Consider the following 64,772-nt stretch of genomic DNA (forward strand, 5'->3'; position numbering starts at 1 on the left):
ACCACGCGCACGACTTGCTGTAAGTCACAGTCTTTGAGTTTAGTCACAAGTGCTTCCTGATGAATGATACAATGAAACGTAACACATTTGGGAATATCTTCTCTCTTTCTCATCAAGCCTATGAATCCTCTTTCTTTCTTATCAGGCCTATGAGTCCCTTCACCTTCCCTCGCATGTTTGGGGCACAGTCAGTGCACACAGATGCCAGATTTGACCAGTCAATATAATTATCAGCAAAGAAATGTAACAAGGGCTTTCAGAATATCCTCTCCTCGTGTTTGTCCCTGAAGGGGCAGTAAACATAAAAGTTCCTCTCTGAACAACTCGTTTTGAGGGAAGCGGACCCAAACACATAATTGGGTATTGTCACTTACATCAGTGCCTTCGTCAAGCGCAATACTAAAACACGGCGCCACGAATATGTCAGTAATCAGTTGCTTACCGATGTCCTCGCCAATGTCTTCTATGCGTTCATTTAGTTTAAAATAGTTTCCTTGTTCGTGATATCAGCATACAATATTTCGGCCAAAAAACATTCTTTCACAATCTCCGCATCTGTGAAGGCCTTCTTGTTTCTTGCAAGTATCCAAGCAATCATTGTTTTCTTTGCGACAGTGCTAGATCTGTCCATCATTTGTTGTTGTCCTTTGAGCTGTTCTTTGAGTTGCACTATTTTGTTGTTTCTGAGGTTGCTTTGTGTCGGATATGTTTTGTCAATGTGGGCAAGGTGTGACTAGAAATGTTGCTATAAATTTGCTTGTTTAAAACAATTGATTGCCTCCTGGCAAATAAGACGAAGTGGCCTAGTCCCATCATGCAGTACAAAAAATACTTGTCTGTCCATCTCTTGGAACTTTCTGGGTTCTTCTTGAATCAACCGTATCCTTCTCTTAGCCACCGGAGCCACGTTAGCTATGTTAGCTAGCTGCATTTCTCCGTCGCCAACTTCCTGATTTTTCTGGTTCTCTGGTGGTTGTTCGTTCATAATTGTCACGTTGTTCTCCAGCTCTTCCCCTTCATTTTAATTGTCGATAGATTTACGTTTATTTTTTACAATAAATCAATCCATGTCGACCAGACTGCAAATTTAGCTAGTAGCAAACTGATATGTGTCGGTCCCTGTAGCTAAGCAGTTGCGTTCTATTTTGGCAAATGTTCTATTTCTGATTTTCTGTTCATCAGCTGCGCTATACTGCTATCTATCTACTGTCCATGGAACAATAGTTATATTCAATGAAGTGATTCAGGCCTGCACTAACCACGTTGAATTGAAATTGCGTTAGTAAACCAGCTACGATCATGCAGTACAGTGTACAGTCAGCAGCAAGCAGTTTAGCAGTTCCCCGGCGGGCCCTGGAGGCAATACATTTATAAAACCAAGAGCTTACCTTGACTTGGAAGAGTTCCAATGTTGGATAGCCATAGCTAACATAGGATCCATTTCTGTTGGAGTCGGGTGTTTGAGTAGGCTAAACTAGTGAAAGTGATTGACCACAAAATATAGTTAGCTCACTCTCTCTCGCTCTTGCTTTTGGAAGAAATGTATTTGTTCAAAACTGTTAAACTATTGTAATTTCTCTCTTTGAGTCAACTACTCAGCACATTTTTTTGCACTGCAGTGCTAGCTAGCTGTAGCTTATGCTTTCAGCACTAGATTCATTCTCTGATCCTTTGATTAAGTGGAGAACATGTCAGTTCATGCTGCAGAAGCTCTGATAGGTTTGAGGACATTCTCCGGAAGTTGTCATAATTACTATGTAAATCTATGGAAGGGGGTGAGAACCATGAGCCTCTTAGGTTTTGTATTGTAGTCAATGCACCCAGAGGAGGACGGAAACTAGCTGTCCTCCGGTTACACAATGGTGCTACCCTACAGAGTGCTGCTGAAGCCACTGTAGACCATTGCAAAACAGTGTTTTAATAAATGATTTGGTGATGTGAATATATTTAGTATAGTTGTACTATTTATTTATTTTGAAATTCAATGAAGAGGATGGTCCTGCCCTTCCTCCCCTGAGTAGCCTCCACTGATATGCACATACACTATTCATCCCAATTACACTTAAGTTATGTTGCCCATGGACTATGTGTGGACAAAGTCTGGGTTTCCCAAAAGCATTATAGCACTAAGATCATCTTTCGTCCATTTAGTTTCAATAGAATTAAGATGATCTTAGTGCTAAGATGCTTTTGGGAAACCCAACCCAGGGTGTTATGCCATGCTTTGTTGAGTTTCTTAATGTACACGCACGTTGTCATATCCTACCTTGCTCATTTGACCTACAGTGTCCATCATTTTCAGTAGTTTAACTAGTAGTTGACTAGTTAAATTCTATCTTTGCTGTTTTGAATATTACAACTGTTTTGTGATAAAGCATACAGATTTGTTTCATCTCCGGCCACTGGGACCATCACACGTGCACGAGCTGCGCGCGCAATATGAGAGCGCGCGTGGAGGCGGTCCGGCTTCTTCAGTTTTCTGTAATCGCTTTTCGGTTGCTACCTTCAGTTAAATAGCAAGGACACGAGTGCGAGCAGACGGCCGTGTGTGTGGATATACTTTTCACCTGGGATTGTAATACTAAGTACAGCATCGACAGTCAGCTGCCAGGTAAAATTTATGCACGCATGTTACTGTCCTTGGTATGTGTACAGAAAGTAAGTAAATGTCCCGTGAAAGTGGCATTTTCCGATGAGGGGGTGTGGGACGTGCCTCCCTTTGTGCCTGAGCAGCTCAACGCTTCTTGTGGACACTTGAGAAACGTTGGATTCACGCATTTTCAAGCCGTTCATTTGGCCCTCGCGTCGACTGGCCTTGACGAGCCCTTGATGCCTTGTCGAAGAATCTCTAAAACGTGAGGTTCTCTGCATATTTCCCCGAGTTTTAAACGCTCAGGCCTCTTCATTTTAAATTCCCCATAGCAGGACATAGCACAGCGGGTGCAACTTTTTCCCTGCAGTGTTATTGATGTTTGTTATGCATTGTTTTTTTGACAGCTATATTTATGTCGCGGGCACATGTTATTTAAAAAAAAAAAATCAGTCGAAAGGGGGAGGCTTTGAAATTGTGTTGACCTATTGCTCAGCTGGGTCCGAAATAACGACAGAAGAAAGTGATCCATTGTTGTGTCCTATTTATTGAGGCCCCTATAGTCAACATGCGCGTCGTCTGAGAAATGTAACTAACCATTTTCAGAATTAATATAATTTCCCCAACGTTGCCGTCACTCACCTGTTTCGCAAGTTGATACATGTCTGGCGAGTGGATACACAAGTAGCGTTGATGTCCTTATCATAACACCCCCGGGAAAGATAGTGGTTAAGCACTACTGACGGTTTGTATCTTTCACCGTGACGTTAGTCCTATTCCCCAGGCTTTTATTCGAAACAATATAAACGGATATCACTGACCGTGATAGATAAAAAAATGACCTCACCTCATTATTATGATCAAAGCCTAAGGCGATTTCTCAGTCATCTGATGCCCTTTGTAGAGGCACATGCCATGCCTACTGTTCTAGGGTCTCTCTCTTTAGCCTACTGAACTCAACTCCCTGATTAGTTGAGTTTAATCGGCTAGTGTCTCTTTCGATCTATGTTCCATCAATCGATGTGGTTAACTATTTAAAAGGTTCGTGAGTGGTGATCTTGAATTCATTGTTTAAGATAAGACTATATTGTCAGTAGGCCTGTGACAAGTTGACTCTTCAAATCCAGGCTAGTCAAGACATCTTGACAGCATTGTTCTTTCATACTAGGCTATATTCCTTTTACATCTCACCGGGCATTTTTCTAATGCATTCCAAAAAATGTGTAGGTGGTTTGTTAACACGGTAATGTTGAATCTTCTTGAATAAGTTTGAGATCTTAGTAGTTTGTCATAATACTGTTGAACCGCTCGCAACCTTTTATTTTACAACACACAAAATAGCTTCACCACCTTGCCTTCAACACATTAACCAGCAAAGTGAAACAGACTTACATAATTACCCTGTTGTGAAAATAATTTCCTCCTGCTAGGACAATCAAGTATTCTGTTCTACTCAACCGTGCAATGGAGGCAGGTAGCCGTTGTTGTGTGGTTAGAGAGACGAGCCAGCAACACGAGGGTTGCCAGTTTGTGTCTGGGGTCCAGCGGGAAGTGAGCTGGCAACCGGAGTGTTGCTGGTATAAAATCCTAGATGCCATTGCCTGCTGTTGTGCCCTTGAGGTAGGTACTTAACCCCCCACAACAACAGCTCCCCGGGTGCCTAGTGTGGCAGCCCCACGCACCTCTCCCCCCAAAAACTGTATTTGTGTCTATCGGAGGTGTTGGGTTAAAAGCGGAAGTCAAATTTCAGTTGGACTGTGTGTGCAATTGACCAATACAGTCAATTGACCAAAGTGCCTTGCTCAAGGGCAGAATGTCAGGTAATGGCATCTTAATCTTAACCTGTCAAACAGCACAATGACAAGTAAAATTATAGAATGTGCAACTTTGGAACCCCGGCAGTCCACACAAAGTAATTTTTTGAAAAGGCCTGGGAAGGCTAACATACCATTACACCACTCATTTATTTTGTATAGAAAACATAATGAAAGATAAAGCTGTGCTGCTTGGTGTCTGTTTCCCAGGGCCAGGATGTCCAGTGAGGTGCAGAGACCGGACGACAGCCCCAGCACCAGTGGGGGGAGCTCGGATATCGAACAAAGAGAATCATCAGTACCCCCAGAACAGGAGCGGGAACAAGCACAGCCCAAAAAGAAAGAGACCAAGATCTCCAGTAAAACAGCTGCCAAACTCTCAACCAGTGCCAAGAGGTAAACCTTGAATCTGTCTCAGTTTAGTGGTATTTAAGTGGGGCAGGTTTGAGCACCTTCCTATCCTCAGGGTGGTGAGTTGCACTGAGTGTACAAAACATTAGGAACACCTTCCTAATATTCAGTTGCACCCCCAGAACAGCTGCAATTCAGAAGGGCATTGGCTGTACAAGGTGTCGAAAGAGTTCTACAGGGATGCTGGCCCATGTTGACGCCAGTGCTTCCCACAGTTGTCCGGTTGGCTGCATGTCCTTTGGGTGGTGGCCCGTTCTTGATACACCTGGGAAACTGTTGAGTGTGAAAAACCCAGCAATGTTGCAGTTCTTGACACACTCAAACCGGTGTGCCTGGCACCTACTACCATACCCCTTTGAAGGCACTTCAAATATTTTGTATTGCACATTCACCGTCTGAATGGCACACGTACACAGTCCATGTCTTAAGGCTTAAAAATCCTTCTTTAACCAGTCTCCTCCCCTTCATCTACACCGATTGAAGTGGATTTAACAAGTGATATCAATAAGGGATCATGGCTTTCACCTGGATTTACCTGTTCAGTCTATGTCATGGACAGAGCTAATGTTTTGTACACTTAATGTATATAACGCTAACCGGTCCTATGGACATCATTATTTTAGTCACAGTCATGCTATTAATATATCCATTAGATGTAATCCGTACAAGATATGTAATGAAAGGTAACCTTGATCTATCCCATCATGACACTGTAATGCCCGTCATTCATCTGACTACCGTCATTCATCAGATTACTATGATGACTATGCTCCCCGAGTCTTTCCTGGAGCTGACCAGGAAACACTCTGGACCCGGCCTGGTTATCCTTGGTTATAGCATTTTCATAGAGCTTTCGTTAGTTAGGTCCGGTGGCCTGAGCCCTAACTATGATGACCATACTTTCATTCATATCACATCTCTGTGGTTAGTGTTGTCACGAACAGCATTTCCACTGTCGCCCACCTAGCCTTGCCAGTGGAAACACAGATTGATGCGGGGTGATGATAGAATTATGCAACCAGCTGAGCTAGGGATTGGCTGAGGCTACAGTGCTTTTTATAACTACCCTCTGATATTTGGAACATCTTCCTGATGTGTAGCGCACTTATAAGACCACTGTGCTCAAACCCAGGGTTTTAGTATTACGACCGCAAAACTGGACACCACAGCTCTCTGTTGATTAAAGGGGTGCAGTCAGTGATGGTACAACGTGTTTCCATGCTGTTTTCCCCATGCCTGGTTCAACACAGATGGTTGTGACATAACATTATGACTGTTATGTCACAAGATACATTGCACTGTTGAGCGTTTAATCGTTGCATGTCATTGTGATTCGTCATCCTTTTTATACAAAGATGTTTATATGATGTTATTAACCCTTCCCTCGCAGGTGACTGCTGCGTGGGTGAATTTGAAAGAGTTATTGAAAGATGTTGACATTTGTGCAGTTCTATTGTAATAACACACACACTCTGAAAAATCATTTCAGGTTTGAACCTTTCAGGATCTGCAATTTGACACTGGGGTCAAATGCATTCTGGGAGCTTTTTCAGTTATGTGATTAGAGATATTCATTGCCACAAAGATTAAAAGAGAGTATCATTGTTTTTCAGGATTCAGAAAGAACTTGCAGAAATTACACTCGACCCACCTCCAAACTGCAGGTAAGGAAAGATTTCTCTCTACCAGCATTTGTTTATTCACCTTGCTCATGTTATGGGTTTAGGATTTCAGGATATACTGTATTTCTGTTCAGGATTCTTGGTTCTAAGAATGAAGGTTGGACTTCAGTCTTTCTGGTTTTACATAGGCGGTCGGGTATTACAGTGGTATTTATTGCCTTACCTCCCTAATCTTACTACATTTGTACACACTGTATATAGATTTTTCTATTGTGTTATTGACTGTACGTTTTGTTTATCCCATGTGTAACTCTGTTTGTGTCGCACTGCTTTGGTTTATCTTGGCCAGGTCGCAGTTGTAAATGCCTTCCTGGTTAAATAAAGGTGAAATAAAAATCTATATATATCCTTGTTATGATACAGATGTTTATCATGTGCGTAAGAGTTATTACGCCAGCACTTTTAACAACATTTCTGTAGTTTGTTCTTCTACCTAACACAAGATGTAGGCCTACTTATCTAACCGTATAGGAAACGTACCATTTTAGATCCTAGAATTTCAGTTGAAAGACCATCTAAAAAAGGAAAAGACAAACGTGTGATTTAAAAAATAAGTTTAGATTCTCATGTGGTTCTGCTGGGGATTTTCCATAGACAGACAATGGTTATTGTGTTCTGCTGCCTGTCCTTTGAAGAAGAGATATGGTGTTCAGCTAGCGAGTGGTAGACCGACCAAATGTGCATCAGCCGCTGAATGACAAAAGGCATCCCAGGGGGACGTTGTGCGGAGGCCTTATTAACTTAAAGAACACAAAGTGACGTTGTCATTGATTATCCCCCTGTTTATAACAGCACAGTAATTACCTCAGTCTCAGCATTCAAAGGCAAATTACCAGAGAAAATGGAGGCCAGGCACAAGGCAAGTTTAGGCATTTATCTGCAGGAGATGGACTGCAATAGCAGATGCTGTTGCTTTTTGGCCATTTTAGATTGGTTGTGTTAATTTTATATGCACCTGTCAAAACAACAAAGAGAAAAGGCCCCGAGTGACTCATCCAGCTCTGTGTGTAGTGCTGTGCAGGAACTCATCACTTTAACTGAGTTTCATGTAACACCCTTGCTGGAAGGATATATATATATATATATATATATATATGTGTGTGTGTGTGTGTAACCTTTTCATTCTAATTCAAAATGTAGTTACTGAAGGGTAAATTAGATATTGAGTATTGGCTCTTTACTCAAGGACTTCAAATACTCTGTTTCAATGGACTCTGAAAAATGAGGTTGACGCGTTGGAAATAATTTCGCTTGAGGCTACACAGGCAGGGGGATTAAAGGCAGCATCATTTTTTAGTAAAATAATCACTAACAGAAATATACACAGCCATAAAAATAACTAGTTGCCTGGAAAACAATTAGGTCTTTTAAAGATAATCCTCTCTGTGTATTCCCAGGCTGCATATTCATGCTAATCCCATAACAACTAGGGCTGGGATGATACCAGTATCGCAATATTTTTTCTGTACACAAAAATGAAAACACGAAGCAGACCAGACTCTTTGGTCCTTTCTAAAAAAAAAAATCAGCTCTATGTAAAACAGTGTGTGCTATAGCTTGAAAATAAATACATGTGACTGGATGACAACGTAATGTTTGTTTCCAACATCAGGGCTATATTCCTAAAGAAGTTAAATCCTATTTGTGTTTTGTTTCCTTGCCACGATACTGGTATCGTCCCGGCCTCAATAACAACTGAAATAATATGGATTTTTATAACACATTCCAATTAATGTTCTTCCATTGTTATAATGGTCTGATTAGGATTATAGAAGATGTATAACGGACAATTTAATTTATCCTTAAGAGTCTATTGATGCACCCGTGCGTCAATATAAGTAACAAAATACAAAAATCTGTCACTTTAAGCTAGAGAGATCTGCATTCGCCTATGTCGGTCTCTCGCATCTGCGGTAGAAGGTGGCCGAACTATAGCCTACAGGGTTCCTAAAATTCTAAATCCAATTGCTAAATGATCCATGGTATGACCATCTTAAAACAATTCCATATGTTAGCTTAGTAGAACCCCCCCCCCCCCCCCCAAACACACACACACACACACTTTAAAAAAAAGTAAATGTCAATAAGGGCAAAAACAATTATTTGCTTTGCATGAAAAAGAGGCTTGTCAAAGTCGTCATTTATGCCTTCCACACCGCTCACTACCGACCAGGTTAGTCCTAAAGGTTATTCATTTTATTTCACACTGCAAATGGTGTCACTGTCTGTTGGCCCCTTCAGGAGACAGTGTGTGTTGTGTTGAAAAGATCACCTCTCTCGGCATATTACACACAGAGCCGGGGTGGCTGATTTATTTCCTCTCGTCGCTCACCCCACTGAGAGGCCTGCAGTCAGACATCCCCTTTGTTCAAGCAGGGGAGCCTTATCCTGTAATAAAACATCTCTGGAGATTCGGAGACTGGCCAGCAAATTTAATCATGAGGTGATTGTGGAAGGTTGAAAGTAATGGTTGATGTGTAGTTGGCTACTGTCTAATCACTTTATAGTACTCTGCTTTATAACAGTCCTAAGCATCCATGATCTGACATTGTCTTTCATCAGCACTGTTACTAAATATTTGTTAGAAATTGTTTGTTTCAAGCGGTTTGGAGCCTGTTGGTGCTTTTTCAGCATGTGAACACGAGGGCAATAAGATGACATTTCCAGCACCAGTTTACTAACATTATTGTGACAGCTCTCACCTTGTCATTGTCACTCATCAAACCAAATAGGAATTGGGAATTGTGATTTTGCTAACTATCAGATATTTCAAGTATTGCTGTACAAGCAGCAATGTTTGTCATGAAACAATGAAAAGAGTCTGGAGCAGAGTAGCATTTATTCTGACTGAATGTTGCCATTGACGTATAGCCTACTGTAGCACTGGACACGTCTCTCATGAGACCAGATGCACTCTAATTAGGATGATTTACACTGTCAGTCTTCAGCACAAATAGCTTCTGCTGGCCTCTGAATCCAAATGGCATGATGTAATGCCTTTAAAGATGACCAAACCGTGTCACTTTCAGACAATGCCAGGCCCAATGGGAAATGTCCGCACTCAGCAGGATTTATAACATGACTTTGTGTGTTGTTGACTGGTTGCTTGTTGCCATACTTATTGTCTACATGCATTCTCTGAGCCATGAGGCAAATAACCAATAATACCCACACAGATCTCCATCCCCCTTTACACGATGGAATCATGACTGAGTGACTGCTGCTTATTAGTGTTGCGTTGTGGCCCTCTAGGGTTCTGTGGGAGTGACAAACTCTGAGCCATTTTTCACAGGCTTTACCAGGGGACTTCACATCTAAGAGGCCACAGCAGGGGAGTTATCAATATTCATGAGGGGGGAGGAGATGTGCGCCACAGTTGCCTCTGGGAAATATACTTGATCATTGTCATTGTCATTTGCAGCTCAACTTTCAAGAATTTCAGCACATATCTCCAAGATTCGTGAGATTAGGGTTTAATAACGGGAACCAGGTTACCAGGATATCCCGTCCAAACCCACTTCTGTTTCCCAGGATAATATACAGAATTTCTGTATCCCAATTTGCCCCGGCTAAAAATACAGATATTTCTGCGCATGTGCCAGATTCTTTTTTTCTACGTAGCCGAGTGCCCACTCAGCTTCCTAGTAGCTACTGTGCTGAGTGCTCCGCTGCCGCTCACCTTCCTTGATCACCTTTGTCTGGTCAATGGTGTAGCTTACAAACTTCATGTTGTACACCACTGTTCGAACTATTGCCTTCCATGCCTCAGTAAGAAAAAGCACGAGTTCATGTTATTTTTTTTCCAGGAGTGGAGTAGGCTACATTCAGCTATTTATGTGTTTTATACATAATTGACATGTTTGTACAAACTTTGTCAGTATGGCAAACATAAGCACAACACAAACAGGCAGGCTAGCGAGTTACATGCAGCTAGTTAGTCTCGTCACGATATCAGCATAAACAAACCCGCCCATTGTCAGACTATTTTCACTGGTCAGGATACATGCTCGGCTGCCTAGAATGTCCGGCTGCCCAAAGGTGGAACGCAGCAAGACGCCAACATGCAGTCTAATTAGCAATTGAATGTTGGGGGGTGTCCAAACTATCAGGTATGCTATTAGCAAAATTAGCATCACCATTACAGCACTTAAGTCCCTCCCAAAACATTATTTTGAGGTAGGGTGTCGTTTTACCCCAAGTTACCCTACAATTGAGCCCAGTTACATTTAACTTTCATGTTTTGAAAATGTTTTAAATGGTGCAATTCCCGCATATTTAAAAGTTGAGAAATAAAGTAGGAATGGAATGCTGGGATCCCCCTCTTTTTAACAAAGGCCATTAAAGCTGCTTTTCCCCCCAGCGATTGCAATAATTTTTGTGCATTGACTGCTTGTCAGAATGCATGTTTTGCCATGTTCCCCATAACTTGAATGTGTTTTGAGAGGAATATGTATTTTGCATAGAACACACAACTACAAGCTGACCTTGGTAAATAGAAACCATTCTACTATGGGGTTGGTTGTCTGATTTTTCTTTATTTATTACTTTTTTTGTTTGCAGAGGACTGTTCTAGCATCTTCAAAGTGCACCTCGGTGTACATCTTTTTTCCCATGTTCCATATTTGTTTTGCCGTGGGCTCAGCGCCACAGCTTGCAGTGGAAAACAATGCTAGGCTCACCGAGAGGCAAACAGGAACTACAATATGGCAGCAGTTAAAGATTAGCCATCACACACAACGCTGATCATTTTTTCCCCAATGTGTAGGGACTGCTTCCTGCTTGTGCAACTGCAATATCTGTTCTGACAGAGAGAGATTTGTAAGTCGCTCTGGATAAGAGTGTCTGCTAAATGACTTAAATGTAATGTAAATGAGAAGGTTGTAGCCTTCATAATATATATTTTCGAATGTTTGTTCAAATCGCTGTAGGGTTTTTATTTCAACTGTTCAGAAAGAGGTAGAGACTGGCTACATCATCATGGTTAAGAAGAGGGTGAGGTAAAGAGCGAAATGTGAAGGGAGGGGTAGTGTGAGCAGCAGCTACGTTAGGAAAAATGAATGTCTGCGTAAAATAACACATGCGCAGAACATGATCGGTATCTTAAGCTTTGAGAAAGAGGATTTCCTGGTGCGGGGCATGGGCGAAAACTCACGCGTGATCTGAAAATGTGGTCGGAGGCGCCATATGGATGGTGTGACGCAATTACGGAGCCTCCGGAGGCATGCAGAGGCCAAATTGAGCTCCTTACTGCATCGTCGTGCACCGCACAATGCGGAGGGCTCCGTATAGCTCTGCATTGACATGGTTGGTTGGTTGGTTGGTTGGCGGTAGGTGGGGGTGGAAGGTCCTGTATTAACACAAACTCACTTCCTTGACTACTTCCTTCATAACAGTTCTGTGCTGCTCCGCGAAGCGCAAAAAAGTATGAATGCCCTGACTTCTGCATAGGCCGTATCACCCTAAATGCTGCACGGCCAATGCAGACGTCAGATTGACCATGCAGCGCCTTTAAATTATATGCAATGTCTAAATCTGTATTCTCTACAGCTTTCTCTGTTCTGCTATCTGCATGATCAATCATCAACGCTCAGGGTAGGGACAGGCAAGTGAGAGAGGTACAGTTGCTGCAGCATAGCTTGTTCTACAGTAATGATTGGTGGAGTGCTGCAGAGATGTTTGTCCTTCTAGGAGGTTCTCCTATCCCCCCAGAGGAACTCTGGAGCTCTGTCGGAGTGACTTGGGTTCTTGGACACCTCTCTGACCAAGGCCCTTCTCCCCCAATTGCTCAGGTTGGCTGGGCAGCCAGCTCTAGGAAGAGTCTTGGTGGTTCCAAACGTTTTCCATTTAAGAATGGTAGGGGCCACTGTGTTCTGAGGACCTTCAGTGCTGCAGACCTCTTTTGGTACCCTTCTCCAGATCTGTGCCTCGACACGATCCTGTCTCGGACCTCTACGGACAATTCCTTCGACCTCATGGCTTGGTTTTTGCTCTGACGTGCACTATCAACTGTGGGACGTTATATAGACAGGTGTTTGCCTTTCCAAATCATGTCCAATCAATAGTATTTACCGCAAGTGGACTCCAAGTTGTCGAAACATCTCAACTGGTTAGACAGAGACCTAGACCTACAAGCCACAGTGTCCCACTGAAATTTGGTTGAGGATCGGTGATGATCTGGGGGTGCCTCAGCAAAGCTGGAATTGGCAGATTTGTGTGTGTGTGAAGGACGCATAAATCAAGCCACGTACAAGGTTGTCCTGGAAGAATTACTTGCTTCTTTCTGCTCTGACAATGTTCCCCAACTCTGAGGATTGTTTTTTTTCCAGCAGGACAATGCTCCATGCCACACAGCCAGGTCAATCAAGGTGTGGATGGAGGACCACCAGATCAAGACCCTGTCAAGGCCAGCCCAATATCTAGACCTGAACCCCATTGAAAACCTCTGGAATGTGATCAAGAGGAAGATGGATGGTCACAAACAATCAAACAAAGCCGAGCTGCTTGAATTTTTGTGCCAACATCAATGTGAAAGACTGGTGGAGAGTATGCCAAGACGCATGAAAGCTGTGATTGAAAATCAGGGTTATTCCACCAAATATTGATTTCTGAACTCTTCCTAAGTTAAAACATGAGTATTTTGTTTTAAAATTAATATTTTAAAACGAAATTTTCTGCAAATAAATGCTCTAAATGACAATATTTTTTACTTGGAATTTGGGAGAAATGTTGTCAGTAGTTTTAATAGAATAAAACAAAAATGTTAATTTGACCTAAACACATACCTATAAATAGCAAAACCAGTGAAACTGATAATTTTGCAGAGGTCACTTAATTTTTTCATGGGCCGTATATGGATGTCCTAGCCAACTTCTTTTAGGTATACATTCAATGCAGTATTAGCTCTCCAATGGCCTCCCTCCTTAGCTCTTATGCAGCCCCAGGAAAAGCTAGACTAGAATTGCTTGTTGGAATTTTTTTTGTGCAGTTCTTATACTAATAGACTATTCGAAGAGGGATGCAGCCTTGCTCTTTTTTGCTGAATGTTAAATACAGCAGCCAAAATAACTTGTGGGGAGTTTGAAAGGAGAATGGGAACTCGTTATGGCGATAGGCTATAGCAGTTATTTCTTCAGACCATAACCATTCTGTTTGTGAAGAGAAGCGAACTCCGTCTGCATCTTAGACATTACAACGCGTATTTCATTTAACTTTTGAGAGCGAGGAAGGAATAAAGCAACAGTTGAGAGCGAAAGAGAAAGTAATACGCACGTCTCACAACATTAGGAAATATTGAAAGGTAGGCAATGCGTCAGCCTACTAATTATCAGTGCTTGACTTGGGCTGTCCGTAGCGCCGCACCGGCACCTATACTTTTTAGGGAATTACATACCAGCTCCTCTATAAAACAAAGTAACCTATCTCTGGCCCAGATTCACACATCGAGGCAAAAAAAGTTAATCAAAGTGGAATGAAGACGGGGTCTGCATTGAATAGCAACGGAGAGTGGGCATTCATTTCTGATTCTGCTTTGTCCAAATTTATTTGATGTTTGTCTGAATCTCGACGTGACAGTAGGCTATTTGAGATTGTGCAGATTGAAAATGCGCATGCGCTGCTCCAAGTTGCCAAATGAGGTCATAAAAATTAGTTTAATCATTTTTGTTCATGTAATTCATCAAGGCACGCTTTTAAATTGTATCAATCACTCACTTAAACTACATATCAACCATCATCGGAATGACCCTTCAGTGCGTGTGTGTGCGCGAGCGGGCCGTTGCCCAAGGGGGGAGAATATGACATTTCAGCAGCAGGGATAAAATGACAAGCAACAGACTGACTAGATAACTTGTAGTCGTTATGTTCTGAATTGGCTATCTCGCTAGTTAACTAAGCTTTAATGTCATTGTTGCCTTTCCACCAGCACTTTGGAAAGCCTAAAATAAATATGCTGGAATTCCCCTTGATTAAATAAGATGGTATTCCCCTCTATTAAACAATAGCCATGTAATTGCGACAAATAATGTGCATTGATCTCCCCTGAAACATGAATATTTTAGCTTTAAAGTAGCCTACCAAATCCAATTGATTAATTGAATTAGGGAATAATTTTATAAAGACAAAGGTATTGGTTTGCAATGTTGCAATTATGGCAACCATCCTCCAGGATAGCTACTGGGTGTGCAGGCTTTTGTTCAAGCCCTGTCCTAACCACGTTGTAGCTTAAACATCGACTGCTCAACATTATCTTGATAAGCAGACTTGGGTGTTGCAGGGCTGAATCAAAAGCCAAGCCTGCACACACAGGAGCTCACCAGATGAAAGGTTGACCACATGTTGACAACGTGACTGACAGGTACCTTGATCAAGGGCACTATTGCAGGAGATGGTAGGTCTACATGGGATCAGACACAGCAGCCTTCCAGTCAATAATGCTTACTTTTCATGTAGGCTATAATAATGGACATTTGGTTAAAAGTGTATTAACCCTTAACAGAGAATAATCAGAGGTCTCAATGGCATAATGTAATTTGTGAATTTCTGTGAAAATGGTCTAATGGACCGACTTGGGAAAAGACCGCTCCTGCATTCTTTCATCCCAAGTCAAGCACGGCTAATTATACAAATTGTAAATGGACCCTAATTATATTTCAAAATCAAATTGGTGTTAGTGGTGGCGGAGTTGGTGTTAGTGGTGGTGACCAACCCTCCACCTGAACAGAGCGCTACTGGGTCTGGGTGTGCAGGGTTTTAATTGACATCTGATTCAACTAGGTTTTAGTGTAAAACTGGGATATCCTGATGGCCAAACATCCATAGGATTACAACATAAACATCCATGATCAATTTCCATATCATAATGTCTGGGATTGGTATTTACAATGTGGGTGGGTGGGTGTGTTTTGGGTGGTTTAGTGATAAACTGATGGCAAACATCCATGGCATTACAACATAAACATATCGCTGATCAGTTTCACTATCGTAATCTAATGTCTGGGATGGGATTTGTTTTATTTAGGGAGTTTCTGCATGCATGTTTTCCACCAGCATTGCGTGTTCTCTCCCAGCTTCATGGTTTGAACAGGGTGTGTAATTCCAGTCCATATAGTACAGTAATACAATCCACACTCAAAAAGATTACTGGCGCTTGTTTAATTTATTTACCCAAGAGAGCATACATATATGGGCTTTTATGTTTTTCTGTCGTGCGTAATGTGCGATAGCCTATCATATGTACACCTATTGGATAACGGCACAATCATTGGTGCTTTTTGGTGTTTGGGCTCCTAAAATGTGTTTAATGTAGGGCTCATAATCTGGCTCAGGTAGCATCGGGCTTGAATTTTCATCCCGATCAAATCCAGACATATTTATATGCTTTAGAATGACACTTACAGTTTTGGCGAGAAATACCAGGTTACTCTGGAGGAAAGCGATTTATTATTGGGATGGAACATTTTGTAAAACACAGGGAAAATATTAAACCCTAGTACAAATACAGGATCTTAATTTTATCAGTCTTTTGCTGTGGCAATGTAGGTCAAACTGAGATCCTACACCTGTACAAGATTTCAAATGTTTCACCTCAAATGCTTTTGATAAAACTGAGCTGGTGTAGCATCTGTTGAACTAAGCATGTTCTAATGAACAGTCTGTCAGTTGTTTTGCAGAGAAAGTTGAGTGGAAAAGAAATTAGCTGTGAGTGACTGAAGTTAACATGCTTTGTTCCAGACCTCAGACATCATCTCACTTTAATTTATCCTTATTGCCCTCCACCAAGGCACTTGTTTGAAAGCTAACACAGCCTGTCTTGATTCATGCGTGTCATTGGATTCTCAATGTCCTCGTTTGTGCAGCACTTCCCATAAACATTTGTCCCAAATGTTAATGTGTTCTATGGGAATCCAAGTGTGACACATCACGTGGCCACTTTATGGTGAAGTCTAGCCATTATACAATTGGTTTACAGAAGCCGTTTAGGTCATTGAGACTGACAGGATGGTAATCCACAGCTAACGTGTAAGCAAACAGTCAAATCTTGACAAAGGAACAAATAACTCCAAAGTAAACAGTTGCTCTTGATCGCATTACCATTTTGGCAGGGATACCATCTCAAAGCTTAATGGGTTTCTCCTAGTTACAAATAATAGACCGTCCCAAGAGGATTAGGTTTCATTTTACCATCTGTTATTTCTATTATACAGACAAAAATGTACAATTTGTTCATCAAAATCAACTGAGATTTCTCGTGGTGACAACGTGTAAATGACGTGTCATTATCAGATGAGTAATAACCTGAGAGCCTATATGAATGAATAATACCTTTTTTCCCCCTGCGATGTCGGCACAAATGTGGCCTAGGCCTAAAATATTTAATCAGCTGGACAAACTTTTTTTTAATGAGGCAATACAGGATACCGATAGGGCTGTGACTGGAACTTTGGTTACCGGTAATTGGCCAGCCAAATGACCGAAATCTCCGTAATAACCGTTTGAATAGCAAAACAAATTAAATGTATATATTTGTTTTTTTGGTGGGGGGGGGCACATTTTCTCCTTTCCTCCATTCCGGACAGCATGTGCTGCCATAGAAATAGAATGTCAATGATCGCATAATGGGTGGACTGGCGGCCATTGCCATTGTACCCATAGAGTAAAAGCATGACATTTACATTTAAGTCATTTAGCAGACGCTCTTATCCAGAGCGACTTACAAATTGGTGCATTCACCTTATGACATCCAGTGGAACAGCCACTTTACAATAGTGCATCTAAATCTTTTAAGGGGGGGTGAGAAGGATTACTTTATCCTATCCTAGGTATTCCTTAAACTGACATGAAGTGTACACATTAGGGATGTTAGTCGGTTAGTTGCCGAAAATACATTTGACCCGTCATGCTTATTGCGCTATTGGGTAATTTGCATAATTTTGTTGAATCCAATTGGTGCGTGTGTGTTTTCGTTAGTTGTCATGCATTTTGTTTTTCACAGAGCCTAGTTTGAGGAGCGGAATAGCCCACCACCTGTAAGACAGCGGGAGAGTTGCTCCTCAAAACGCCTGTAGGCTACTGGAGTGAAACCTGCTTTTGTAAGCTTAGTCATTGCGCAAAAAAAAAAAAATCTAAATGAAATCTTGTGATAACTTTTGTGGCCACGATTCATTAAAAAAATAGCTATTTTTATTTGTCAATCGTAAAGCGCGTTCTCCCATTCTCCATTCTTATGCATAGGCTATAGCCTACCTATCAGAGCGCCACCCACCACTTTGCCGTGTGAGCTTGAAGCGGTATAATTGTTTGAAACCTGAACGTTTTACTTTACGTCAAATAATGAGGCATGTCCTACCTTGCTTCAAAGTAGCTCTGCGAAAATCAAGCCATAGAAACGTGGAGGCAATTATGTTATAGACTTCCTCATGCCATAAATGCTAGTTATCTCTTGTTCTATTGGTTTTCATATCAACTCTATCGTTGTCTAGAAGCCAAAGGCACAATCTTAGTCATTTTAGCAACCCATCATAGTGGCTATTAGATTCCCCCTCTAAATTTCTAACTGCGATTTTAATCTCGGTCACATATGGAACTGCTCGCATTAGATGCGCAGTTTTACGCAAATGTTTGAAAATGTGTTTTATCAACTGCTTCATTTACATGAGTTGCATGTTCAATAATAGTCTAGCATTTTGACTGTAGGACGATAGGATTGCTATTGTTTCATTTTTCCATGCGCTTAATAAAAAATGTCTGGTCCTTGTATGCATGCATAGTATCAGAGAGGAATAGGCAAAGTGAGAGGTTTTACTCTCACCCAGATCTATCCAAAATAAATCCAATGCGTTTCTATGGGCTTATTTCTATGGGGCCTAAATTTGTCGCCTGCCTTCCCGCCTTGGGACGACTGCCATCGTTAGTGCGGAAACATAAGCATCTCGTCATTGTATACAGATCTCTGATAATATTTTCTGTTGGTCAAGTCATTTTACTGTTTATGAAAAAATTTACCCGTTTGTTGACCGGTTTAGGGTCAGTTAGTCGGCCGAAATTTGAATCCCAAGTACCCATCAATATGGGCTGTGATTTACTGATTTAACTCAGCTGAGAGAACTAAAAACACATTTATTTGCATGAGCCTCATCAGTTAACATAATTTGAATGAACATTCTACTTTACTATGTAAATTATTGCATCACAATACCAGACAGCTATTGCGATTGTACCCATGAGTTTACCAGTCAAATTGCCAGCCCATTCTATTCATGTTTGTATGGAACACGGTTTGATACACATCAAATAACACTATCTGACGTGTCAAATCAGCTTGTTGACCAATCGGGACCCGAATATGACTGCACGTGATGTAATAATTTAGCACGTTCATTAATTTGACGTAGTTATATTACACATGGATTACACGATCACTCATATTTCATATGTCACATTGATTCACCGACACGTATGCTATGATGCTGGTAAAGTTTTGTCTGGCGCCGTTGGTAAGAGCACAGAAACGCTTCCCCAAGCTCTGGACAGTGCTGGTCGTAAAAAGGCTAGCAATCTAATGGATGCAAACAATGGTCTTCCCCAAAAACATTGCAAAACGACATGTTTCAGTAGCTATAGTTAGCTAGCGTACTATTTCGCTAAGTGTCATCATCTAAAATACCCCTAATTTACAAGACAGTTCTTATTTGATTAATGGTGGTCGGACCAGCTATGTGAAGCCAGCCACAATAGTGGAATTTGCAGTTAGCCTTCAAAACAAGTCTCAAAGAAAGTCATGCAAATAATACAAATAGTGGAATCATGCCATAATTGAATAGATGATGCTAAACGAGGTTGGAATGTTCTTTATATAAATTCAACAAAATATAATAATTTGTTAAATTTACAATAATCTGTTGAAATCACACTGGATGTATTAGACTTTAGAATTGCATTGGGGGCATACTTATTTCACTGTACAGCCTTGCCTATGGATTGTGTGTGGGGGGGGGGGGGGGTTGGGTACTGAGTAGGCTGATGCCTAACAGTTGGGGATAAATTAAATTGGGTAAGATGGGGTTTGGCTGTACAATGCAATATGAATGTCAATACGTACAATAGGAAGACTAGGGAGGTGATTTTCCATAGTCAAAGTCTCACAATAAGAGCTACGACGCTAATATTCCCGTAAACTCTACACAGTTGTGTTCTCTGGGTGTATGTTCAACTGTGGAATCAGTGTAGTAAAATAATGTCAAACCTAGAAATGTCAATGGTTGTATGCAATTTGAGGCCAAGATATAGTTTTACATCAGTCCAGAACACTTCACTATATATTCTAGTTCACAAAAACTGGTAACATCAGGTATATATTTATAAATCAAGCTATTACATGGATAGAATCTATGGATTATCTTAAAGGAGATCTCCTTTACTTTATTGGTCATCATAAATTTGTGTGCAGTGAGCCAAGCACGGTGCCAGTTTACATCAAATGATGAAGCCCGACAAAATATCGCAGAGGGAATAGACTTCCTGTAGAAAATATCCCTTAATAAACGATTGTTGAATTTCGTATTTAGTAGACTTATGCCGTTCACATGGATATCGCTTACAATCGTGGATATTCCAAAATATGCATTATTCTGAAGTATAGTTTTTATCCCACTAGGTATAGCTTTAATAACAGTGTAATATTCCTTACTTGAAACCTCCAAGTAAATAGATTATCACTAATATGAACTAATTGGCTGACAAGGACAATGTTTTTCGAGAACCATTTATGGTAAAATAACATAATGTTTCTGTAATATCGACCCATTGTTCCAAATTAAACATTTATGAGGTGAAAAGTTGTGTTTATACAACAAAGCCCATCTTTACACCGAGGTAGGCTACAGTATCTTTTTCAGAGATGTTACAATCTGCTGGATTGTAACATCTGGATTGTCCCTACTTGCACGTGCAAATTCAGCACACACAACATTCTATAATAGAATTGTGTTATTTGACGTGTCAAATGAAAAGCTTATTTGATGCGTAAAATAGTGTTTTGACGTGTATATTTTTTGACACGCAAAGACCCAAACAGCATTCCATATGCAAAGGGCAACAAAGTTTTGTCACGTGGCCTAAATTCACTATAATAGGCAAGGCCTAATATGTAGACTAGCATTCAAAAGGTGGATTAATGACCATTAGTGTAAAGTACTTAAGTAAAAATACTTTAAAGTACTACTTAAGTAACTTTTTGGGGTATCTATACTTTGATTTATGATTTACGTTTCTGTCAACTTTAACATTTACTTCATTGCATTCTTAAAGAAAATAATATACTTTTTACTCCATACATTTTCCCTGACACCCAAAAGCACTCGTTACATTTTTGAATGCTTAGCAGGACAGGAAAATTGTCAAATTCATGCACTTATCAAGAGAACATCCCTAGTCATCACTACTGCCTCTGATCTGACGGACTCACTGCACACACATGCTTTGTTTGTAAATGATGTCTGAGTGTTGAAGTGTGGCCCGACAACCAGTAAATAAAAAAATTTAAAAAATAAAACCGTGGCGTTTGGTTTGCTTAAAATAAGGAATTTAAAATGATTAATACTTTTAATTTTGATACTTAAGTATATTTAACACCAAATACTTTTAGATTTGTACTCAAGTAGTGTTTTACTTTGTGACTTTCACTTGAGTAATTTTCTATTACGGTATCTTTACTTTTAAGTATGACAATTGGGTACTTTTTCCACCACTGTTAATCCCCCAGCCTATGAATGAACTTCTCTCTTCTCTGTCTTCACTTTTTGCGCAATTCATGCATCTCCACTGGCCTCTCTCTTCCATTCTCTCTGTATGTCTCTTAACTCTTGAACCTAGTCCAATGCGTGTCCCAGAAGTAGCAATATATTTTGGTGACATATTTTGAGCAATTAAAAAATATACTTCGCAAAAATACAAACGCAAGATGTAAAGTGTTGGTTCCATGTTTCATGAGCTGAAATGGTCCCAGAAATGTTCCATGCGCACAAAAAACATGTTTCTCCTAAATTTTGTGCACAAATTTGTTTACATCCCTGTTAGTGAGCATTTCTCCTTGCCAAGATAATCCATTGACCTGGCAGGTGTGGCATATCAAGAAGCTGATTAAACAAAGTTATCATTACACAGGTCCACCTTGTGCTGGGGACAATAAAAGGCCACTCTAAAATGTGCAGTTTTGTCACACAACACAATGTCACAGATGTCTCAATTTTTGAAGGATACATTTCAATGTTTGAATGTTTCCAATCAAATTTATGAAGTAAATTATAACGTTTTGCTCTGTCTCATTTGCATAAACATTGTGATTGGATGATAGCTGTGCGGGTTATCGATTTGGGATCAAATCCTTTGATCTCCTCGAGCTCATTAATGATAGAATTGCCAAAAGGAGTGGAAGGTAATAGCTGAATAGAGATGGAAATCAGGCTATAAATCATGTGCTTCACCAAAGAATAACACCACACCACTCATCTCTGCCAGTAACCTTCTGGTAACGAGTCCATTTCCTTGGCCACAAGGCCAAGCAACTGCCCCGGAGCTGCAGCTTTGTGGGGGGGGGGGGGGGGGGTTATGTGTACTGAAAAAACCTCTGGTCATGGCTGAATGGTTAAGGGTTTGGAGTGAGAGCAGCGTTGCTTTTCTGATGTAGCTACTTAAAGTATGGCCTCCTTTGTTTGTTGTAACATACTTCAGTTCAGTACACACAAACTTTGTGGGTTAAGTGATTTATTTTTTTAATGACTCATCATTTTGAGTCATTCATGTATGCGAAGCCTGTGTATTATGATATATGCTATACATTATTTATCGAGAGTCCTGAGACACATTTGCAATGCATAAGAAAGCTTGCTTCAGGCACCAGCAATGCTGTGAGGAGAGCTTTGTTTACCCACCAAAGTCCCTGTTTTTCCAGAAACATCTTAGTAAATTAAAATGGAAGAATGGGAATAGAAAATATTTTATTACCTATTGATGTCATAAAAGAATCTGAAGTAACTTCCAAAGTACACATTCTCATCAATACCAAATGGAAGGTAGTTTAAATGGATTGAACCAGCATGTGAAATGGCCTCGAAGAAACCGTGCACATATTCAACCATTTCTGCCAGAAATGCTTGTTTCAGGATAAATCACAGGCAAATAATTACAGTATTCATAGTAAGGATGAACAATAAAACGCTTGATTTTAAAAACAAACTATGTCATTTGTGCAAATAAAGACGAAAGGCTGGGGAGGGAGGTTTCACCTCTGCTGCTGAGCTACATGGTAATTGGTCGTCAGCGCTTTGCTTTCACGGTCAGGGGAAACGAAGATTGCGTCATTAAGTTCCCTTTCTGATAACCGCCGCACCAATGGAACAGAAGATCTTAACTGAATGACTATGCCATTAGTAAAGAAAAGTGCCTAAGGGAAATTAACTGGAATGGTGCATAATTAAGATAATAGCTCTATTTGCAGCATTAAAAAGCTCCAAAACCGACTGAATCACATTCAATTATGGGTTCCGTTACTCTTTTATACAACACCTTTTGCTGTGGCGGTCAATTTTGAGACTTTTTTTTATACAGCAACATACTGAACAGCTTGAGGTATAAAAGGTTATTGCTCAATTATTTTAAGGAACTGTGGTCCTGGAGGATTGGGCCACTTGCACCAAGCACATGTTCAGTTGGTACTGCAAAAGAAGGTACTTTCTCTAGTCTCCACATCCATACGGTTCCCTGGCCTTGTACGTTAACAATTCAACACATGAACATGTACCCAAATGCCTTTTTAATTCGTTGATTTAGTATGGTTGTTGCTACTATGCCTTCTGGCAGCATACATGAATTATTATTATTTTGTACGCTTTGACAGTTTTTGACCTTGAACTGAACTACACATTCTGGCATAGTTTCTGTCTGTGTGCTTGGTTCTGTCTGTCTTCTGCAGTTATTAGCTTGTTGTGTTTAACAAGCTAATAAGTTGAGGAATAAATTACTCTCTTAACCTTTTTGTGCTCTCTTGTCTCTGGCTGCACAGCAGATGTCAAAGGTGGAATAGAGAACATTTTAGACATTCTGCCGAACAGACACACTCCTACATACAGTGAGTGCTTGCCAGAAAATAACCCACAAAATGTAATAAATACTGTAAGTGAACAGCATGGGCCCTCCTAGAATGGTCAGTTTTGTGGATTTTTGTCTGTCTCATGCGCAATCAAGCAATGTTCTCTGTAACTGAGGTCAGCAGCGGTAGAACACTGTCATCGGCTTGTCTCTGTCATCATGAGTAGGATAAATGACACAGGCTGATCACCTGTCTGCATCTGCTCGTCAACTCAACTGCTTCCCTGATGTCAGGGAGAATTACCAGAGCTGGCGATAGCCCGGGGAGGGAAGGTCACCGATTTGCCAGAGATTACTGTAATCGCCATACAACAAGATAAAGGTTTTGGCATGTTGGCACAATCTCTAGATTGTCTGGAATCATGTAATATAGACCATGTTAAATGGGACACGGGGTGCACTAGTCTCTCACAGCCACTGCAAGGAAAGGTCATTCAATATATATGGAAATGATGTCTGGTCTCCGTTACTTATGGATCACAGCTTGTTACATGGATAGTTTCCAGTAATGTTGGTGTGAAGTGGAACGGTGTATGAATGGAGAAGGCCTGCAGTACACCGCCTCCATAAAAACAACATTTTGTAAGGGTTCCTTTGTGTCAGCCAGCCTAGTATATTTTATATTGAAATGGTGTTATTTGTATTTATTATGGAGCCGCAGCAGCTAATCTTTCTGAGGTCCGGCAAAATGAAGGCAGTAATGAGATGTATTTCAGAATAGATTCTTTGTCCACTGTCTATGGGCATGTAAGAGCATGCATGAAATGAACATGGTTCATTATGATATGTATGTGGTTTGTCCATGTCGTCGTTCAACATCATGTAGACGATCTAGTCAGTGGTTTTGTGTCTGTGGTCATATGAATAGACATCTTCCGTTAATTGAAAATGTCTATATGTATGCCAGATTTACCAGTGTATTATTCCATTTAGAATATGGCATGATAAAAGATGAGATACAACTTGTATCATGTTAAAAAGGAATCAACCATGCCTAGCTAACTGACAAGCATAACATGTTTTAGCTTGGCATTCCATTTATAAACATTTGGATTCGAACAAGATGATGTGGTTTGAAAGCAGAGTAAATCGGGCCCGAGGGGTTTTATTTGGGGATTCTGTTGGGTTGCATTCTGTTGCGGAGGCAGCACTCCAGCTGTCGGAGCCATTCCCACATGAGTGTAATCGCAGAGGATGGCTAGTGGTAGATTCTCACGGACACCCGCACACTAATGCATCCCAGATTCTTGGAAGAAATGACCCAAATACTCTGTGACTCAAAGAAATCTACTGACTTACTGTAGATTTATTATAACTCTCGAGTCGCACAGAGGATATTATTGTAAACCGTAGCGATTTCATGTTTAATGTCATGTGTATTGAACTCATATGTCTGCATTAAAGGATGCGTGTTCCCATAGTAGAGCGAGGAGAGCTCTATTACTGTTGCGAAATCGCAGTATTCGGCTATAGGCCTATATGCAGTCAAATTAGTCTCGGGTTAGATCTGGGGTTAAAGTCTAGTGACTTGACGTAAGATTTTGAGCAGGCACATTCATTCCCTCTAAATGTTAAGCATCCAAAATTGCAATTCTTTGACTAGCATTAAAATCACTGGGCATTTTAAAGTGGTTCAGTAATGATTACTTATACCCCTTGCACAGTTTTGGGCTTGGTGAATAGGATCTGCTATAAAACATCTCTATTCATCCCATGACCAAAGCAGGATGTAAGGGTGAGCAGAATCTCCCTTGACACCTAAACCTGGCCATTCAGGATGCTGATTCAGTCGATGTCCTTAACCTAGACAGCCTCTCTCTGTCTCAGTCCGATGCTGTGGCCTCGGCCCTGCTCTCCCACTCCACTGTTCTAATGAGACACTGTCAGTCAGGTCCTGAATGCTTAGGCAGCCTCCACAAAGCACCGCAATCCCTGCTGCTGGGGTGGGGGGGTGGTTGCCGGGCAACCTACAGTCGTGGCATGTACTTTAAACTATTGACTTAGCCTTTACCCAGAGGTCCGTGTGTTGTCAGATCTACACAGAGGTGGTGTAGAGTGGATCCTCTGCCATGCTGTCTCATCTATCTCATCTGGGCTGGAAAGTGATCGGCCTCAAAGGACATGAAAGAGTCCCTGTATCTGTGCTGCTTTGAAAAGGATCACACATCTGGCACAGTGGGAGGTATTTATTTTTTATTATTGCATCAAGCTACAATGAGTTTTTCACCTTGAATCATGTTTTATGTAGGCGCTTGATTTAAATTTGTTTTTTTTCCGTGAGTATTGAAAAGGAAATTGCCTACAGCTAAAGTGTGCGTTCAAAATGGCACACTGTAACAAAACCCTTTACAACGGAAAATGAAAACCAGTAGTTCTCATTATATAATTTCACATACAACCTTCCCATTTTACTCATCTTTCTTCCGTTTCGGTCCTTATGAATATGACCCATTAAATTTGCAGATTACCTCTGGTGCAGGGATGTGTAGATGAGTAAATAACTTCTTCCCCCACCCACATAAAAACTATTCTCCCTGTGTCTGGTTGCAACTCATTTTCTCCATGAACAGTGCCGGGGTTACCTCACCCACCTAAGCAACATCAGAACATTTCTTCATTACAGATTCATTACAGCTAGCTATTAATAGGCCACATCTGCCCTGTTGCAATGCACTGACAATGAATATTTCCCAATATGGTCTCCAGATGATATGCTTAAGTCATTTCCAAATCATACCAGTATAAAACAGATTTCCTTTGTGCCTCATCAAGATAAGTCCATATTTGCATTGCTCTTATGGGCACAAAACAGCTATTGAAAAATATTCAAGTCCCTTAACTAATTAAAGAAGGCTTCGAATAGTTGCTTTAGAAAACTAAATAGTATAAGATGAAATCTGAATGTGTTGACACTACAGGAAAGAGGAAGTGTCTCGTCCTTTCATTCTATTTGTGGCGACTGATCCATTCTCATGGGCATGCACTGAGTCAGACACTTGTTTTGATACTCAAGTCGCGCTATTTGAGGTTATTATGTTGTGGAGAAATCATAACTTTCTAGTCATTTCATTCTGACATGGCCACCTGGAAACGTCAGTCATAGATTATTGGTGCTTGTCAAGATGAACAAAGCGATTGGTGACTTTGCTAGTCATGCGTTTTCTGTGCTGCTGCAATCCTGCTCCCAATCTCTGTCTAAGTATGTGTGAGCATCTGTGTGAGCAGTCGTGTGTGTGTGTGTGTGTGTGTGTGTGTGTGTGCTCTTGTGCACCTGTGGGTTTGGTCGATGTTAAAGTTCATGTACAGTAATGACATGAAATCTGAGGAATTGCTCATTTGTCCTGGGATTTCTGATCTGGTCGGTGTTCAAGACAGTCTTCTGTTGGGGGAGGGTGGAGACTTAATATGGAAATTACATTAATTACCAGACTATCCAACAGATGTGACCCTCACCCCACTCAACATAACTACACATCTAATAAAGGACCTTCAAGATACAATTACATTTGTGTGTGTATATATTGTATGAATTGACATAGCTAAATTGTTCTCTATTTGTGAAATGATAATCCTCAATCCAACTAACAAACTGTTTATTTCAATGGATGGATGATTTTATTAGCCTTTGAATGTTGCACATTTTTGGGGGTTTAAGAATGTTTCAGATTTTCTTTGGTAGCACAACCTAGATAGCTTGAGTGATAATCATTGAACAGAACTAAAACTCAGGCTAAAAGTACAAACTGAGAATCTCAAATCTCTGCTTCATTAACTCGTCAGAAACTAGCATTTCCTCCTCTCTTGCTCACTTGGACTCAGACTGTCTACTCTAGGCTACTCTGTCAGTAGCCGGTTGTCAATCCCAATGCCCTGAGTTGCTTAACATATTGACATGTTTCTGTTTCAGCGCCGGCCCCAAAGGAGACAACATCTATGAGTGGAGGTCAACCATCCTGGGACCACCGGGCTCTGTTTACGAGGGAGGGGTCTTTTTCCTGGACATCGCCTTCACACCCGACTATCCCTTCAAACCACCCAAGGTCAGCACCCACCACCACACTGTGACCACAAATGCTTTAGTGCCATTGTGCTGCTCTCTTCCTGTGTGGAGAACTCTTGCTTTAATGTAATTTCAACAGCTAACATGATTTTCTGGAAATCTGGTGTGCTCCGCCAAGCCTTTACCAGTTCACTGTTCATATTTTCAATTCATTCTTTATTAGCCTTTTCATGAAACGTACCCTGTGGAGTATTTTCGGTTGTTGAGTGGATGTCATTATCATTGTATGAAATGTGCTTTTGGATATCTCTTTGCTTCTTATAACCCAATTTCCCTCTCACTGGCTTTCATTTTGAGTTCTGACTCTCTCTGTTTCCTCCCCCCTTCTTTAATTCTCTCTTTTTGTCTCTGTTTCTCTCTGAGCTGTGTAAGAACCGGCTCTGCTGTTTGACAGCAGACTCAAACAAATCCACAGGCTCTGCTCAGTGTAGCCAGAGGGCTCAAGTGTTTTGTCCCACTGTGATCTGTAGCCAGTCCTTCCGTAACTATAGCACATGATACATGCTCCATTGGAGTTTTGCTGTATACTATAGACTCTTACCATAGCTTTTTTCAAGCCCCTAACTGAAACTCCAGTTTGACAAGCTTGTTGGACAGATTGGAAGTATAAGATTCAGTTGTTAGGGTTAGTGGGGCAGAGTGCACCATTGTGGGGTTATTTATAATGAATGTCCTGTTCTCTGTGTGTTCAGAATGCCAAGGCTCATTAGAAGTTTCCTCTGCAAGGTCAGGGTCAGTCTGTCCAGATGTTGGTGATTGGAGGACTGGGCTGGTGTCAGGTGTCAGGCCTAAACAGATGTCAGACTCACGGTCAATCAGAAACATGATAGTAAACTTAACAGGGATGTTTGTGTGGATGTTTCTTGTACAAAGGTTTGACGTCAGTACATTTGAAACCAAATAAAGTAATTTTGACCCCTTATTTGAATCCCTGTTAGTCTTGTTTTCCTCTCAAACTAATATATGTAATGGTTATAGCGAGATTAGAGATGGGCATGGGTTTTTTCCTGGGGCATTTCATGACAATTATACATATTTTCTATTGGTAAATGCACCATGCTGCCCCCTGTTGGCTATATTAAAGCCTATGGAAATTAGAAGGCATATGAAAATTCTGGTATTGTGTTATGGTATATCGAAGGTCTGCAGCCGTGTTATAAGGGTTGTCACCATCTGCTCAACGAAGAAATTACACATACTGCTACTTTATTTTGTCCAATTCAGACGATTCTACTGTCAGTATTGCTGCTGAACCAGGCTTCTAAATTTTAAATGCTGTCTTTTCCTGTACTTACCAGGTAACGTTTCGGACAAGGATCTACCACTGTAACATCAACAGTCAGGGGGTGATCTGTCTGGACATCCTGAAGGACAACTGGAGCCCCGCCCTCACCATCTCCAAGGTGCTGCTGTCCATCTGCTCTCTGCTCACAGACTGTAACCCAGGTAAGAGACCCGTCAATGTCCACATCAGGATCTGCAGTGTTCTCATTTCAGCTGGTGATTCATGACTGATTTTAAATGACATTTGAGTTTACACTATCTACACACAGAGATAGTGATAGTTTAAACTCACCGCATGAAGCATTATCACCATCTCTGTGTGTAGATAATGTAAACTCACAGCATGAAACATCTATACACAGAGATGGTGATAATGTTTCATTGATAACTGTCTGCAGCTCTACTAGCAGAGTTCTAGCGTTCCCTTCCCCAGGGACAGTAGCTCCGTTGCTGTTGAACCTGTTGATGGATTTTAAATTATCTTTAAAAAAAAAAGTCCTTATTCATATTTTAATACAATGTAATAATATGCTCTAAACTCTCTCTGGGTCCAAAAACCATACACCTGTGAAATGCTATTCATTAATGCATGCTCTGATCTGCATCCTTTTCCTTTTGTCATTGCAGCGGACCCTCTGGTGGGGAGCATTGCCACACAATACCTGACCAACAGAACGGAACATGACAGAATAGCCAAGCAGTGGACGAAGAGATACGCCACATAGATCCCCGTCTGACTTTTCCACTGACCCCCCCCCCCCCACACACACCCCTCCCCCCCACTGTACCTCTCTACCTCTCTCCCCAGCCTTTCAAAGCACACTCACTAAGTGCAACGGTATACCTGTAATCCTCCCCCCTAAACTTTGTATCTACCTTTTATTTGTAAAGAACTGTCCTTTGTTCCTTGTTGACTTGAAAGCTTCTTTTTTTTATACAAAGAGTAGATTGGGATTTTATTTTCCAATATCTGAATGTTGGAATTGTATTGAAAAAATGCTATTATTCTGATGAGTATTGTCCCTCAACTATACAGTAGGTATCCTTGTTTTCATAGTGGCTCCAGGAACAAAATGCAGATTATATACTGTTTTTACTGTACCCTAGGTTCTTTTGTGTTTTTTAATTTCCTATTCCAGTCATCAATGTTATCTGCATGGAACAGGAGGAAGATTTGCATCAAATGACATGTCATACTCTTCTGCGCTCTTTGGTTTTGTTTGTACTGTATGTATTTTTTCAAACGCTTTTGAGGCAGACCACAGAAATATAGGTCTGCTTGTGAAAGAGGCAGGACTTGTACATTTACTGGCTACTCTGGCATGGCAGGGTGGTTTGTTATGACTTGTATTAATGAAGCACCCAATAAAACACTGGTTGGCTTGTGACTATACTCTCTGTTCTGTAACTGTGAACCCTCTGTGGTCTGTGACAGGTGTTAAAAGGATCATCTCTGGACCTATCAGTCTTCTGCCTCATGACTGACTGACACACATTGCCACTGCCTGTGCATATAATGAACTCTGGGGAATCCAGGGAATCAGTGAAACCAGGGTAAAATAGACTGCATCAGAACAAACTGCATTACAGGTCTAGGTTAGAGGTGGGCATGAACCATAGACCATATATGAACCTCTCTCTCACCCTGACTTGGTAACACCATATTCAGTGATACTCCACATGTTATATTGGCCCTCATCCGACAAGTGCTTTTTCGTGCATCTTTTTCAAATGTATGATATCAAAATGTCATATCAGTCTACCATGACCTAATATTGAATGATCCCTATGCGCCGATATACTGTCATCATAGTGAGTGCGCGATATGATTCCACTGCACCCGCGGCACTTCCGTTCCACAGAAGGCGATACGCACGAGCTCAGGCAGTGGGGAGATCCAGACACAAAGGAGGTAATTTGCTACTTGGCTAACGTTACTTTTAATATTGAATAGGTCTCATGATTTATAAAATACATTGACGTTCAATGAGTATATTCAACTTGTTTTGTATTGGAAAAGACGGCTAGTTAACGACTCGACAGACACATTTGTGGTGACACTGCCTGGCTCAGGAAATAAATCTAACGTTAGCTAGCTCAAGCTAGTAATGTTAGTAGCTAAGCTAGCTTCACTGTATGGTGTAACGTTGTTTGCCTTATAGCTAGATAGCCAACTAACGTTAGCCAAGTTAAATATCTCAGAACGTTGAAAGGTTGAGGTGGGCGTCAACTTTCATGTAACTACAATATTTTGCGATCTTTGGCTACGGTCTGGGCAGTCAAACGGTCGGCTAATAAGGGGGGGGGGGGTCGAGGAAATCAGGTCGGCGGTTTGTGACTAGCGTTTACTAGCTAGCTAGATGGTTATGCTAGCCAGCTGTTAATGTCCACATAGTTAACCAAACCTAGTCCAACCAGCTTGACTTGGCACAAGCAGTTGCAAACGTAAACTCCATTTGTTCCTCTGGGCGCTTTTATTATTAGCTGACGGTAAATTAGCTACATTTTCACATATCATTCATGATCTATTACATTTGGGGAATCATGGAGGCTTGCCATATCAGGGCTGGCCAACATTGTTTGCGCAACCATCCATAATCACAATATTATTGCCAGGGGGTGGCAGCTAGCCAGTTACTTTATATTTCAACTGGCAAGCAGTATGGGACTCCCTAACCCAGTGGTTCCCAACCAGGGGTACTTTGCCTATCCACAGAGGGTACTTGAAGACTCATGAGACCATAGGCCTGCTGGTAAAATGCACATGAGGGGGTACTCTGGGCAGAGCAAAATTCTGTTGGTGGTACAGTGACCGAAAAAGGTTGGAAACCACTGCCGTAACCTAACGTAGCAGGTGTAAAAGCTAAGTTGAATAAACTATCCCTGAAAAGCAGATGCATCAGGTTGTTGGCATCTCCGCTAAGCCTAGGGACTCCCTAAAAACATGCCACCTCAATACAGCTATGACCGGAAGTGACTTTTCCTAGCAGGTTAGGAAAGCATTTTCACTAAACCTTTTCCTAACCTTAACCTAATTCTCCTAACCAGCTGCGTTAATTCTCCTAACCTGCTATGAAAAAGTCACTGGTCGTAGCTGTGTTGAAGTGGCTTGTTTTTAGGCCATCTCAGCAAGCTATGTTAAGGTAGCTGTTTTTTCCTAGAATGTCTAAGGTGCTCTGTCATAACTGTAATGTAACTTCATTTTCCAAATAGCTTGAAAGCAATTTCATTTGTCAAAGCTACTGCTTTTTTGTTCTTCAACTGCTGCATCACAATCGCATTGTAGGTTCCTGCTCATTTCTTGTCCAAACCGGTATGTCGGATGAGGAGTCGCGTGTCAGCACCAGCTCTTCATCTTCTTCCTCCAATCAAAACAAACCGAAGGACACACCTTGCAAGAAACGGGAGAGCAAAGCCAGTATGAGCAAGACCTCCAAGCTGCTATCCACCAGCGCGAAGAGGTAACACCCAAACCTCATGAAATATTGTCTGGTTGTCACACAGAACACCAACAAAGTGACAGTCAGAGGGGTGGGTTAATCTCCTAGATGATATTCTCTGTACTTTATTTGTGTTTAAAAATATTCTAGCCTCACTGTATTCGACCATGGCTGAGAAAACAAAGGTGTGTAAAGATACGGCTGGGCAATCAATGATTGATCTGAAAGCATGTTTGTTTCTGCAGGATTCAGAAAGAGCTGGCAGATATCACGCTGGACCCTCCGCCAAACTGCAGGTTGGTTTTATTTGAGCTCATCTTCTCTGTTCTAATCCGTCCACAGTCTTTCGTATTGCCATGGTCAATACCAACATGCGACTCTCCAAACAATAATGATTTGACCACTTATTCATAAAGGCTTGCATTACTTTCTGATTTTTCTCATGTCCCATATGCTGATCAAATAAAGCTGCACCTTCTATTTTGATCAAAATGTTTAGACTTGAAATGCCAGGCTGGATTAAGATGGTGGGAAAAAAGGTGTTTAGAAATCAACTGAGTATGATTTTTCGATACCGATTTATTGGAGGACCCAAAAAAGCTGATACCGATTAATCGGACAATTTTTCTATATATATTTGTAATAATGACAATTATACAATACTGAAAGGACAATAATTTAATATAATACATAAAATATATTCTATTAGTCTCAAATCTATTAGTCTCAAATAAATAATGAAACATTCTCAATTTGGTTTAAATAATACAAAAACACAGTGTTGGAGAAGAAAGTAAAGTGCAATGTAAAAAAGTAAAAATAAACATTGAAGTTCCTTGCTCAGAACATAAAGTAAAAAAAAAAAAAACGTTTTAACTTCTTATGGCTGCAGGGGCAGTATTGAGTAGCTTGGATGAAACGTGCCCAGCGGAAACTGCCTGCACCTCAGTCCCAGTGGCTAATATATGCATAGTATTATTAGTATTGGATAGAAAACACTGATGTTTCTAAAACTGTTTGAATGATGTCTGTGAGTATAACATAACTCATATGGCAGGCAAAAACCTGAGAAGAAATCCAAACAGGAAGTGGGAAATCTGAGGTTGGTCGATTTTCAACCCAGCCCCTATTGAATACACAGTGGGATATTGGTTATTTTGCACTTCCTAAGGCTTCCACTAGATGTCAACCATCTTTAGAAACTTGTTTGAGGATTCTACTGTGAAGTGGTACCGAATGAGAGAGAAATGAGTCAGAGGTCTGCCAGCAGTCACGAGCTGGTCACGCGCATTTCACATGAGAGGTAGCTGCGTTCCTTTGCTTTTCTGAAGACAAAGGAATTCTCCGGTTGGAATATTATTGACGTTTTATGTTAAAAACATCCTAAAGATTGATTCCATACGTCGTCTGACATGTTTCTACGGACAGTAACGGAACGTTTTGACATTTCGTCTGCAACTAGGGAACGCGCTTCATGACTTTGGATTTGTTTACCAAACGTGCTAACAAAAGTAGCTCTTTGGACAAAAATGGACATTATCGAACAAATCAAACATTTAATGTGGAACTGGGATTCCTGGGAGTGCATTCTGATGAAGATCATCAAAGGTAAGTGAATATTTATAATGCTATTTATGACTAATTTTGACTACCCAATATGGCGGATATCTTTTTGGCTGCTTTGTAGTCTGAAAGCTGTACTCAGATTATTGCATGGTTTGCTTTTTCTGTAAAGATTTTTTGAAATCTGACACAGCGGTTGCATTAAGGAGAAGTGTATCTATATTTCCATGTCTAACAATTGTATTTTCATCGACATTTATAATGAGTATTTCTGTAAAATTATGTGGCTCTCTGCAATATCACCGGATGTTTTTGGAACTAGTGAACATAACGCACCAATGTATACTGAGATTTTTTAAATATAAATATGCACTTTATCGAACAAAACATACATGTATTGTGTAACATGAAGTCCCATGAGTGTCATCTGATGAAGATCATCAAAGGTTAGTGATTAATTTTATCTCTATTTGTGCTTTTTGTGACTCCTCTCTTTGGCAGGAAAAAGGGCTGTGTTTTTCTGTGGCTTGACTCTGACCTAACATAATCATTTGTGGTGCTTTCGCTGTAAAGCCTATTTGAAATCGGACACTTTGGTGGGATTAACAACAAGATTACCTTTAAAATGGTATAAGATGTTTGAGGAATTTTAATTATGAGATTTCTGTTTGAATTTGGCGCTCTGCACTTTCACTGGCTGTTGTCATATCAATCCCGTTAACGGGATTGCAACCCTAAGAAGTTTTAAGTTCCTTGCTCAGAACATATGAAAGCTGGTGGTTCAATACTCCAAGTTAAGAAGTTTTAAGTTGTAGTTATAGGAATTATGCCGTGTCGACTATTTCTCTCTATACCATTTTGTATTTCGTATACCTTGGACTATTGAATGTTCTATAATGAGCACTTTAGTATTGCCAGCCTAATCTCAGGAGTTGATAGGCTTGAAGTCATAAACAGCGCTGGCAAACGCAGTAAAGTTTGAATGAATGCTTACGAGCCTGTTGCTGCCTACCACCGCTCAGTCAGACTGCTCTATCAAATCATAGACTTAATTATAATATAATAAACACAGAAATACGAGCTGTTTGTCATTAATATGGTCAAATCCAGAAACTATAATTTCGAAAACAAAAAGTTTATTTTTTTCTGTGAAATACGGAATCGTTCCGTATTGCTTCAGACGACAACATTGACGTATACGCTGATTCGGTGTGCGAGTTCATTAGAATGTGCGTTGAAGATGTTGTTCCCATAGCAACGATTAAAACATTCCCAAACCAGAAACCGTGGATTGATGGCAGCATTCGCGTGAAACTGAAAGCGCGAACGACTGCTTTTAATCAGGGCAAGGTGACTGGAAACATGACCGAATACAAACAGTGTAACTATTCCCTCCGCAAGGCAATCAAACAAGCTAAGCGTCAGTATAGAGACAAAGTAGAATCTCAATTCAACGGCTCAGACACAAGAGGTATGTGGCAGGGTCTACAGTCAATCACGGATTACAAAAAGAAAACCAGCACCGTCTCGGACCAGGATGTCTTGCTCCCAGGGAGACTAAATAACTTTTTTGCCCGCTTTGAGGACAATACAGTGCCACTGACACTGCCCGCAACTAAAACATGCGGACTCTCCTTCACTGCAGCCGACGTGAGGAAAACATTTAAACGTGTCAACCCTCGCAAGGCTGCAGGCCCAGACGGCATCCCCAGCCGCGCCCTCAGAGCATGCGCAGACAAGCTGGCTGGTGTGTTTACGGACATATTCAATCAATCCCTATCCCAGTCTGTTGTTCCCACATGCTTCAAGAGGGCCACCATTGTTCCTGTTCCCAAGAAAGCTAAGGTAACTGAGCTAAACGACTACCGCCCCGTAGCACTCACTTCCGTCATCATGAAGTGCTTTGAGAGACTAGTCAAGGACCATATCACCTCCACCCTACCTGACACCCTAGACCCACTCCAATTTGCTTACCGTCCAAATAGGTCCACAGACGATGCAATCTCAACCACACTGCACACTGGGTCTCGACCCCGCCCTGTGCAACTGGGTACTGGACTTCCTGACGGGCCGCCCCCAGGTGGTGAGGGTAGGTAACAACATCTCCACCCCGCTGATCCAAAACACTGGGGCCCCACAAGGGTGCGTTCTGAGCCCTCTCCTGTACTCCCTGTTCACCCACGACTGCGTGGCCACGCACGCCTCCAACTCAATCATCAAGTTTGCGGACGACACAACAGTGGTAGGCTTGATTACCAACAACGACGAGACGGCCTACAGGGAGGAGGTGAGGGCCCTCGGAGTGTGGTGTCAGGAAAATAACCTTACACTCAACGTCAACAAAACTAAGATGATTGTGGACTTCAGGAAACAGCAGAGGGAACACCCCCCTATCCACATCGATGGAACAGTAGTGGAGAGGGTAGTAAGTTTTAAGTTCCTCGGCGTACACATCACAGACAAACTGAATTGGTCCACCCACACAGACAGCATCGTGAAGAAGGCGCAGCAGCGCCTCTTCAACCTCAGGAGGCTGAAGAAATTTGGCTTGTCACCAAAAGCACTCACAAACTTCTACAGATGCACAATCGAGAGCATCCTGTCGGGCTGTATCACCGCCTGGTACGGCAACTGCTCCGCCCAGAACCGTAAGGCTCTCCAGAGGGTAGTGAGGTCTGCACAACGCATCACCGGGGGCAAACTACCTGCCCTCCAGGACACCTACACCACCCGATGTCACAGGAAGGCCATAAAGATCATCAAGGACAACAACCACCCGAGCCACTGCCTGTTCACCCCGCTATCATCCAGAAGGCGAGGTCAGTACAGGTGTATCAAAGCTGGGACCGATCTCAAGGCCATCAGACTGTTAAACAGCCACCACTAGCATTGAGTGGCTGCTGCCAACACACTGACTCAACTCCAGCCACTTTAATAATGGGAATTGATGGGAAATGATGTAAAATATATCACTAGCCACTTTAAACAGTGCTACCTAATATAATGTTTACATACCCTACATTATTCATCTCATATGTATACGTATATACTGTACTCTATATCATCTACTGCATCCTTATGTAATACGTGTATCACTAGCCACTTTAACTATGCCACTTTGTTTACATACTCATCTCATATGTATATACTGCACTCAATACCATCTACTGTATCTTGCCTATGCCGCTCTGTACCATCACTCATTCATATATCTTTATGTACATATTCTTTATCCCCTTACACTTGTGTCTATAAGGTAGTAGTTTTGGAATTGTTAGCTAGATTATTACTGCATTGTCGGAACTAGAAGCACAAGCATTTCGCTACACTCGCACTAACATCTGCTAACCATGTGTATGTGACAAATAAAATTTGATGTTGATGTGATGTGATGATGTGCTAGCTAGCAACTTACCGTGGCTGCTTGCTGCACTCACGTAACAGGTGGTCAGCCTGCCACGCTGTCTCCTCGTGGAATGCTATGTAATCGGCCATAATCGGCGTCCAAAAATGCAGATTTACTGATTTGTTATGAAAATGTTTAATCGGCCATGCCAATTAATCGGTCGACCTCTATTAGAAATCTACATGAAGCTGAATTTTTACATCTCCCACGTTATATTGGATCAGCCTTGTAGTCATTACTCCCTAGATAATTCCCACTACATGTTCAGCATGTACCAAGGATAAAGGCTGATCTGCTCTGAGGAAATCAATATGGGTCATGATACAGATGCACGTCATCAGGGATTGGTTGTGAATGGAGGCTTCTTCTTTGTCGCTTGAGAGAAAATGTACTGTTCTCTCAAGCAATATAAAGCTGTGTGGTCACCAAGCGAGTGTAACCCCAAGGGATAATAGGCTCTAAACAGTTTGACAGACACGTTTTTTTGCAGGTGCAGTAGTTTAAAGGGACAATCGATTCATCAATTTTGGGACTTCTGAATTAATGACATGTACCCATAACTTATTCTATAACCTTATGAGCTTAGTTCAACTGTTGTACCCCATCAGAACCCAAAATATATACGGTTGTTTCACTCCAATGGTTGTAAACAAAGTAAATGTTCATGTTTTGAGGCTATATAGTGATTGTTAAAACTATCATTTTGAAATCTTGTATGGTCAGTCTCAGCATCCATTGCTCTGTCTATGAATTTGAGTGGTTACATTTCTCTAGCCCTTTTAGCTTTTTACATAAACGGGTGGGGAGAATGCTTTGTCATTTTTGCAACTGCTGATTTGCAGCTTTAAATGATCTGTCCCTTGTGGCAATGAGACAAAGTACACACACACATAAGTGACCTGAGCCATAACAATAACAAAGAACGTTGTCTGGTTTACACCAATTAGGGAGACTGTTCTCCTTTGGTTTACCTGGTGGGTAACGACAAAGGAGTGGGCTATAGCACTTACAGATCTGTGACCAGGCTAATAGTTAAAAATAATCTGTAACTTTCTCATTTAATACCAGCGCTGGTCCCAAAGGAGACAACATCTATGAGTGGAGGTCAACCATCCTGGGACCACCGGGCTCTGTTTACGAGGGAGGGGTCTTTTTCCTGGACATCGCCTTCACACCCGACTATCCCTTCAAACCACCCAAGGTACTAGGCAATCGTCAGCTTCCAGTCACTACTTACTCTCTACAAAACAGTCATCTTGGTTTAGTCCCGCGCAATGAATGGGACAGATTTACTTAGTATTAATTTGCTTGTTCTTCAGGGTATACACAGCCAAAAACGCGACCGGCGATGACGACAGTGTTTCTGTTATATTACGCTGCTGCTAAATTGTTGCCGCCACAGCAAAAAAAAAGAAAACAAAAAACGAGACTCGCTTTCCAGATGCTAGAGAGCTATTTGCATGTGTGCCTCTGTTTGTGCGTAATGTGTGTGTGCGAGTCGGGTCATTTCCAGAGAAGGAGGAGAGACAGGTAGCCTATGCAATTTGATACACAACAGTAACACAAACTAAATAGACAATTTGAAACAGCTTGTAGCTTGGCTAGTTAGCTCACTAGTTAACTTTTCCGTTCTAAGTTTAATTCCATGTGCTAAAAACGAATCCAAACGTTTCATAAACATTTGCTAAAATGAAATTCTATTATATTTGGATTGTTTTGTCACATTTGATCATTTCATTACAATATGGAATTTCTCTTTAAGAATGGTGAAATGAGGATGACTGAATTTCCTCCCGTTTCTAGAACACAGCAGGCAGCATATCTACAGTACTTACCATCCCTGCGGTTTGACAGGTTTTCCCTGGTAACATGTGGAAGTACTCTCATTAACCAACAGAGGGCATTTGACACCTCCACTTGGGTGCCAGAACAGTCTATGGATGTGATTTTCTTTCACAGTTAGATATTTTTTGCCTTGTGTGTTGAAATGATTCTGTGAATATTGGTTAGTCCCATATTGCTCCTCAGTAGTTGACGCTTGAATTAAGTCCAGGACGATACCAGTATCACAATTTTGAAAAAATGGCAAAAATGAGAACACGAAGTAGACCAAACTCTTTGGTCCTTTAAAGCCTGTTGTATAGAGCCTCCCGAGTGGCGCAGCGGTCTAAGGCACTGCATCTCAGTGTTTGGTTCCCAGGCTGTGTCACAACTGGCCAGGACCAGGAGTCCCATAGGGCGGCGCACAATTGGCCCATCGTTGTCCCGGGTTGGGGAGGGATTGGCAAGGGGGGGTTTTACTTGGCTCATCGTGCTCTAGTGACTCCTTGTAGTGGGCAGTGCGCCTGCAGCCTGACTTCGGTCGTAAGTTGAACTGTGTTTCCTTCCGACACATTGGTGCAGCTGGCTTCCCGGTTAAGTAGGCGGGTGTTAAGAAGCAAGGTTTGGTTGGTCATCTTTTGGAGGACGCATGATTTGACCCTCGCCTCGCCTGAGCCCGTTGGGGAGTTGCAGCGATGAGACAAGATCGTAATATCACAAATGACGAATAAACCTGCTGTATGTAAAAAATTGTGATGTAGCTTGGAAAATAAACGTGACTGGATAACAACGAAATTATGTTTGTTTCCAACATTAGAGCTGTTTTGCTAAGGAAGTAAAATCTGCTTTGTTTTGTGTCCTTGCCACAATACTAACAAGTATTGCGATACTGGTATCATTCCGGCCCTACATGTATTGTCTTTTGCCCCAATAAATTTTGATCCACTTTAATAAATAACTATACTGAACAAAAATATAAACGCAGCATGTAACAACTTCAATGATTTTATTGAGTTACAGTTCATATAAGGAAATCTGTCAATTGAAATAAAATTATTAGGCCCTAATCTATGAATTTCACATGACTGGACAGGGGCGCAGCCAATCAGAATAGGTTTTTCCCCACAAAGGGCTTTATTAGAGACAGAAATTCTTCTGTTTCATCAGCTGTCCTGGTGGCTGGTCTCAAACAATCCCGCAGGGCTCCCGAGTGGCGCAGCGGTCTAAGGCACTGCGTCTCAGTGCTAGAGGCGTCCCTATAGACAGCCTGGTTCGAATCCAGGCTGTATCACAACCAGCCGTGATTGGGAGTCCCATAGGGTGGCGCACAATTGGCCCAGCGTCGTCTGGGTTTGGCCGGTGTAGGCTGTCATTGTAAATAAGAATTTGTTCTTAACTGACTTGCCTAGTTAAAAAAAAAAAAAATTAAGAGGCAGGATGTGGAGGCCCTGGGCTGGCATGGTTACATGTGGTCTGCGGTTGTGAGGCCAGTTGGACATACTGCCAAATTCTCTAAAATGACATTGGAGGCAGTTTATGGTAGAAAAATGAACATTTAATGCTCTGGTGGATATTCCTGCAGTCAGCAGGCTAATTGCACACTCCCTCAAAATGTATTTGTGGTGTTGTGTGACAATACTGCACATTTTAGAGTGATCCTTTATTGTCCCCAGCAGAAGGTGCGCATGTGTAATGATCATGCTGTTCAATCAGCTTCTTGATATGCCACACCTCTCAGGTGGATTGATTATCTTGACAAAGGAGTAATGCTCACTAACAGGGATGAAAAGCAATTTGTGCACAAAATAAGCTTTTTGTCCTTATGGAAAATGTGTGGGATCTTTTATTTCACCTCATGAAACATGGGACCAACACTTTACATGTTGCGTTTTATATTTTTGTTCTGTATAGATTTTGATCTGGAGTCTCTAGTCTTGTTATTATGTTTAATATGCACATGGCATGTATGTTTTCTACTTTTGTTTTTCCTCAAGGTAACGTTTCGGACAAGGATCTACCACTGTAACATCAACAGTCAGGGGGTGATCTGTCTGGACATCCTGAAGGACAACTGGAGCCCCGCCCTCACCATCTCCAAGGTGCTGCTGTCCATCTGCTCTCTGCTCACAGACTGTAACCCAGGTAAGATATCCATCGGGGAGCCTAATTGGCTTCCTTGTCCCCTTTTACTTGTTTCTCTTCAGATCTGCGTCTGTCCCAGGCTGGAAATATGATACCAGAACAAATATGAGTATTCCTGACTCTCGGGAAGGGTCAAATTGAATCTGCAGGTAACATGGTAAATAGCAAATACCTGTCCATTTCTTTGGTGTCATTTTGTGCTCAGATATGGATTACTTTTTTTTAAAGTTATGGGTATCACTTTGAGGCCCACACATAATGCCTTATATTGCATGTATAATTCCTTATGATACCACTACAAGCTGGCATAACTCATAAGTAGTTATAAAATGCTTATAATTCATCACTTGGAGCAAAGTAATTGTTTCAAGATTCACCACCGTCTAACTGTTATTTCCCTCATGTTGATTTTCACTTTCAGCTGATCCCCTGGTTGGAAGCATAGCCACCCAGTACACGACAAACAGAGCCGAGCATGACAGAACAGCCAAACAGTGGACGAAGCGGTACGCCACATAGGCCCATAGAGCACAGCTTTGTGTGGGGGGATTTCTATTTCAGATTTGTAGTACTTTATTGTCTGGTATATTTTTTGGTTCCTGATTAAGTTATCTGTGCAGATATGGAAATAAAGAAAAACAATGAAAATATATGTAATGTCATATATTTTATTACTCTCTGTAGGATACTCCACTGCTTAGCCTATTGCTAATCTCCTGAAATATAGTAGGCTGTCCCTCAAATAAAATGCAGAAACAGTGCCATTAAAAACATGGATTTCACCTTTTAATATGGAACTACAGTACAGTTGTACCACAATAGCCACGAAATCTAAGTACTCCTTTACACAGTTCTGTTATCCATGTTTTACTTTTAATAGCATTTAGTTATTGCAAAATAACATGGTAATCTCTCACTTGAAAAGCCAATGGAATTTGGTGCTAAAGGAACAGTGCAAGCTCATATACATACCGAGTGTTCTTGGATATGGTCAGATGAAGGAATAGTGATAAATTGCCTCTACTGCAGTGTTTTCAAGAAGTATTCAGACCCCTTAACTTTTTCCACATTTTGTTACGTTACAGCCTTATTCTAAAAGGGATTACATTGTCAATCTACACGTAATACTCATATTGTCAAAGCAAAAACAGTTTTATATAAAAAAATATGTAAACCTTATTAAAAAAAATAACTCAGTATTCAGACCGTTTTACTAGGTACTTTGTTGAAGCACCTTTGACAGTAATTACAGCCTTGAATCTTGGGTATGACGCTACAAGCTTGGCACATGTTTTGGGGGAGTTTCTTCCATCCTTCACTGCAGATCCTCTCAAGCTCTATCAGGTTGGATGGGGAGCATCACTACACAGCTATTTTCAGGTCTCTAGAGATGTTCTATCAGGTTCAAGTCCGGGCTCTGGCTAGGCAACTCAATGACATTCGGAGACTTGTCCCAAAGCCACTCCTGCATTGTCTTGACTGTGTGCTTAGGGTCGTTGTCTTGTTAGGGGAACCTTCACCCCAGTCTGAGGACCTGAGCAGATTTTCATCAAGGATCTCTCTGTGCTTTGCGCCGCTCATCTTTCCCTCATCCTGACTAGTCTCCCAGTCCTTGCCACTGAAAAACATCCCCACAGCATGATGCTACCACCACCATGCTTCACTGTAGGGATAGTGCCAGGTGTCCTCCAGACGTGACGCTTGGCATTCAGGCCAAAGAGTTCAATCTTGGTTTCATCAGACCAGAGAATCTTGTTTGTCATGGTCTGAGAGTCCTTTAGGGGCCTTTTGGCATACTCCATGGGGGCTCCCATGTGCCTTTTACTGAGGAGTGGTTTCTGTCTGGCCACTCTACCACAAAGGCCTTATTGGTGGAATGCTGCAGATGTTTGTTCTTCTGGAAGGTTCTCCCATCTCCACAGAGGAACTCTGGAGCTCTGCCAGTGACCATCGGGTTATTGGTCACCTCCCTGACCAAGGCCCTTCTCCCCAGATTCCTCAGTTTGACTGGACGGACAGTTCTAGGAAGAGTCTTGGGGGTTCCAAACTTCTTCCATTTAAGAATGATGGAGGCCACTGTGTTCTTGGGGACCTTCAATGCTGCAGACATTATTTGGTACCCTTCCCCAGATCTGTGCCTTGACACAATCCAGTCTCGGAGCTCTGCAGACAATTCCTTCGACCTCATGGCTTGGTTTTTGTTCTGACATGCAAAAATTTCAAATAACCTGCTTTTGCTTTGTCATTATGGGGTATTGTGTGTAGATGTATAAGGATAATAAGGCTTTAATAACGTAACATAATTTGGAAAAAGTGAAGGGGTCTGAATACTTTCCGAATGCACTGTATGTACAACATGCCAATGTGGCTTTGCAGCAGTCCAATAAGTGGCTGTTCTACCCTTCCTAAAGAACAGCTGTTCTAAATGGACGTGAAATTATTTGAATGAAACTACAGTAACTTTGGGCCCTGAGGTTTAAACCATGAAATGAATAACCGGTATGGCAATATCTCTTGGTTTTGTATTTATTATTTTTGTTGAAAATGGACGTAAGCATTTTAGAAGCGCACTCTGTTGGACAATGTTTTAGATGCTCGGTTGAACAATGATTTTAAGCTGCATGAATATACATAAAAACAATACTTTTACCAAAATATTTACCACTTATGCAGGTCATTCCAATAATAACAACAAATATCTATTTCCATCTCACATGGACCCTAGACAGTCATTTATAGTCCAAGTACACTCACTCATCAGTAGTATTAGCCAGATTACTTTTAATCAAACTAACTCTTGCCTGTCCAAAATACATCTGGCATTTGATGTTGACAGACTTTTACCTGCACTGTGTGACTTTACTAGAGCAGTAGGTACATGATAGGAATGATACAGGCTTTTGAATGTTGATGACATCAGTGCTCAAATTTGTATGCACACAGATTGTGTAACTTTCCAGTAGGGACACAAAGCTTTCTAGCATATTCTTTATTATTGACATTAATAATAGTAGTACCCTTATGTACCATTAGGAGTTTGTAGTTTTTTAGTTATATTTCTGAACTATACATATGTTGCATTCCTACTGTACCACCTTGACGTTATCCAATGGAGGATGGATCATCACAATGCGCTGCCTATGGATTCACGTTACGCGAGGCAGTCAATGTGAGAGCAGTCCAGAGATTGGCTTGGAGCAGTCCCGATTATGTTTATCAATTGTGTTAAAGGTCCAATGCAGCCATTATTTGGTTATCTCTATCAAATCATTTCTTGGTAACAATTAAGTATCTTAGTGTGATTGTTTTTCCATTTTAATGGAAAAAACAACAATTAACTTCTCAGAAAATAGCAATTTCTCAAGCAGTAATTTGATAGGACTGTTTGGGAGTGGTCTGGGTGGGGAGATGAAAACTAGTTATTGGCAGAGAGGTTTGGAACTCTTATTTGTATATTAACTAATTTGCCGCCTGGTGTTGTCACTAAAACAGGCTGAAATGTCAAGTGGTCTTTTCAAACAGCTCTTACGCTAAAGGGCATTATCATTTTCATAGTATTATTCCAAGCTCATAGTGTGGATATATAGTGTTTGTGTGTATAACACATATAATTCACGTTTTTGTGTGCACTGAGCCTTTAACTCTGCCTCTGGTCTGTAAAAGTGTGTCACTGGGTTAAAGTGACTCAAGCGCCCAGGCAAGTGGGAGTGGCTGACAACTGGGTCACATGGTAAACGCACTATTTAGAACATTGAGTACAGAAAAGTCGTTCAACAAGGGAGTTCGTCCAGCGTTTTTCATCTTGTTACATATTTTTAAATGTACAAAAACTATTCAGGTTGTATGCCGCATAAAAGTCTCGGGAATTTTGACTGAAAGAAGATCGGGAACTTGTTTTGTTCAGGATACTGACATGAGAGTGCAGATAATTATATTCATGCTACCAATATTTACTACAGAAATGTAGTTGAGACTGAATTAATATACAGTGTTGAGCTTTAGATGATCGACGCTTTTAATTTGAGTTTGTTACAGTGTAACCACTGTGCTACTAAGGACAATAGAACTTTGCAATCCTTAAAGTCAAACTGGCGAGTTATTGACAAGACATTTAGTCAGCATAGGTTGCTTTCTCCAAATATTCACGGAATCGAGGCGCCTGCAGACATGGGATCAATCAAGACTGGTAAGACCGGCTTTATTATCCGTGCTATTACAATGTTACATGTAATTGAAAGTGTCGCTACATTGATCAGTTACTTGTTTGCAAATGTGTTACTTTGTTACAAATATAGTGTTACTGTTGCTGTCTAGAATCAATGTGTCGTTCTAAGAATCTGTTCTAGAAAAAAGCTTGTGCAATCTGATTTATCTGTACACATTTTATTTAGTTGTGTGCTTTTTATACGTTATATGTGGACCACAATTAGAAACCTTCCAATGGATTATTTAGCTTTTGTGGTCTGCTTATTGCCAAACCATGTATATGGGTTAGGAATGCCACTGTGCTACGTTTTTTTTGTTTTGACACTACAATGTTCTACTTTGCTTCACCTCACATGGACCAAGCTGCCTAGCCATGTGCGGATGCTCCTCGACTCTCACTGCTCATTTGTCGAGAAGAGGCTGTGACGCAATCAGTGCGTAAATCTGCACTGAGTCCAAGCTCGCGGGCGGCATGCAGGTCCACGTGAGCCTGAAGGAGGCTGTTTTGGTGACCTAGATTTAATCTCTTAGACATGACAGCTCCACAAGTGGGTGGGTTTTGGAAGAGAATAGTCGTAGCTGGTTAGGTAATCATGGCCAGGTCTTCGAGACCATTAACTACATTTAGGGCTACATAGTATAGTATAATATATATGTTGATTTTGTGACAGTACACCAAGCAGCATGTGTATTATTTTCCTAGTTTGTCTTATTTAGCCCATATTTAAGCATTTGGTTTAATGTCTACATTCTTATGTAATAATGTTATTTAACACCAATGACTACAATAATAACTTTGATTTTGCCAGAAACTAAAATACGATATATTTTTGTGCCCTGTCAAGCAAAAGAGCAGTAACTGCTCATAAATGGAAACTTAGAAAAATTACTTCAGTGTTTTTTAATTGTGGAGCCAATTGAATTGTAGTCAGATCATTGGAGATGTTAACTGTTGTCTTTTTTCCCAGTTTATTTTGTATTCATATTGACCCTGACCTCTGGCATTATCTGGCAGTTACCGCCTTCTGGCTTGGTACACCCACTGGAATGACGATTTTTTTACAATGCAAACTTGTGTTCGTACATGTATTTGTATGTGGTTGTCAGTGTCATATGGTTTGATACTTGTTTCAACAAACAACAATAAATTGGTAAACCATAGTAACTACCGCCCAAAGCTTAGTGATTCAAGGTTAAAAATATATATAAAAAAGCAGTAACTGAGGTGAGCGATTACATTTACTGCTTTTTTCTTTGGTTTCACTAACTTTTACCAGCCACTGCAAACATGACATCCCATTTTATCTGAAACACATTTTGTCCACATGATAAATCATGTATTTAATGTTTCATAAATGTCAACACATTTTTGACCGAATGTCCAGTTACTGCTCTTTTGCTTTGTAGAGGGCAGTGTTATTCAATATAATATTTTATAGAAGAACTGGGAAACCCAACCCCCAAATAAATGTTACAAATGATTACATTTGTAGCATAAGTGCATACAAATGTTTATAGAAATGCATTCGTTTTCACATTACACTGTAGTGTCATGTTTTGATGGTACACCATTAACCCTCTATGGCATGGTGTTGCCCTAAAGGCAACAAACTTCCTTTTTGGGCCTCACACCACCCCTTGATTTTTTTTTTTATAAAAAAAATATTTATAATATCACCTGACATGTCTGTGTCCAATGAAATGAGGGACTGAAGTGAGTGTGGCCTTTTGTCTGGGGGTGTAGCAGTCTTTTCAGGAAGCAAAGCTGCATGGGACGCAGTGCCACCAATTGGTAAGATAAAGTCACTTTTAACATGTTTAAATTGAAATAACTTTATATTTAAAAAAATATGTGCATGAGTATGTAAAGAAGTATGTTTGATTGTTTAAATACTTATTTTGTTTTTATTTATATACTAAAACAGTTGTTTGGTTTGTTGCCTCGGGGCAACGTTGTGCAGTTAGACCACCTTTGTTCAGGCAATAACATGCTAAAGTGTGGAGATGTGCTCAGATGCATAATTATGACCATAGTCAATGTTTTTACTTTACTATTTACTGATATTTCCAGGAAATGGACACAACAACATTTTATGGGTGGAAGGAACATCATCGAGCAGTTAGGGTCATTCCCTCTGACAGTGAGGACAGTGAGCTTGAGAGTCAGGAAGAGTGGATCCCCGAGACAGTTAAGACGTCAGGGATCAGTTAGGGGTCAGTCAGCAAAGTAATGTGTGTGTGTTTGCATGCGTGTCAGTGGATGAAGAAGGGTATATGACACATTCAAATGTGTGCTTCCTGTTTTCTTTTTTAAAGGAGAATGTCTGTCTGTTGACAATGAGACTGAGTCTGAGGATGAAGAGGTAGCAGAGGTTGATGTTCCACGCCTACCCCGGTGGACAACACCCCACAATGCATACTTCAATGCTTACCCAGAATGGCAGGGCCTGCTTTCAAGATCTGATGAAATCATGATATCATGTCCCCCCCCTCCAGTACTTCATGCAGGTTTTCTCTGAAGACATTCTGGAAGTTATTGTAGGGCAATCAAATCCAAATGCGGTACAATGTAACGCAAACAAGCCCCTTAACCTCACAACAAAAGAATTGGAGCAGTTCCTGGGTATTATGGTGTACATGTCGTTGTTTGGTTTACCAGGCACCCGCATGTCTTGGAACATAGCCTGCCGAGTGTCCCAAGTAGCTGACACCATGATACTGAATAGATGGGAGGCCATCAAAAAATCCCTGAGGTTGACAGGTGGGATCTCAAGCGAAAGATGATCACCTAAGTCTCCTGAATATGGGTGGTGTGGGATGGATCTGCTTGACTCACTGATTGCACTGTACCGGAACAAAATCAGATCAAGGAGGTGGTACGACAGGCTGGTGTTTCACTTCCTGGATATGATCATCGTGACCACCTGGCTGCTCTACTGAAGAGATTGTAAGGGCACTGGCATGAGAAAGAAGGAACAAATAAGCTGTATACCTTCAAGTTATACATCGCTGAAGGCCTATGCAAAAGTGGAAATAGTCTGGAGCGCAAGAAAGGTCGTCCCAGTTCCACAATTGCTGGTGAGTATGAGGAGAAGAGGAGAAAAGGGCCCACTGCTCCAATTCCAGTCCCTGATGTGCACCTGGATGCCACGGCCCACTAGATGATTATGGCTGAAAAGAAGGGGAGACGCAAGGTACACCAAAATCCAAGTGCCAGAATTGTGATGTCCACCTCTGTTTCACATCCACCAGCAACTGCTTCCTGAGGTTCCACACAGAATTGGAAATCAGAGTGTGCTTTGTCAAAAAGAGAAACACTGATTCAAACATTAACCCACACAAACACACATTCAGAAACACTCAAACACACACACACACAGACTCGCACATATAGGCTATACCCTCCAAACACACACATATACACCACACACACACAGTCATTTGGATATTGGTTTATATGTTCATATGAAATGTGAGAACCATTTATACATGAGGTGTTAGTTGTAGTTTGTTTATTTGATTCTTGATGTTTTGACTTTAAAGCTTCTAATTGTGATTGGTTGGAACTATTTGTGGTTGATGTTTGTCTAAATAAAACCCGTTCCAATTCATATATTGCTTCTTTTCCTTATTCCGCTTATCATATGTATTATAGAAAACTAGACAGATTTTATGATGGATATATTAATAGGGACCCCCAAGCTCCCAAAGAAATTGGGTGAAATATCTTTTCCCCCACAAAATAATTAAGGGTTAAGTAATTTAGGTCAAATGGAAGATATTTGCGATTTTGATTATGTTTCTGTGTGTCATGTAACACACTTTGTCACCCTGTGCCCAAACGTCTTTAAATAAAGTATTTTTGTGATTATTTGTGTTTTTGTTTAAAAAAAACTTCAATAATGGTGACATGCATGACCCTGGCTGGGACTGCAGGCTTTGCTGTACTATTTAGAATAAACACCCATAGAGCCAGCTTGTTATGTAACAGTGGTGTTATTGTATCGCCAGGCATTAGGGTAGTAAAAACAGGTCAAGCCTCCTGGGTGGCGCAGTGGTTAAGGGCGCTGTACTGCAGCGCCAGCTGTGCCACCAGAGACTTGGGAGGTCCGTGGGGCGACGCACAATTGGCCTAGCGTTGTCCGGGTTAGGGAGGGTTTGGCCGGTAGGGATATCCTTGTCTCATCGTGCACCAGCAACTCCTGTGGCGGGCCGGGCGCAGTGCGCGCTAACCAAGGTGGCCAGGTGCACGGTGTTTCCTCCGACACATTGGTGCGGCTGGCTTCCGGGTTGGATGGCGCTGTGTTAAGAAGCAGTGCGGCTTGGTTGGGTTGTGTATCGGAGGACGCATGACTTTCAACCTTCGTCTCTCCTGAGCCCGTACGGGAGTTGTAGCGATTGAGACAAGATAGTAGCTACTAAACAATTGGATACCACGAAATTGGGGAGAAAAACGGGTAAAAAATTAAAAAAACACAAAAAAAACTGGTCAATATAGAGCAGGACAACATTCCTGCTCTATATTGGGAGTGGCAAAGGTAATCAGGCAGATGTTTTATGGTTTATTATTTACCTTTTGAAATAGTTGGTCGATTTCCATCACTATTATAACCTTACTCTGACATACAATGGCGTAAAAACTTAGAATAATAATTTGTGTCTCTCTTAGTTGTTACAAAATATTTCGACTTCAATATTATGTTTTTGATATGACATATATTTGATTTATTTTCCAATAACCTTTTGTGTTTTTTTCCTTCTCCCCTCAGGTGGTGTAATAACTTACATCTCTTCTGGCTCCGCCTCCAGCCTGGAGTCTTGTTTGAGTGACAGTTGCAGCAGCAGCTACCTGTGCTCCTCTCCACCTCATCCCTCACTGCCAAGCCGGGCAGTAGGAATCATGGTGGACATCGCCCGCACTACAACAGCCAAGCACCCACGTAGCCACGGCACAGAGAAGACTGGGCGATCTACCTCCGCTAAGAGCAGCATCACCAGTGAGTGTATTTCAGTCCTGGAAATACATTCAGTATGGCAAAGGATACTAGATATGTTCAGAATGGCAAAGGATAGGAAATGCATTGTATGAGTTGCCACACTAATCCAGGTAATAGGTGCATTTCGTATTCTCAAGTCTACATGAGTCATTATCATGTACAGGTGGACCAGTACATTTGTTAGAGAGGTGTGAATTAGTAGTAACATTGCTGTGCGCTTCTCCTTACAGAGATCAACGGCATGGTGTTGTTGTGTAAGGTGTGCGGTGACGTGGCCTCAGGGTTCCACTATGGCGTCCACGCCTGCGAGGGCTGTAAGGTAAGACTAGTCCTGACTGCTTCTCATGGAATGCCACACGGCCAGTCCAAGGTTTCATTCATGTTGTTCAATGGCTCTGTGTCATTCGCGTTTTAACTTGGTAATAACTGCGCACAAACAATGTTTTCTGTGATTGTTCTCAGGGTTTCTTCAGGAGGAGCATCCAGCATAGCATCCGGTATAAGAAGTGCCTGAAGATGGAGAACTGCACCGTCATAAGGATCAACAGGAACCGCTGTCAGCAGTGCCGCTTCAAGAAGTGTCTGGCTGTGGGCATGTCTAGAGACTGTGAGTCTCCACTTTTAAATGTACATGTAAATAATAACTGAATTTTTCCCAAACGGAAATACAATGGTTCATGGGGGTGAGGGGTTTCCTTTTACAAGTTTGATGGATTTACTGACTGTAGGGATATTTCAGCCCTTATTAGTGATTTATGTACTAATGTGTGTTATTTGATTTCCTTCTCCAGCTGTTAGGTTTGGCCGCATCCCAAAGAGAGAGAAGCAGCGCATGCTGCTGGAGATGCAGAATGCCATGAACAACATGATGATGAACAACAACAGCCAGCTCCGCAGTATGCTCCACGGCACCCAGAGTCCACCCTGCCCCATGGAAGGGCTCCCCAATGACGGCAGCTCCTCTTCCTCTGCCTCTTCTTCCTCATCTATCTCGTCTTCATCAGGCTCCAACCCTTCCTCACCCCGTTCCGTTCAAGACTCCCTGGAGACCAGCTCTAGCTCCGCCTCTTCCTGTTCGTCGGATAGCGGTGATGACGAGGTTCCTCCTTCCAGGGTGTGTCACCAGGGCACATTCACGTACCGCCGTGAGCAGCAACAGTCCATCAAAGAGGAAGCGGAGGAGTCACCTTCGCAGGTCGCCGGGGAAACTGTAAAAGACAGGAGAGACAGCCGCATGGAGGAACTGCAGGAGAGCTGGAACCGCTGCAACGACGATGCCAGGGGCTACCAGCCTAGTTGCAACAGTCATCAACAAGTCTCCAACGTTCCCTACCGGGAAGAGAGAGTTGTTTACCAGCAGCAGCCTGCACAGCTAAACGGCGCCCCCAGTGGTGGCATGCCAGAAGACTCCTGCAGCCTCCATCACAGGAGCGACAACACAATGCACAACGTACAGACTGTCTCCAATGGCTACAGTGGACCATCATACAGCCTACAGGACCACAAGACAAACTTGGTGTGTGTCCTTTTATCAATGAAACATTGAGGAGATTGGAGGTCTCTTTACAAAATGTTACAGTAGAAATGCATTGTATACTGCACACCTGAAATTACCCCATAACCATGCCTAAAGCACACATGGAAAATACCTAAAAAGGCCTATCCTCTAAATCCCCCCATTTAGTTTCTTCTGCGTTATTGCTCCTGTGTCCTGCTTTCCACAACTGAGGGCCCTGTTCTCGACTCTTGTCACCCCAGGTCATTCCTAGTCTCTATGTGGACCCCAGCCAGCGCAGCCAGGAGATCTGGGAGGAGTTCTCCCTGAGTTTCATCCCGGCCGTGCGCGAGGTTGTGGGGTTTGCCAAGAGGATCCCGGGCTTCCGAGACCTCCCCGAGTACGACCAAGTCAGCCTGCTCAAAAACGGAACGTTTGAGGTAAGAATCCCTGGACTCTCTGACACCAAAAATAGATCTTTCCCAACTCTGGCTGTCGTGTTCCAACTGAACATTGCACTCTTCTTAACTCTGAGTGTTGAATTGGCTAAATACATTACAGTCTGTAGATATGTTATGGTAGAGTATCAGTGTATTTTAACTCAACATTGAACTCTCTCTAACCGAGTTAGGTGGGCATTATCACTGTTAAATTCTGCCAGTATGTTGCCTAGTGCTAGTCACCATAGTGCTAGTCACCATAAACCCCCGTTCTAACACACCCTCTCTCCCACCTCTCTCTCTCCAGGTGCTTATGGTGCGCTTCGCTTCTCTGTTCGATGTGTCCGAGCGCACCGTGACCTTCCTGACGGGGAAGTGTTACAGCTTGGAGCTGCTGCGGGCCGGGGAGCTGCTCACCTCCATGTGTGACTTCAGCGAGAAGCTGGCCGCTCTGCAGCTGGACAAGGATGAGATGAGCCTCTTCATTGCCGTCGTCCTCGTTTCTGCCGGTAAATAACACTGTCCCTGTAAACAGTGTCCTTGTAAAACACAGTGTCCTTGTAAACAGTGTCCTTGTAAACAGTGTCCCTGTAAACAGTGTCCTTGTAAAACACACTGTCCCTGTAAACAGTGTCCTTGTAAACAGTGTCCTTGTAAAACACAGTGTCCTTGTAAAACACAGTGTCCCTGTAAACAATATCCCTGTAAACAATGTCCTTGTAAACAGTGTCCTTGTAAAACGCAGTGTCCCTGTAAACAGTGTCCTTGTAAAACACAGTGTTCCCGTAAACAGTGTCCTTGTAAACAGTGTCCTTGTAAACAGTGTCCTTGTAAACAGTGTCCCTGTAAACAGTGTCCTTGTAAAACACAGTGTCCTTGTAAAACACAGTGTCCTTTTATACACACTGTAATTGTAAACACACTGTCCTCATATCACTGTACTCTGGCTGTACTCTGGCTGTACTCTGGCTGGCTGTACTCTGGTTGGCTGGCTGTTCTCTGGTTGGCTGGCTGTCCTCTGGTTAGCTGGCTGGCTGTCCTCTGGCTGACTGGTTGTCTGGCTGTCCTCCGGCTGGCTGGCTGGCTGACTGTATTATTTACCTGTTTAAAATGACACCCTATTCCCTATATAGTGCACTACTTTGGTCAAAAGTGCCATTTAAAACGCAGTCCTGTACATACCATTCAGCCACTGGTGATAACACAAAATACTTATGTGTACGATGAAACCTAAAGCCTTGTTTGATACAGACTGTTCTTATGCTCTGTTCTGTGATCAGATCGTTCGGGGATCCAGGACTTGAAGTCAGTGGAGGCGCTGCAGGACACGCTGATCCGAGCGCTGCAGAGTCTGATCATGAAGAACCACGCCAACGAGACTACCACCTTCACCAAGCTGCTGCTGAAGCTGCCCGAGCTGCGCTCCCTCAACAACATACACTCTGAAGAACTGCTGGCCTTCAAAGTGCACTTGTAATGGGACACTCACAATAGGGCTCATCTGACTCCTAATACCCTCCTTCCACACTTTGAAACCAGGACTGGCCTCGTCTGCCACTCCTATACCAGGACCCAGGGGAGAACTTACCGTTTGCAGTCAACCAACTCAGTGTTTTTCTCCAGAATGTATTGAGAAGTTCTTCTTTTGAACTATGTTGATAGGGACAAAGGTCAAAGAAGAGAAGATACTGTACTCTAGTCATAGAAGGCTTGAGAACTGAGCTATTGCTCGTGTGTGTGCGGGGCTTGTGGTTTTACCAAGTTAGAGGCACCTTTCTATTTTGAAAGAAAAAGATGAAGAAATGCTATATCGGCTTTTTGAAATGATGAAGTGCAGAACTACTTGGTTTGTTTGTTAAATCCATTTCATTCCAAAGTGTATTGCTCACGAGCAGTGTGAATGTGATGATTATGCTACCTATTGGATGTTTCATTCGAAGCGCAATATCAAATGGTCACTGTTTTCGACCCAATATGTTTGATAAAAGCCCTCAAGACTCAATGTAAACATCTATCTATCAAAAAGAATGCTTGATGAATCTGATAATTGCCGCAATTGCATGGCTATCCTTAAGTGAACAACTTGACATTTTGCTCCCAACCCTCCGAGGAAGGAGTCATTTATTTATTTTTGAATTGTTCAACTGTATTGTTATGTTTACTGTCCTTTGTGTAGGGTATTTCATTTGTCTGAATATTTCATTTTTGCATGTCTTTGTTAGCTGCTACTGCCACGCCTCCTTCTGGGGAGTTGTTGATAGGACACTTTTTCAGCAACACAACTTTGCACATTGTGTTGTGGACTGTCAACCTCCAAAATCACACATGTCAGCACAGACCCACATCATGTGTGCTTGATGTGAACACGGATGATACTAAAGTGTTCCTTCACTGATTCCCCACCTTCCTCACAGTGAGGAGTTACTGGGTGCTTTTGACTTTGCCTCCTGACATTTCAGCATAGCACTGACTTTAAAACTGATAGTTTCCCATCTATTGTTTTTGTTGTTGTTGAACAGTCTGTGTTTGTCTCCATTTACTGACAAGATTGCCGTTTGTCATGAATAGTTATGTCTATCATATAAATATATATAAATAGTATAAATAAATACAAGTGAAGTTATTTACGGTGTTGAGTTTTTTTGTGTGCAATATGTTAGAACTGGTTTGGTGATCTAAGATGAGCATCTATGAGGGGTAAAGCATTAAGAACTGTAGCTATGTGGTTAGTTACGTTGTGATATCATTTGTAGGGGTACTGTTATTGTATAGTGATTTTCCATATTACAAATCAGGTTCAATTTATTGGCCTAAAGCACAGGTGTCAAACTCATTCCAAGGAAAGCAGAGTGTCTGCGGGTTTTCGCTTCTCCCTTGTACTTAAAAAAAAGGACCTTTATTTAACTAGGCAAGTCAGATAATAACAAATTCTTATTTACAATGACAGCCTAACCCAGATGACACTGGGCCAAATGTGCACCCAATCAATTGTGCTCCAAATCACAGCCAGATGTGTTTCAGCCTGGATTCAAACCAGGGACTGTAGTGATGCCTCTTGCACTGAGATGCAGTACCACTTGGGAGCCCTTGGTTGATGATTTAAGGTCACTAATTAGTAAGGAACTCCACACATCTGGTTGTCTAGGGCTTAATTGAAAGGAAGAACCAAAAACCTGTAGACACTAGGCCCTCCATAGAATGAGTTTCACAACCATCACTTATAAAGTGACCACTCAACTCTGAAACCACAATGTGGACCTGGAATGCAGTGACTAGGTTCCTCCACAAGGGCTCGCTGTCCACATTTTTATGTCGTACCACTATATCCATGTTGGAAACTGATATCAATACAGTAGCATAGAAATGTACACATGTTTATTTCAGAAGAATAATTTAGATTTTTTTTTTGTAGTACAAAGTACAATGTCCAAAAACAACAGCAGAGGAACTGCCCAGAGACTGACAGAAGTGCAGTCTTTGTGTAACGGCGTTCGTCTGTTGAAAGAGAGTCGGACCAAAATGCAGCATGGTGGTTACTCATGTTCTTTAATGAAATAGAACGATACATGAAATAACTAAATAAATATACAAAACAACAAACGGAACGTGAAAACCTATACAGCCTGTCTGGTGCTAACTAACACAAAGACAGGAACATTCACCCACAAACACACAGTGAAACCCAGGCTACCTAAATATGGTTCCCAATCAGAGACAACGAGAATCACCTGACTCTGATTGAGAACCGCCTCAGGCAGCCAAGCCTATGCTAGACACCCCTACTCAGCCACAATCCCAATGCCTACTAAAACCCCAATACGACAACACAATAAACCCATGTCACACCCTGGCCTGACCAAATAACTAAAGAAAACACTAAATACTAAGACCAAGGCGTGACACTTTGTAGCCGGTTTATACAGGGAGTCTAGTGGTTAGAGCAACTTGTAACTGAAAGGTTACAGATCGAATGACCGAGCTGACAAGGTAAAAATCTCTCATTCTGCCCCTGAACAAGGCAGTTAACCCACTGTTCCTAGGCCGTCATTGAAAATAAGAATTTGTTCTTAACTGACTTGCCTACTTAAATAAAGGTAAAATAAAAATCACACCAGCCAGTGTAATGGATGCTGTGTAAGGTAAGTACAAAGTACAAAATTCTGACTTATGAATAAGTTATAGCTTGTATTTGAATGGATGTAAGACTGCATTAAAATGCCCTGAAGAAGCAACAATGAGCATCAATTAGTTTTAAATATTGAATATTTGTATAGTTGCATGGACAGTGATAGTTAGAATGTATTAGCGAGACAGGAAGGGCTGAGATGGGATTCATACACACGTCGCCAGGGGTATATGTGGTCTAGGGGGCCAGACTCTTGCACAATGAGCATCAATTCTGTCCTAGAATAACACATTTCATTTCAGCGTGCTCAGATAATTGTTTTACACATAGTATTATCAGGGATTGTGCCTCCCACACACACACACCGTCATTCAGGCTGTCATTGTAAGTATGAATGTGTACTTAATTGACCCGCCTAATAAAATAAAGATTAAACAAACACTGTCTGATCAAACAAAAGGCAAATGCTGAGGGACACCATATAATTTTTAGGGTAAAAGTTTGAGTGTGAAGGTCCACCAAATTCTAGACCACTATTGGTTGACCTTTGTTTTTCATTTGTTTGGTGTCCTGAATAGTTGACCAGCACCAGCTAGGTAGATCATGGACATACAGCCTTTCCTAGAGTTTCCCCTCACCACTGTTGAATTAAAGGGATACTTAAAAATACTAGCATTAGCATTATTGGGCTTAAACAATGTATGTTACAACCTCAAAGTATCTGGAAACATTGTAGTTGTATGGTCAAGTGCCCCAAAGAAGGACAAAGCTACATACAATTAGCCTAGAAAAGAGCAGCCCGTCTGGCCCTTAAATGTACACGGAGGGATAAATAACAGTAACATGCATGTCAGTCTCTCCTGGCTCAAAGTAGAGGAGAGATTGACTGTATCACTACCTGTCTTTGTGAGAGGCATTGACATGTTGAAGGCACAGGTTCAAACAGCTAACACACAGCTCAGACACCCATACATACCCCACAAGACATGCCACCAGGGGTCTCTTCACAGCCCCCCAAGTCCAGAATAGACTCTGGGAAACACACAGTACTACATAGTGCCGTGACTACATGGAACTCTCTTCCACATCAAGCAATTGAAGTGAGCAGTAAAAACAGATAAAACAACACCTCACGGCACAACGAGGACTGTGAAGAGACACACGCACACACACTCTAACACACATTCTTTTGTGGTATTATGGGTTTTATATTGTAAATGTATAATAATAGAGTAATAATGTGTGTAATGTATTGTTTTATTTATGGCGGTTGTTGTGTTTTGTGTTTTGTTAGCTGTTTTGACCCTGTTGGGACCCCAGAAGAGTAGCTGCTGCCTTGGCGGCGGCTAATGGAGATCCTACTAAGTACTAAATGAACAAAGTTCTTCATAGAACCTTTTTAAAAAAAGGTTATACATGGCACAAATAAGGGATCTGCTATGGTTGCAAGCCAAATAACCCTTATTTGGCGCTATATAGAATTCTAACTCTTCTAAGAACTTTGCTAAGAACTCTTCGAAGAACGCTTTTCCATAATACACCCCACCCACCCATCCTCATTCCTCACCTCACCTGACCGGTACCCAAACCGAAAACAGATTTAATGCCTCGCTCAGTTCAGTATAGAGTCATGTCATCATGGAATGCTCTGCAACCAGAGGCTACTGCAAAAAGCAAAAAACTATTGTATGACAGAAGCTCTCCTCTTTTTAAAGATCTAATTGAACTGTATTGTATATAAGAATATAAATATGTGTATATGAATAGTGTGTAAATAGTATTTTTTGTTGTCTCTTGGTGTCTTAAAAAAAGTTATATCTTATGCTGTTCTTGTCTATAACAGTTCTGTACTTTTTCATGTATTTGTAAGTTTTATGTGGACCCCAGGAAATGTAGCTACTGCATGTCCGAATAACTAAACTAAACCACGTCCCCAGGCTAATTGCTAGAGCTGGCTGGTGGAAGAGACTACCCCTGACCTGATGTGACCTGCAATAACCCCACCTCACCTTCTACACACTAAAAACAAATGGTTCTATAATGTGCCTAAGAAGAGTTCTTTGGCTTGTAACCACAGCGGAACACTTTTTGGTTCTATATGGATTTTTAAAAAGGTTTTATAAAGTACCATGCTCATCAGATCCTCAATGGAACCTGTATGGTGCTATAAAGAACCCTTTCATATGGTTCAATAAAGAAACATTAAAAAAAGGTTCTATATATCACCAAAAAAGGGTTCCGCTATGGTTCTAACCCATTTTGGGGCTATATAGAACCCTTTTTTTATGGTTATTTATATAACCTTTTTGGAGAATGGTTCTTTATAGAACCAATCTCAAATTCAAAGGTTCTTTGTAGAACCATATAGGGTTTTTTATTCTAGTTTAATAGTCATATTATATTGTAAAAATTCTGTAGGTTTTGATATTGTGTTAATTAACAAGTTGAACCAGGTGTGCTAGCTCTGGAAAGGCTGCGGGTCCCTGAGGAGAGAATTGAGAACTACTGGCTTAGTCAATCGTTCTCAATTGACACAAGGCCATACGTGAGTCTTTCACAGGACACCGTCACTGGACATAGCCATAAATAACACGGACTAGCATAAAACAACAGATTGGATCAACTGGAATGACGCTCACTCACGATTGCACAAAAAGAGCTGTGAACAAACCACGCCCCAAAATATTTGAATGAGACGCTTCTACATTTTAATTATCACTAAAAGAGGAAATAACCCTTTTCTGAAAAGCAAATAACCATTGAAGGGCTCAAAGGGTTATTTGAGTCAGTATGGTTCCACACAGAACCATCAACTGTTCCCAAAAAAACCTTGAAGAACCCTAATTTATTGCTACACATGAGGTTGGTTGCACCTTAATTGGGGAGGACGGGCTCAAAGTAATGGCTGGAATGGAATTTATGGAATGGTATCAACTCATCAAACAAATGGTTTCCATGTGTTTGATACCATTCCATTCACTCCATTCCAGTCATTGTAATGAGCTGTCCTCCCTCCTGTGGTTTGCAGCTTTTCTACAGGAAAACATACATCACAAACAAGTTCTCCCTTTTCAGGATTCATCCCAGCACATGCCTTCCCTATGACTATTACTATTTGAACTTGCCCATGACCTGGGCCTAAGCACAGAGCTACTGCAGAGAGAAGTATATTGACCTGGCCACCATAGTCAACATGACTCCACCGAATAACATTACGGCTGATTATACTGACTTGGCCTGGATAGGACTGTATGATAACATTACCAACTGGACATGGCCATTGGCTAATAGCACTGATGAGAAAGATACAGGGTTTCAAAACTGATGGACCGGTCAACCGAATAATAAGCATAGCGATCAGCACTGTGTAACGACAGAGAGGAAAATGGGGATAGCAGAGACTGGAATGATGTGCCCTGTAGTGATCGAACATCCTTTGTCTGCTATGATGGTAAGAGCCATACACAAACGGTTCTGTGAAATCAACAGCAACTGTGGAATGGTTTCCACTATGGAAATGATACATTGTATTGGGACAAAATGGGATTGTGGTTGGGATTGAATGTCCTAGTGTGTCATTTAAGTCATTTCATTTTATTGTTCATTTTACAGTAAGAGTATAATGTTTATCTCATTGTATGCATAAAACAAGCCAAATGTGTGCAGAGGTTTGGTGACAAAATTGAAATATTAAATTGATGTGCGCAGTGGTTTCTCAGTGTAATCTGCAAATTGTTGTTAACTTGTGTTCTCTTGCATTTAATAATTTGTTTATGTAATTATGTCGTTTGTACAGCTGCTTTGAAGATACTCAGTATTTTGAGTTATTTTTATATATATATATTTTTAAATGTTTTTGGTTCATTACAATGTTGAACAATGATAATACAATTTAGCCATTTTCAATGAAACAATTGTGCCAGACACACTTTGTAAACATCCGTAGAATACTCTGCTCTGTGTCACATGACCCATGCTATAATCCATGCAACTCATCTATGTACTGGTGTAGGATCTTCATTTGATCACTCTTTTTCTTGGGCTTCATGATTTACATAAATTCACTGAAAACCTGCACTACCACACGGTTATATTAACAGTATTGCACTTTTCAGGTAGCTAATAGCCTGACCACCCTATCAACCAACATTATGGACTAAATGTTTAAATCCTGTTGCTGCAGGATTGTTTTGCTGTGGCAATACTGGTCAAATTTAGATCCTACATCTGAATGAATTTTACTGTGTCTTTTACAAATATGGGACAAGTGCAGATGAATGTCCTCTTACAGTCTTAATTCCATATAGATTAGGGTTATGGTCCCAAAAACAGAGACAGTGTGGATGTCCTCAATCCCCATTGGCCACATATGCCCCATTTTGAATAACCATGGCAACCATACATCAATCAAGAAGTTGGTTTTCCTTTGTTCGCTTCTTAATAGGCCTGACACTTTCCCTTCAGAAAATCAAACACCCCTTTAAAAAGGGTTTGATTGAACGTCGGCAGCTTTAAAGCCACTTTGTCCCTCTCATCCTGTTTCTGCTTGTGTAGCAGCCCATATAAAAGATATATAACTCCAATAAATAACTCTTTAAAGATGTGATGAGCTGAGTGAGGGCTAACAACAGGCTGTAAACGGCTAAAAAGCAACGCTAATATTAAAGAAAATGTTGCCTTTACTCATAGTATCTCTTTTCCAATTCTTGCCTTTTTAAGGGTGAGGAGAAGAGTGTCATTCCTTCCAGAACTAAACTATAAGGATATTCCCCAGGGTTTGGAATGGGATGGGTGTAATGTAGTCTGATGTTGAACAGCAAATAACATGCCAATATTTAGTCAATCATATTAAACTCAGCAAAAAAATAAATGTCCCCTTTTCAGGACACTGTCTTTCAAAGATAATTCGTAAAAATCAAAATAACTTTGCAGATCTTCATTGTAAAGGGTTTAAAGACAGTTTCCTATGCTTGTTCAATGAACCATAAACAACTAATGAACATGCACCTGTGGAACAGTCGTTAAGACACTAACAGCTTACAGACGGTAGGCAATTAAGGTCACAGTTATGTAAACTTCGGACATTAAAGAGGCCTTTCTACTGACTCTGAAAAACATTTTAAAAAATATGCCCAGGGTCCCTGCTCATCTGCGTGAACGTGCCTTAGGCATGCTGCAAGGAGGCATGAGGACTGCAGATGTGGCCAGGGCAATAAATTGCAATATCCGTACTGTGAGATGCCTAAGACTGTCTCATCCTTCTAGACCTATCGGCTGCCTTCGATACTGTGAACCATCAGATCCTCCTCTCCACCCTCTCCGAGTTGGGCATCTCCGGCGCGGCCCACGCTTGGATTGCGTCCTACCTGACAGGTCGCTCCTACCAGGTGGCGTGGCGAGAATCCGTCTCCTCACCACGTGCTCACCACTGGTGTCCCCAGGGCTCTGTTCTAGGCCCTCTCCTATTCTCGCTATACACCAAGTCACTTGGCTCTGTCATAACCTCACATGGTCTCTCCTATCATTGCTATGCAGACGACACACAATTAATCTTCTCCTTTCCCCCTTCTGATGACCAGGTAGCGAATCGCATCTCTGCATGTCTGGCAGACATATCAGTGTGGATGACGGATCACCACCTCAAGCTGAACCTCGGCAAGACGGAGCTGCTCTTCCTCCCGGGAAGGACTGCCCGTTCCATGATCTCGCCATCACGGTTGACAACTCCACTGTGTCCTCCTCCCAGAGCGCTAAGAACCTTGGCGTGATCCTGGACAACACCCTGTCGTTCTCAACTAACATCAAGGCGGTGGCCCGTTCCTGTAGGTTCATGCTCTACAACATCCGCAGAGTACGACCCTGCCTCACACAGGAAGCGGCGCAGGTCCTAATCCAGGCACTTGTCATCTCCCGTCTGGATTACTGCAACTCGCTGTTGGCTGGGCTCCCTGCCTGTGCCATTAAACCCCTACAACTCATCCAGAACGCCGCAGCCCGTCTGGTGTTCAACCTTCCCAAGTTCTCTCACGTCACCCCGCTCCTCCGCTCTCTCCACTGGCTTCCAGTTGAAGCTCGCATCCGCTACAAGACCATGGTGCTTGCCTACGGAGCTGTGAGGGGAACGGCACCTCAGTACCTCCAGGCTCTGATCAGGCCCTACACCCAAACAAGGGCACTGCGTTCATCCACCTCTGGCCTGCTCGCCTCCCTACCACTGAGGAAGTACAGTTCCCGCTCAGACCAGTCAAAACTGTTCGCTGCTCTGGCCCCCCAATGGTGGAACAAACTCCCTCACGACGCCAGGACAGCGGAGTCAATCACCACCTTCCGGAGACACCTGAAACCCCACCTCTTTAAGGAATACCTAGGATAGGATAAAGTAATCCTTCTCACCCCCCTTAAAATATTTAGATGCACTATTGTAAAGTGGCTGTTCCACTGGATGTCATAAGGTGAATGCACCAATTTGTAAGTCGCTCTGGATAAGAGCGTCTGCTAAATGACTTAAATGTAAATGTAAATGTAAGACAGCACTACAGGGAGACAGGATGGGCAGCTAATCGTCCTCGCAGTGGCAGACCACGTGTAACAGCACCTGCACAGGATCGGTACATCCGAACATCACACCTGCGGGACAGTTACAGGATGGCAACAACAACTGCCCGAGTTACACCAGGAACGCACAATCCCTCCATCAGTGCTCAGACTGTCCTCAATAGGCTGAGAGAGGCTGGACTGAAGGTTTGTAGGCCTGTTGTAAGACATCAATGGCAACAACATCGCCTATGGGCACAAATCCACCATCGCTGGACCAGACAGGACAGTCAAAAAGTGCTCTTCACTGACAAGTCGCGGTTTTGTCTCACCAGAGGTGATGGTCGGATTCGCGTTAATCATCGAAGGAATGAGCGTTACACCAAGGCCTGTACTCTGGAGCGGGATACATTTGGAGGTGGAGGATCCGTCATGGTCTGGGCCGGTGTGTCACAGCATCATCGGACTGAGCTTGTTGTCATTGCAGGCGATCTCAGCGCTGTGCGTTACAGGGAAGACATCCTCCTCCCTCATGTGGTACCCTTCCTGCAGGCTCATCCTGACATGACCCTCTAGCATGACAATGCCACCAACCATACTGCTTGTTCTGTGCGTGATTTCCTGCAAGACAGCAATGTCAGTGTTCTGCCATGGCCAGCGAAAAGCCCGAATCTCAATCCAATTGAGCACGTCTGGGACCTGTTGGATTGGAGGGTGAGGGCTAGGGTCATTCCCCACAGAAATGTCCGGGAACTTGCCTTGGTGGAAGAGTGGGGTAACATCTCACAGCAAGAATTGGCAAATCTGATGCAGTCCATGAGGAGGAGATGCACTGCAGTACTTAATGCAGCTGGTGGCCACACCAGATACCAACTGTTACTTTTGATTTTGACCCCCCTTTTGTTCAGGGACACATTATTCCCATTTCTGTTAGTCACATGTCTGTGGAACTTGTTCAATTTATGTCTCAGTTGTTGAATCTTGTTATGTTCATACAAATATTTACACATATTACGTTTGCTGAAAATAAACACAGTTGACAGTGAGAGGACGTTTATTTTTTTGCTGAGTTGAGTTCATTGATGATGTAGTTTATGTGGCTAATTGGAACAGATGTATTGGATAATGTGGGAAGAGAAAGAGGACAGGCACAGTTCATATACAGGACCATATTTATTCACTAATAATAATTGATTCATAACAAATACATTTACTGTGGTATCAATGTTTCACTGGGATCTGAGTGGCAATGGGGGAGGGTGCATTGTGACAATCTAACTATGGTCTTAAAGTTGGGAAAGCTGCTTCCCATATTAGGGCATCCTTATCTAATCAGTGCAGATTTGCTAGTAATCGGCACTACTGCACTCCTTTGAGATGAAATTTCACAGCTATTTCACATGCGTGGGAAGAGAGTGCTTATCTTGGTAGAAAGGAATGCTATTTTTTTTTTTTTACACTCATCCATTGGAAGGTAACATGCCACAGAAACATACGGCATTTTAAAATATAAAGTGATGAATAGATGGACAGGCAGACGCAGACACAGACCGACAGGTAGACTGAATGACCACCAGACAGACAGCAGGTCCTGTACCATGTCCGTGGTACGGTGGCGC

At 41.7% G+C, this 64,772-nt stretch overlaps 3 protein-coding genes across 4 annotated transcripts; all 3 read left to right on the forward strand.

The window, feature by feature from the left end:
• Positions 1-2,478: 2,478 nt before the first annotated feature.
• LOC115104601 (ubiquitin-conjugating enzyme E2 E2) lies at positions 2,479-30,371 on the forward strand. Its single transcript, XM_029625963.2, has 6 exons — positions 2,479-2,611; positions 4,615-4,800; positions 6,429-6,479; positions 27,547-27,679; positions 28,998-29,145; positions 29,611-30,371. Exons 2-6 carry the CDS (start codon positions 4,622-4,624, stop codon positions 29,706-29,708), a joined length of 609 nt encoding a protein of 202 aa, XP_029481823.1. The 5' UTR covers positions 2,479-2,611; positions 4,615-4,621; the 3' UTR covers positions 29,709-30,371.
• Positions 30,372-30,756: 385 nt separating this feature from the next.
• On the forward strand, positions 30,757-42,007 carry LOC115104591 (ubiquitin-conjugating enzyme E2 E1-like). The gene is made up of 6 exons (XM_029625952.2): positions 30,757-30,895; positions 32,270-32,444; positions 32,669-32,719; positions 38,461-38,593; positions 41,208-41,355; positions 41,777-42,007. The coding sequence occupies exons 1-6, from the start codon at positions 30,763-30,765 to the stop codon at positions 41,872-41,874; spliced, it is 738 nt and encodes a 245-aa protein (XP_029481812.2). The 5' UTR covers positions 30,757-30,762; the 3' UTR covers positions 41,875-42,007.
• Positions 42,008-45,085: 3,078 nt separating this feature from the next.
• On the forward strand, positions 45,086-55,116 carry LOC115104610 (nuclear receptor subfamily 1 group D member 2-like). 2 transcript variants are annotated; one of them, XM_029625970.2, is made up of 8 exons: positions 45,086-45,541; positions 50,331-50,558; positions 50,789-50,877; positions 51,021-51,165; positions 51,350-52,074; positions 52,317-52,493; positions 52,801-53,002; positions 53,774-55,116. In XM_029625970.2, exons 1-8 carry the CDS (start codon positions 45,358-45,360, stop codon positions 53,968-53,970), a joined length of 1,947 nt encoding a protein of 648 aa, XP_029481830.2. In that variant the 5' UTR covers positions 45,086-45,357; the 3' UTR covers positions 53,971-55,116. The 2 variants fall into 2 exon arrangements, with proteins under 2 accessions (XP_029481830.2, XP_029481837.2); XM_029625977.2 differs by lacking the exon at positions 45,086-45,541 and having other exon boundaries at positions 50,466-50,668.
• Positions 55,117-64,772: the final 9,656 nt, after the last annotated feature.

The sequence above is a fragment of the Oncorhynchus nerka genome, linkage group LG3, assembly GCF_034236695.1.
Source record: "Oncorhynchus nerka isolate Pitt River linkage group LG3, Oner_Uvic_2.0, whole genome shotgun sequence".
Classification (NCBI taxonomy): Eukaryota; Metazoa; Chordata; class Actinopteri; order Salmoniformes; family Salmonidae; genus Oncorhynchus; species Oncorhynchus nerka.

Excerpts from the sequence above, each read along its gene's own strand:
- LOC115104591 (XM_029625952.2), top strand. The coding sequence starts at position 30,763 with ATGATCCCTATGCGCCGATATACTGTCATCATAGTGAGTGCGCGATAT. Across the intron at positions 32,720-38,460 it reads GACCCTCCGCCAAACTGCAG|CGCTGGTCCCAAAGGAGACA; the intron begins GTTGGTTTTATT and ends ATTTAATACCAG. Across the intron at positions 38,594-41,207 it reads ATCCCTTCAAACCACCCAAG|GTAACGTTTCGGACAAGGAT; the intron begins GTACTAGGCAAT and ends TTTTTCCTCAAG.
- LOC115104601 (XM_029625963.2), top strand. The coding sequence starts at position 4,622 with ATGTCCAGTGAGGTGCAGAGACCGGACGACAGCCCCAGCACCAGTGGG. Across the intron at positions 6,480-27,546 it reads GACCCACCTCCAAACTGCAG|CGCCGGCCCCAAAGGAGACA; the intron begins GTAAGGAAAGAT and ends TTTCTGTTTCAG. Across the intron at positions 29,146-29,610 it reads GCTCACAGACTGTAACCCAG|CGGACCCTCTGGTGGGGAGC; the intron begins GTAAGAGACCCG and ends TTGTCATTGCAG.
- LOC115104610 (XM_029625970.2), top strand. The coding sequence starts at position 45,358 with ATGATCGACGCTTTTAATTTGAGTTTGTTACAGTGTAACCACTGTGCT. Across the intron at positions 45,542-50,330 it reads CATGGGATCAATCAAGACTG|GTGGTGTAATAACTTACATC; the intron begins GTAAGACCGGCT and ends TTCTCCCCTCAG. Across the intron at positions 52,075-52,316 it reads AGGACCACAAGACAAACTTG|GTCATTCCTAGTCTCTATGT; the intron begins GTGTGTGTCCTT and ends TTGTCACCCCAG.